The sequence below is a fragment of the Dromiciops gliroides genome, chromosome 6 (assembly GCF_019393635.1).
Source record: "Dromiciops gliroides isolate mDroGli1 chromosome 6, mDroGli1.pri, whole genome shotgun sequence".
Lineage (NCBI taxonomy): Eukaryota > Metazoa > Chordata > Mammalia > Microbiotheria > Microbiotheriidae > Dromiciops > Dromiciops gliroides.
In genome coordinates this window covers 178,172,961-178,245,049 of record NC_057866.1, presented here as the reverse complement: position 1 = coordinate 178,245,049, position 72,089 = coordinate 178,172,961, and the positions used below count along the sequence as shown (strand labels likewise).

The 72,089-nt window shown below is 35.6% G+C and overlaps 1 protein-coding gene across 1 annotated transcript; it reads left to right on the top strand.

Annotated features, from left to right (window-relative positions):
- Nucleotides 1-45,547: 45,547 nt before the first annotated feature.
- Nucleotides 45,548-46,792, top strand: LOC122731327 (glyoxalase domain-containing protein 4-like). Its single transcript, XM_043971360.1, is given in 2 exon segments — nucleotides 45,548-45,622; nucleotides 45,624-46,792. Coding segments are annotated over 2 exon segments (933 nt in total). The 3' UTR covers nucleotides 46,482-46,792.
- Nucleotides 46,793-72,089: the final 25,297 nt, after the last annotated feature.

Here is a 72,089-nt window from a genome sequence, read left to right as displayed (position 1 = left end):
CTGTACACAACATGGATAGTAATTTTTATGCCTTTTGGTGACCAAAAAACTGCATCAAGGAAGGCAGAAGCAAATAATTTTCCAGGTTCATCTTTGTCACATTTTACAGAAAACTAACTCCAGTTCAGGGAGAGGGGAAGACAACCTGATAGACATGAGCCCCACTGCAACTCTGCTTTTTCAATTTCACAATTTCATATTTAGCTTTTAGATATTGAAATCTTTGTCCTTTGTTAAAAGGACCTTAGGGATCAACTAAAAACGGCACCAGCTAAAATGCTAACTGTGTCATTCTTCACCAGCAGGAATGAATAAAATTGCCCAGAATTTTGAAAAGAACAAAAACTAGATGGCATTCTCAAAGGATATAAATATACACTTTCAATTCCTGGAGGCCAGCTAAAATGCTTATTTATTGCCTTATGGGTCTATTAATTTCTTCTCTTCTATGCAATCCAAACTTTTCATTATTCCTTGTACATAGGTATTACTTTCTCAAAAACAAAAATAGAGATTGGTAAGAGGAAAAAATTTGAATAGAAAAGAATGAGTCTAATTTTAGACATATTGAATTTGAGATAACAACAGGATAAGATATCCTATAGGCAGTCAGGAATTTGGTATTTTAGCATAGGTAAGAGGTGTGAGCTAGAGTTGAACATTGTTGGCATTAAAGTAATCATTGAGGCCATGACGGTGAATGAACAGAGAAAATTAGTGAAGAAAGGAAAAAAAAGGTGTAACAAGTGTCTATCTGTTCATCTGACAAAATTATTTCCATATTCAAGGAAAGGAATTATTTAGTATATTCACCACAAAAATACATTATTTAATGAAGAACATAGGAAGATGAGAGGACGAAGAGGAAACAACAAATAAAAAAAATGAATTAAAGCATTTAGTCAATGTTTACACTGTCCAAAGAACCATGTCAAATACTCAGGATAAAAATACAAAAGTAAAACAGTCACTGTCTTCAAGAAACTTACATTCTCCAAGGGGGAACCCGAGGATATATGGGCATAATGGCCAAGGAAGTGTATTTTGGCTGTGAAAAATGCTCTAAATCACTATTGATTAGAGAGATGCAAATTAAAACAACTCTGAGGTACTACCTTACATCTATCAGATTGTCTAACATGACAAAAAAGGAAAATAATAAATGTTGGAGAAGCTGTGAGAAAATTGGAACACTACTGCATTGTTGGTGGAGTTGTGAACTGTTCCAAACATTCTGAAGAGCAATTTGGAACTATGCCCAAAGTGCTATAGAATTGTACACACACTTTGACCTAGTAATAACACTGCTAGGTCTGTATCCCAAAGAGATCATGGAAGAGGGAAAGGGTCCTACATGTATAAAAATATTTATAGCAGCTCTCTGTCGGGGCAAAGAATTGGAATGCTAGGGAATGCCCATCAATTGGGGAATGGCTAAACCAGATGTGGTGTATGAATGTAATGGAATACTATTGTTCTGTAAGAAACAATGAGCAGGAGGGTTTCAGAGAAACCTGGAAGGACTTACATGAACTGATGCTGAGTGAGATGAGCAGAAACAGGAGAACATTGTACACAGTAACAACAGCATTTTGTGATGATCAACCATGATAGACTTGGTTCTTCTCAGCAGTGCAATGATCCAACAAAATTTCAAAGAACTCCTGATGGGAAATGTTCTCCACATCCAGAAAATGGAACTGTGAATTCTCAATCCAGATTGAACCATACTGTTTCTACTTCTTAGCTGCTTTTTTTCCCTTGTGTTCTGCTTCTTCTTTCACAATATGACTAATGTAGAAATATGTTTAATGTGGTTGTACATATATAACCTATATCAGATTGCTTTCCACCTTGGGTGGGGGGGAGGAAGGGAGGGTAGGAGAAAAATCTGGAACCAAAAATCCTATGAAAAAAATGTTGAAAACTATCTTTACAAGTAACTAGAAAATAATAAAGTACTTTTATGGTTAAAAAATTCCTGCTATTCTATAAAGCAGAGTCACTTCTGTAATGTTTTAAAGAGGGACATTTAAAATATACATTGTATAGTGTGTATAATGTAGTATACAGAATGCCAGGCATGACCATAGGAAGACTGGATTCAAATCCTACCTCTGACATTTATTACATGATTCTGGACGAGTCAAGTGTTTTAACCTCTATGTCCTTAAAGAACTTTGATGAATACTAGGAATTCCCTTCTAGAGGGCTCCCTTTAAACTCAAGAAATCATAGATTCTCCATGTAACAGGAAGACTTATTTACAGTGGATTCCAGACATGGAGAATGTATGCATCTAAGGGTAAGTAGAGTAATAAAATATTGACTTCATGAATACTAGAATCTTAATATGCTATAAAGGAAATCTATTTTGAATTAAAGCTTTTTAAAATTTTTATATCATATTACTTACAGAAATTAAACTTCTTCCCAACACTTCATGGGAGTAAGGAAAGGAAGAGGATCAGTAAAAAGTTGAGAATGTTCTTTTCTGACAGTATCAACAATATTCCCCATATATTGTTCCCACCTCTGCAGTGAAGGGAAAGAGGGTATGTTTTCTTAACTTCTCTAGTATCACTTGCTGGGTATGCTATAAAAAAATCCTCAGTTTTATTTTTTTAATTCACATGGTTGTAGTCAGATTTCTTGCTTCTATTTTTTCATTTTGCATCAGTTCATATAAGTTTTCCTATACTTTTCTGAATTCTTCATATTTGTTTTTATTGGGACATATTACTTTACATTTATGTATCACAATTTCTTTGTCCATTTCTCAAACTATGAGGACTGATTTTCTTTCCAGTTCTTTTTCTGCCATAAAAGCAAATACTATAAATATTTTAATGCATATGAAATCTTATTATATTTAGTTTACTTTTGGTTTTATATTCAGTTTCCAATGGGGTACCTGACTAACCGGATAAATTAATTGAGCATGTCCATTTCATTCAATTCTAAAAAAAAAAAGTAATTTCAAATATGTTTTCTATTATATTTAGATTGATTCAGAGCCCATTTCCCCATAGTTCCCCCAATATAGACTATTGATAGGTTTCTTTTTGTTATTTGAGCTACTGAGAATTAAGTAAAATGTGACACGTGTTTTGATTTGCATTTGTTGTTTGATTTGTCTTATTTTAATGATTTGTCACAAGTTTGTATTTAAGTTTGTCATTTTCCTTTTAAAAATCTGTTTGGTTTATTCATATGTTTTGCTCTTGATCTATATATGTTTTTGCAAAAAATAGTTGAAGGTGTTGAAACTATGCCTCAAAGGATTTGTGGATGTCAAGAAAGTTGACTATGACTGTCTCAACAAATCCTTTGGCATTAGCGTAGAACAGTAACTAGAGAGCTTCATTTGGAATCATGAGATATTGATTACTACCCCAACTCTGACACTTGATTTCTGGGGATCCCTGTCAAAATGCTCATTTTTTCCAAGTTTGTATATCTTTACAATGTGGATAATACTCATACTATATACATGAAAGAGCTGTTGTAACAGGGTTCTATATAATCATGATTTGTTATTGTCAAAATCAGTATTAGGTTAAATGAACCCTAAGTATGACCTTGCCTGGTAAGTCTTATGATTGCATGATTTACATAACAGCTCTGTGATGGATAGGTTTTAGCATTTTACTTCTCCATGTATTAAAGAGAATGCATTTATATTCACTCAGTGTTTTACACAGCTAATCAAAAAATGTAGAAAATGTACTTTCAGAAATTTGGTCTTTCTAGGGCTACAATAAATGACCTCTCTCTTTTGCCCAAATGAAAACTAGCCTTAGGCAATGGAAAGAATGAACATTTCTCTAAAATGTTGGCTCTGGAGAGGTAACAATGTTAAAATTCCTTAACTTTGATTTATGTGTAGTCACACAACTATGGTACCAAATGTTACAGCTTTTAATGGTACAATTTAATTTTGCTTTTTTTTTTTTCCTACCAATATTCCCCATACCTGATCTTTTCAAAATCCAAATAGCTACCTGGAGATTTAACCTTCACTGTGATTGTTGTCAGAATAGCCTTATAAGACTGCTTGAATATTCCACTACTATCAGCATTGGCACTTCAGAGTCAGTATTATGGGATCAGAGATTTAGAACTGAAAGATGCATTAGAGATCAACTAGTTTAGTAACCCTTCATTTTACAGCTGAGTTAACTGAAGCCCAGAAAAGTAGTCGACCTCAGGTGTACATGTAGCGGAGTTGGGATTTTGAAACCCAGGTCATTCCGAGTTTGAGACAAGCCACACCAAATAACTTGTTCCTCTTAGGGCAGCTGGTTAGCACTCTACCACTCAAAGTTCTCAGCTCTGTGGACTCAATCCCTTCATATTTTATTTCAAAGAATCACCTTACTAACATTATTTTAAAGGGTATTTGATCAAAGAAGTTAAAAAATATGCATTGATATGCCAAAGTATCACAGACCATGACCCTCATTCATTCCTCCTGATTTTGATCCCAGAGAAATAAGACTTATAAACCCATGGAAATTAAGTTCTTGGTTTTTCCCCACTTTGAGCTGAACAAAATGCAAATTACTCATATAGAGAGTGATTACTCAGATTAGTTGATGAGCAGAGTACCTAAGGGCAGAGCAGAAGCTGTTATGGCCTCAAATCTCTTGATTAAGATCATACAGTGTGTCAGTATATGCCTCTGTATCTCTGGCATTAGAAAAAATAGTTTGTAGAGGTTGTCCAAAGGGATTTTTTTTTTGCCTATCATTTTACCTCTAAAGGCAATATAAAGAGGAATAGGAAAGACTTTCTGTAGAAAATAAGATTTGTATTGTGACATGAAGGAATCCAGAAAGCCAGGTAGTAGAAAAGAGGAAAGTGAACATGCCAGGCTTGGGGGACAGACAACAAAATAATGTGTATTCAGAAAATGAGAGGATGTTGTTCAAGGAACAGCAAGGAAGCAAGTGTCATTGGGTTGGAGTTCTTGCAGTGTGTAAGGTATACAAATACTAGAAGGGCACAAGGAACAAAGTTATGAAAGGCTTTGAATACCAAGCAAGACTTTACATTTAATCCTCAAGATTATAGTCATTGGAATTTATTCAGAAGCATGTGACATTGTCATATTTACATATTACAAATATTACTTTGAGAGCTGAGTGGAGAATAGACTTAGGTGATGCCTGTTTAGATATGGTTCAATTTAATAATAATAATTAATTTAACAGTAGGCATATATTAAGTATATGTAGTGAAAGTATGGTATAATAAGAGAGAGTTCTGGGTATGGAGGTAGGAAAGTCTGGCTTCCAGTTCTGTCTTTCAAAATTATTGAGACTTCCACTGCCAGAGTGAGGGAGGAACCCTCTGAAGCTCTCCCAAATTTCCCCTCTAAATCAATATAAAACTGCCTCTGAATGATTCCAGGAGCAGGGAAGCAGTTTACCAGTGTGATAAAATAATGGGATTTAGCAGATACTCAAAGGCCCACTTTTCTGTAAACCTTTTAGACTAGTGGGCAGTCTGGAGAGCATAGCAGGGACCATCACCAGCCATCCCCCTGCCCCAGCACAACCCCCACCCCAGCACAAACTGCCAGAGAGCCCTTGATCCCACTGCTAACCAGAGGCTGGCCAATAGGTAGATCCCACCCCTGGGGCAACCCATCAGCAGGGCACCACCTCTGGAGAAAGCCAGCCCACACCCAGGGAATGCCAAAGGGGAGGACCAACACCTATTAACCATCAGAAGGGAAGCTTATCCTGCAGAAAAAAGCAAGTGGCTAAGTCCTGCAGCCCAGATAAATCCACCATTAAGACCCAGAGCCTAAACACAAAAACTTGGTACAGTGCAGGAATGGCTCCCAACTCTCTCATAAAAAACAAAAAACAAAAACAAGTCACAAAAAAGGCATAAAAATGATTAAAGAACCAAAAAGAAAAAGAAAAAAGAAAAGATTGACTATAGAAAGTTACTATGGCAATAAGGAAGATCAAGGTATAAACTTAGAGGAAGACAATAGCAACAAAAATGCTACAGATGCAGCTTCAAATAAAATGTAAATTGGTCTCAGGCCCAAAACAAATTCCTGGGAGAGCTTTAAAAGGACTTGAAAAATACAAATTAGAGAAGTAGAAGAAAAATTGGGAAAAGAAATGAGAGTAATACAAGAAATTCATGAAAAAAAATCAATACCATGGGAAAAGATATTTTAAAAATTTAATGAGGAAAATTACTCCCTAAAAAAACAGAAATACCCAAATGGAAAAAAAAAAGTACAAAAGGTCACTGAAGAAACTAATTCTTTAAAAATTAGAATTGAACAAATGGAAACTAATTACTCTACGAGACATCAAGATACAATAACAAAAATCAAAAAAGTAAAAAAAAAATAGAAGGAAATGTGAAATTCCTCATTGGACAAGCAATTGAGCTAAAAATAGAGCCAGGAGACATAATATAAGAATTATTGGACTACCTGAAAGTCATGATTAAAAAACCAAACCAAAATAAAACAAACAAACAAACAAAAACATGGACAGTATCTTTGGAGAAAATATCCCCAAACCTGCCCTGATATATTAGAACCAGAAGACAAAATACAAATCGAAACAATCCACCAATCACTACCTGAAAGAGATTCCAAAATGAAAACTCTCAGGAACATCATAGACAAATTTCAAAGCTCACAGATCAAGGAGAATGTTTTGCAAACAGCCAAAAAAAAAATCAAATATCATGGAGCTACAGTCAGAATTACACAGGATTTGGCAGCTTCCACGTAAATGAACCACAGTACCTGGAATATGATACAACAGAAGGCAAAGGAGTTAGGTTTATAACCAAGAGTCACCTACCCAGAAAAATTGAATATAATCTTTCACGTGGAAAATGGCTATTTAATGAAATAAGAGGACTTTCAGGATTTTATGATTAAAAGGCCAGAGTTGAATACAAAAAACTGACTTCCAATGACAAGACTTAAAGGAAAATAAAAAGTTAAAAAAGAAACAAGAAAAAACCTAAGAAACTAAATAAGTTTAAAATGTTTATATTTTTATATGACAAGATAATATTTGTATATCTTAACAATTTTATTGTAACAGCAATTAGAAGTATATGTAGACAGAGGATGTGGTTATAAGGTGACAATGATGGGACAACATCCCAAAAAACAAAATAAAGGGATAAGAAAGAAATTGCTTGGAAGAAGGAGGGGAGAAATTGAATAGGGTAAATTGTCCCACAGAAAAAGTGGTATGAAAAAGCTATTATAATGGAGGGGACGACTGGTGTGTGGGGGGGGGGGTGGCCAAATCTTAAACCTTACTCTCATCAAAGTTGGTTCAGAGGGAATAAAATACATACTCAGTTGGATATAGAAATCTACTGTACCCTATAAGGAAGTAAAAAGGAATGGGCGTAATAGAAAGGGGACAGGGATTGATACAGGCAGGGGAAGGGATATTGGGGAAGGAGGTGATCAGAAGCAAAATGCTTATGAGGAAGGAAAGGGTTGGGGGAGGGGCATCGAGGTGGCATGGTGGATAAAGCACTGGCCCTAGATTCAGGAGGACCTGAGTTCAAATCTGACCTCAGGCACTTGACACTTACCAGCTGTGTGACCCTGAGCAAGTCACTTAACCCTCATTGCCCCACAAAAAAAAAAGAAAGAAAAAAGAAAAGTGGGGGAGGGGGGAAAACAGTCAAAAAGAAATAGTATGAAGTGACATAAATGGTTCTCATGACCATAAATACAAATGGGATGTACTTACCCATTAAATGGAAACATATGGCAGAATAGCTTAAAAACCAAAATCTAAGAATACATTGTTTATAAGAAGCACATTTGAAGGTGAAAAATCCCACAAGGTAAATGAAGGGGCTGGAACAGAATCTATTATGCTCCAGCTGAGGCAAAGAAAGCAGATGTAGCAATCAAGATTTCAGACAAAACAAAAGCAAAAAAATAGATCTAATTAAAAGAGCTAAAAAAGGAAAATATATCTTGCTTAAGGGTACCACAGACAATGAAGTCATATCAATACTTAAAATAGATGCACCAAATGGTATAGCATCTAAATTTTTGGAAGTAAAGTTGAATGAGTTACAGGAGACAATAGATGATGAAACTATGATAGTGGGAGACCTTAACCTTCCCCTCACAGAACTGGATAAACCTAAGCCAAAAATAAACAAGAAAGAAGTTAAGGAAATGAATAAAATTCTGGAAAAGTTAGATATGGTAAATCTCTAGAGAACACTGAATGGAAATGGAAAGGAATATACCTTCTTTTTACCAGTACATGAAACATACCCAAAAATTGATCATGTATTAGGGCATAAAACCTCAAACCAGATGGAGAAAAGCAGAAATAATAAACACATCCTTTTCAGATCATAATTCAATAAAAATTACATTCAATAATGGACAATTGAAAGAGATTAAAAATCAATTGGAAATTAAATAATCTAATCCTAAAAACAAGTAGGTCAAAGATCAAATCACAGAAACTATCAATGATCTCACAATTATTACATGTGTTACCATGCAGAAATATTTCAACGGTGTTTCTCCAGAATATTCATAGGATTTACCTATTAAGCTATAGAATGGTTCTTAATTTGCTTTGGTAGAGTGAGGACACAGCAGGAGTTTCCCATGGTGGTGAATTCACAGGACCTAAGTATCTTTGGGTGTGTATTCCCTGTCCCTGCTTTGTCTTTGTGCTATTATTTGAAATGATTGTTTTTTTATAAGACCCCAGTTTTAGGAATCTTGTTTTGTTTTTGTTTTGTTGGGGCAGTGAAGATTAAGTGTTTTGCCCAGGGTCATACAGCTAGTCAGTGTCAAGTGTCTGAGGCCAAATTTGAACTCAGGTCCTCCTGAATCCAGGGCAGTGCTTTATCCACTGCACCAGCTAGCTGCTCCCAATTTTAGGAATCTTGGAGAAGAGGTAAGCCTTTCTGCCTAAGTCAATCCTCAAGCAATAAGACGAATCTCAGGGGATAATGATTAAAATAGAAGGAATAAGAATTTTTTATATAAACAAAAAGAAAACTGCATGTGACTCAATAATTTTGGACATGGTTTAGTTACAAATCAATTATATACAGGTAACCTTTATTTTTAATATATATACATTATATATATACACATATATGCATATACATACATATAGGTATATGTTTGTGTGTATATATACATATATATATATACACATACATATATATAAACTTCTTGATTTTTCCATATATACACGAAATGAAAAGCATAGTAATTCCAGAAAAATAAACCAACATAAAATCAATGCAACATACAATAAATATATTGAAAAAGTCTATTGCTATATGTGGTATTCGACACCCAATGATCCTCTTCCCCCACCTCAGGACTGAGTGCAATGTTTCTTTCCATTTCTTTTCCAAAGCCAAGTTCTTAAATTTTGAAACTTTCGTTTGTGAATGGTTTGTTTTTGTTCCTTCCAATTACATTACTGTAATCATTATTATAATAATATATACATATACACACCAATATACATACATGCACATATATGTATGTATGTAGTTTCCTAACCCTACTTATTTCACTTTGCATTGATTGGATCCTATAATTCCTTAGTGCTTCTCTGAATTTGACTTGTTTGTCATTCCTTAAAGCACAGCAATACTGGCGAAATACTCTTACATTTTTGTACCACAGTTTCTTTTGTCATTCACCAAGCAATGTGCATTTGCTTTATTTCCAATTCTTTTTCACATAAATTGATGTTTCAAATATTTTGGTGGCATTATGTCATTGATGCCATTTGGGGGTATACACCTAGCCATAGTATCTATAGATTGAAGGAACGGACATTTAATTTTTTTCCTTTATTTGCATAATTCCAAATTGATTTTCACAATGATTATGACAATTTAAAACTCTTCCATCAATGTATTGTCATGTCTGTCTAATACTAACTATATTATCTTTGTCATCTTTGACAATTTTCTGTGAGGTAAAACATGGGCGCTGTTTTGATTTGTGTTTTTCAACTTATTATGCACTTGCATAAGTAGTCTTTGATAACATTTTTAGACTTTGTAAATTTTAATTAATTAATTAATTAGTTAATTAATTAATTTTTTGCAGGGCAATGGGGTGACTTGCCCAGGGTCACACAGCTAGTAAGTGTCAAGTGTGTGAGGCAGAATTTGAACTGAGGTACTCCTGAATCCAGGGCTGGTGCTTTATCCACTTCACCACCTAGCTGCCCCTTGTAATTCTTCTTTTGAGAAAAAAATCAATCTCATCCTTTTACCACTTCTCAACTGAGCAATAGCTTTTGTTCTTATATATTAGAGACTTAATTTTTAGATTCGAGGAAGGTGAAACTTTTTCCACAAAATGAAGAGATTAGGCTAGATAACACTGATATTCACTTCTGTTTACTTAACACAGTGTCACTGAAAAAAATAATTGCATGATAAGAGAGAAGCATTTTTTCTAACTTCCCAGATGAAGAATCTGAGGGTTTAAGAAAGTGACATTTGCATAATTGCACAGTAAATTGAGAAAGTTTAAGACATATTTTCCAACAATGGATTCACTATTCTTTCTACTAAATGTGGCTGCCTAAGATTCCTTCCAACTTTTAAATTCTGTACCTAGGAACACAATGAAAGGTAAACTTTCTTGCAGATTTGTGTCAGGGTTATGACTTGAAGGCGGGTCTTCCTTATTTTAAGTAAAGTTTCCTATCCACATGCCAAGATACTTCCTTAAAAACAAAAGTGACAAAAACATAAAATTAGCCAGCCTGGTTCACTAGGACTTCTAGGGTGTCCTTATATGTGTTGAAGAGACATAGTAGAGGGAACAATTGTGATTGGGTCAGGAGGGTTATTTTACATTCCTGAAATATCATATGTGTTCCCAATAAAAAAACAATAGATCCTGAGACTGAGTGAAGAAGAGCTGGCTAGCATATGGCATTAGTGATTCTATAAACTGAATAGCAGATTGATTCTCAAGTCAGAGCTGAGAAGCTTACTTGAATTAAAAGCAAGCTTATCTGATGACTTCTCTCACACCTCGTGCTTACCTGATTTTTTGCTGTACTGCATTTGAAGGGAAGTTCTATGCACCTCTGAACATAGTTTTTGTGGGCATCTAGGTGGCACAGTAAGTAGAGTGCCAGGACTGGAGTCAGGAAGACCTGAGTTTAAATCTGACTTTAGACACTGACCCTGGGCAAGTCAGTTAACACTGCTTGCCTGTTTTCTTATCTGTAAAATGAGCTGGAGAAAGAAATGGCAAATCACTCCAGCATCTTTGCCAAGAAACACTCCCTCCCCCAAAGTCAGAAACATCTGAAAATAACTAAATAAAAATAACAACATGCAGGGTGATAAGCTGCTAAATATACTCTCAGATGTCAAGAACAATAGCACATATAATATTAGCTATATCCTAGAATAACAGAATTAAAGAACAAGTGATTTGGAAAGGACTTCAGCAATCATCTATCTCATTCTTCAAACACCTAATTGGACACTTTACTAGAACACATGTAAGAAAATGGCCCTGCTACTTCATTTAAAGATTTCCAGTGAGAGAACTCCTGTTAACTCCCAATGTAGACTAATCCATTCTTGAAGCCTAAATTTTTTCTCTTTTCAACTTCCAGTCATTGTTCCTAGTTCTTCCTTCTGTGAGCAATCATAATGATACTGACAAAAGTTTGTTTCAAGTCATAATCAATGGTATGGGTCACACCTACAAAGATTAGCTGATTAGCTTGGTTTAGTTAAACTTTGAGGTATAATCCAGCTCTAAATGTGTGAATCTCTGATTCTGTACATGTTCATGCTGGTAAACTGAGAGGCATAGTATGATGTGAATAACTTAAGCAACACCTGAGTTTCAGTTTGTAATGATAATATAAAAACTGAGCAATCAAATGGATAAATCCCTATCTTGTCATTAGTACATAAATTTTGAGATGGAGTAATTTCTTTGTAATACTCCCTGGAAAACATAACTAATGAACTAGACTTTAGAAGAGAGCAGGTATACTAGAAATTGCTTTCACTGTATAACCCCTAAGGGATTATGCCTGTCTTTCCAATCTTTTTTTTTAAAGGAAAAATACACTCGTACAATCACAATAAGAACCCATCAGGAATCACTAAAAATCAGCATGTTACCATAAATTGTAGGGACATTACTCCTTTAAAAAGAAATACATCAATCATTGCCTAAGCAAAGGATGTTTTAAAAAAGAATCAATATCTTCACCATCCTTTCACATACTTGGTCATTGAGCTATCTCAGGGATATATACCAACTACCTGACTTTTAAAAGTTTTCCTTTTTCTTCTTGTGGTAAAACATCCTCTTAATGGCTGTCTACATTCTCAAAAGCAAAATAAAACAAAACAAAACAAAACAAACTGTGCTGATCATTTTGACTGATGTTTGCCATTGAAATATTTCTTTCATTCTTTTTTTATCAGTTCTGACACTGAGAGTATAAATATAATCCTTATTCCTCTAGTTTGTTTAGCTCTCTGCTATCAGTTAACAATGAATGAATCATAAACATGAAAGAAACCTTCAGCATAATGCAATTATAAAAAAAATATCAGAATTTTAAGGTATCTCAAATATCATTTAATACATTCTTATAAAATGAATTTACAACATCCCCACCAAGTGGCCCATCCAGCTATTGTTTGGAAATTTTCAGTGATTGAGTAATTACTTCTTCCAGAAGTAACCCATTCTTCTTTCAGATAGTTCTATTTTTTATAGGGTTTTGCCTGATGCCAAGTCAAAATCTTGTCTATTCACAACTTTTACTCATTTTATTTCATTTTGTTTTTGTGTGTTTTGATTTTAATTCAACAACTCAGTTCAACAAACATTCATTGTATGTCTGCTCTGTGTAAGTTATAATATTTCTCAGTAAGCATTCAAAAACCAACCAACAAACAAAAATCTGTTCCAAAATCTGACTAATAATAAACACGTAATAAAACACGTAAACCAATATAAAGTTATTTGAGGAGGAAAGGGGTTCTGGCATCAGGAGAGAATTTATCTATTCCAAGAACCCTTTTTGATGTACTTCTACTTGTCAATGACTTTCCTAACTGGTAACACCTAGAAATGAATGCTATATCAGAGATGTCTGTCCAGAGGAGAGTAAAATGACACATTTTATATATTCTAGTCACTAAGTGGTGCTGATTGCAATCTAAAATGACATTTAACTTCTTTGACTGGTGTGTCACAGTTTTAAATGATATTGAGCATATATACAGTTCACTAAAACCATAAGTTTTCACATGCATTATTGCCTAGACACATCTTATGCATCTTAAATTTGTATAGTTGATTTAACCATTTGTGAAACTTTAACTTTATCTCTGTTTAATTTCATTTTATTGAATTAGATCCTCTTATTCAAGCCTGCCTAAGTAGGGCTTTTTAAACTTTTTCCACTTGTAACCACTTTTTGCCTGAGAAATGTTTACTTTACCCCAGATATATAGGTATATAAGATAGATATAAACAAACTTTTACATGTGCCAGTTTTTGTGATATCCACATTAAGTTATGTGACACAATTTGGGAATTACAAACCACAGATTAAGAAGCCAAGTTTTAGGAGATTCATTCTGTTTTCTAAAATATTAGCTATCCCTCCCAATCCTTTACCATTTATGAATTTTATAAGCATACCATCTATTCCTTCATTAAGTTTGCAATTAATTTTCATTTGGATTCAGAAAAATAATTTTACAAGTACAAAATGGGGGAGACATGGCTTGACAGAAGTTTTTATGGAAAAAAAACATATAGGCATTTTTATTAAACAGCAAACTCTCTATGAATCAATAGTGATACGTAACTGTGAAAAAAGCTAACACTGCCTAAGATTATTTTAAGTGACATAAAGTGTCTCAACACAGAAGGTGATGTACTCCATACTATTCAGAGTAACACTGGAGTATTGTATTTAGTTTTATGTGTGGTATTTTAGGAAGGATATCAACAAATTGGAAAGTAACCAAAAAAAGCTAGTGGATTAGAGATGATTTTCTATTTGAATTATTCTCACTGTAAGCTTTAAGCAAATTCTGGATGACTATGAGTTGTATATATTACAGATCAGATTCTAGTTTAATTATTGTTTTGACTACATGCCCTTTTAACACTAAGATTCTGTGATTTATCTAAGTCATCAATGGCTAGCTGACAAATAGGGCACTTGTGGCAGACCTTCATGCTTCGCTATTTCTTTTATTGATGCTCCCATTCACCCAATCTCTTATAATCAATATGTTGATGCCAGTCTTGATGCTGAGCCTACATTATCTATTCTTGTCCCATAAGTCATACCTGGTCAGTAACAATTCTCTATCTGCAATATCTCCCACAATTAAATGTTCCATAGTACATGAAAGGTAGCGTGACATAATAGTTCAAGAGCTGGACATGAGATTAGGAAACCTTTAGGTTCAAAACCCTCCTCTGATACAACCTAAGACACTGTGTACAAGTCATTTAAACTCTATGAGACTCAGTTTGTTCATCTGTGAAATAATAGCTATAATACCTATATTCTGTGACCATTTTGAGTTCCACATGGGATTAGATATGTTCAACATTTTGCAAACTCCTATGGGTTATATGAAAGTCAAATATTAATCACACTACCTCTGGAATTCATAGAATTTCAGAATTAGGTGGGACCTAAGAGGCCATGGATTCCAATTTATGTCGTATGCGTAATGTGAGGGGGTTGGTCTAGGTGGTCTCTAAGATCCTCTCCAGCTCTGAATCTATTATCCCAAAAACAATACAGTTAATTCACTCGCACCTTCTATCACTTTATATATGAAAAAAATTGTGACGTGTAACCATAGTTTCTTGGCCAAACAAATATAGCAGCTTAGTGGAAAAACTAGAACCTGGGCCACTGTTCTTATTCACAGTTAATCTCTCATCCTCACAGCATACAGCTCAAGTTACTTTCCTAGTAGGTGTGATAATATGATGATGATCTAGATGCATTCTGTTACTTTATACTCTCTTTAATCCCAGATTAATATTTGTGAGAAGGAGGATATTGGTAATAGTTTTGGTTTTTGTTCACAAAATAGAGGTTAGCCTGCTCTAACCAGGTGACATGCATTATCATTTCATAAATTCCTTTGCTTCTTTGAGACTTGAGACTTTCAATTCTCCCCAGGTACTTTTTTGGAAATTCTAGAATACTGCTAGTGACCAATTAGGTAGTCAGAAGGTGCCATCCTCACAAGGTCAAAAATGGGGCATTCTCTTACTTTCACATGAAACTCTGTCTAAGCTCTTCAGAGACAGATGAATTTCTTCCCATATTGTATTTATTTACTAAAACATCTAAACAGAGGAATTAGTCAACAAAAACTGAATTTAAATATGACATTTTACAACAATTTTGAAAGAAATAATGGTTTGCTCACAATCTGGCATTTCCCTCACCAATCTTTTAAATGTTATTCCATTCCAAATTACATGTACAGACTGTGCTTAAAATATGTTTCTCTTAATAGGATTTCATAGCCATCCTGGGGCATGAGCAGATTCGGAGACTTTAGGCTTTTACTGTCAAGAATTTCAGACTTGCTAATCTGAAAGGAGTGAGAAAACTAGAAGCCAAGTGAGAGAGAAAATTATAAGGGAAGGTAGTAAGTCACCTTTCTAAAACTTTTATACCTTTTCCTATGAAATAGGAAGTAATAAAGCAGAAAACAAAGCATAAGAAGGGGAAGTAAGATAGTTGTTGCCAGGGTGAAAGTATTCTCACTATATTGCCTAAGTTACCTCCAAACACATGTTTATTTTATTTTTTTTTGGCAAATGACTAACAATTCCTCCCCCATCATTTTTTTTTGTATTGTAACTGAAATGCCAGGCCCCACATCATATGGTCAAGTCAATGAGCAACAAATATTTATTAAGTAGTTTTTATGTGCCAGGCACTATGCAAAGCAGTGGGAATACAAACATAAAGATAAAGGAAATTGTGTATTCAAATTGCCTAGAAGAGCTACTTATCTTATTAGCTGTGTGACCCTGAGCAAATTACTCAACTATCATTGCCGGGCAAAAAAATTAAAAAAAAAAAGGTACTCATGTGAGGGAAAAGTAGAAAAATATCTGCACAATAAGGAGTAGAGCCCAGAGAAGAATGAAAACATGATATTACCTTAAGCATGTCCTTAAATTGGGGATCAGAGACCATATCAGTTGGGTACACTTCCAGTGTAAGAAGGTCAGAGATGAAGGGAACTTCCAGGGAGAGAAGGCTTTTGTGGCATGGTGAAAAATGTCCATAAAATCAGAAGTGTTAACTGTAGTGTTGGAGAACAATTAGGTTACAAAATCAATTTTTAATACCCATTTATCAAATGCATAGGAAACTCACCCTGAAGACTTCATGGCATAGTGGAATGTGAACTGTATTTGAGCCAGAAGACCTGGTCCTTGGTCAAGTCATAGGATCATAAATGTACAGTTGGAAGGGACCTTAAGGTTCATTGGATAATATGATCATAGTTCTGCAGCCAAAAGAGCTTTCAGAGGCCACTGAATCCAAACTCTTCTTATGTAGATGAGGGGGGACTCTATTCTGGAGAGGTGCCATGTTTTGCCTAAGGTCATGCAGGTGAAGTGATAAAGATTCTCTACTTCACCACACTACTAGAGGTAAGGTTCTTCTCTGTGTGTGAGTAGGGTTGAACCAATTGATTATCTAAGGTCCCTTCATAGTCTAGTTTCTATTAAACCTGAATTTTATCAGTGGGGTAGTAATTAATTTATTAGTGAAACTTTAGTTCATTTATTTATCTTAAACTTGCAACTCTTCCCTATGTTAAATTATTGGATTGCTATAAATTATGCAACTGTGTTAATATAGCTATAGCTATCAATATTGATAAAACCGCAGATAGAGATATATTTCATATCACTCTTTTACTTATCCATGATAGAACTGAAAGAGGTTAACACCATAAGGAGTGTCTTTTTATGGACAACAGTGTTTTTTCTTCATGTATGACTAAAGCCAAACTATGCAACTTCAACCCCTGTTTAAAACAAAGAAATAAAACAAAACAAGTGATCCTATTCCATCCTGTGTTCTTCAGCAGATTGCACCCACCCTACATCATCCCAACTCTTTCACTTATCTTCAATCATTCTGTATACGCTCTCTACTGCCTATACGCACACCCATGTCTCCCCCATGCTCAAAATATCCTCGCTCAATCAATCAATCAATCAACCCTACTATGTGCTATGAGTTGTGCTAACCTCAGGGGACAAAAAATGAGACAAAACAGTAACAACAACAACGTTAGTGGTGGTGGTGGTAGTAGTAGTAATACCAACTAACATTCACATAGTGCTTAATAAGTGTCAGGCACTGTGCTAAGCCCTGGGGATGCAAAAAGCAGCAAAACCATCACCTCCATGAACATAACAACAACAACAATAATAATAATAATTAAAGTTTATATAGTGTTTATTATGTGCTAGTTACTGTGCTGGGTGCTTTAGAATAATTATCTTATTTCATCTTCACAATAGTCTGGGGGGTAGGTACTATTATCATCAGCATTTTACGTATGAGAAAACTAAGGCAAAGATTAATTGTTTAATTGTTTATTGTTAATTAATTAATTGCTTAATGAATTGTGTAGGGTCAAACAGCTAGGTACGTGCCTGAGGTCAGATTTGAACTCAAGTCTTCATAACTCCAGGCCCACACAGTATTCTCCCCTTCCCCTCCCCCTACCCCATGCCACCTAGATACTTCTGTACAGAAGAACACATATTACAAATAATTATTTTAAATACCTTCACTGCAATGACTAGTCAAAGGATATGAAAAAAGTAGTTCCCAATAGGGAACAGGCAACTCTGTAAATTGGTCAAAACATATTAAAAATGAAAACAATCAATTTGAAGGTTCATAAAAGATAGGAAAAAAAGATAAGAAAAAAGATAAGGAAAAAAACCCTATTGATGGAGGTGTGAATTGGCTCAAGAAAGTAATTGGGGATCATGCTAAATTACCAAAATATCTAAAACCTATGATTCAGAAATTCCAGTCCTAGGCATATTCCCCAAGAATGATGTAGAAAAGTCTAACACACATCAAAATATTCATAAAAGCACTTTTCGCAGCATCAAAGAATTGAAAACAAAAGTAGATGAAAAAGCAGTTGTTAGGTCTAAAGCTGACATTGGTTATAAGAATGTAATGGATTATTACTGTATCATTAGAAATGAACATAAAGAACATTGGGAAGCAAGGAAGGTTTTATAGAAACAAATGAAAAATAAAAGTAAGTAAAACCAGGAAAATAAAGTACCCAACAAAATGATGTGTACCTGTAATGACCAATCCTGGACCCAAAGAAGCAATGTGGATGAGGAACAAACAATACACATAATTTTTGGATTTCATCAGTGAAATGGTTAGTTTTCTTTAACTGATTTTCCCCCACTTGCTTGTTTGTTTTCTTTTTAAATTTCTATTTTAAAGGATTGTGTTAGGAGTGGCTAAGAAGGAATGTATGTGTTTGCAAATGAAGTGTTTTAAAAATAAGTCAAGTCAAAAAAAATGTCAAGTCAACAAGCATTTTTTTTTTTTTGGTGAGGTAATTGGGCTTAAGTGACTTGCCCAGGGTCACACAGCTAGTAAGTGTCAAGTGTCTGAGGCCAGATTTGAATTCAGGTCCTCCTGAATCCAGGGCCAGTGCTCTATCCACTGTGACACCTAGCATTTATAAAGAGCTTAGTGAAGTTTAGTGTGCTAAATGGGGTGGATACAAATACAAGGGGGAAAAATAGTACCTGCTCTCAAAGAACTTAAAATATAATAGGGGAGATCACATGTGTGAGAAAATAATTATGAATAATGAATTTTAAGGGGACCCAGACACCCAGTTTTAGTCCCTTTCTCCCCCTCCTCCACCTTCAGAAAGTTCAATCCTTGAGGAAGTTTTAATCCTGTTTGGAGTGAGCCCAAGGGCACAAAAGAAATGGAGATAGACACTTTTGTCTAGTTCAGTGAACTGATGAGATTATATCATACCTATATGAACTTTGCCTTTGCCCCTCAAGGGGTCTCTCCCATTAGTCCATTATGTCATTGGGTAGAGCTCATTTTAATTTGGACCACCCTGAAGTCATGTCAACCAATGGAATAGAATGATGCTAAACTATTAGCTTTTATCAGTGTATAATGACCCTCCTCTTTTAAAAGAGGATAAAAGCCCCAAGATGGTTGACACCATCTTGGCTTGTGGTTTTGGCTCAGAATGCTGTCTCTTGGTGCTTGCTCTTAGGACATAGTAGGTAAAGTAGGGCTTCTGAACTGTACTTGAGGTGGGGGCTTAAAGGAATCCAGGGAGGTCAGTAGTTAGATTTTGGAAGGGAGAAGATTTCAGGAACGGGGGAAATGCCAGACAAAATTCCTGGAATATACATTGGAGTGGGACAATTAAGGAAGAAAGATAATGCCTTCTATTTTTGGACCTACAGAGGTTCATTTGTTTTTTGTTTTGTTTTGTTTTAGTAGGCAAAGAGGGTTAAGTGACTTGCCCAGGGTCATACACCTAGTAAGTGTCAAGTGTTTGAAGCCAGATTTGAACTCAGGTCCTCCTGAATCCAGGGTCAGTGCTTTATCCACTGTGCCACCTAGCTGCCCCCTTGGACATAATGAGTTTAAGTTCTTTACCAGACATTTGGTTTGACATGTGTGTAGCAGATGTGATTTTGGAGATCAACAGAGAGATTCAGGTAGATTTGAGAATGGTCCACATAAAAATAGATGGTATTAAATCAATGAAAGTTGATTTAGATCACCAAGTAAAGTAATATAGATGGAGAAGAGAAGAGGACCCATGACAGAACCCTTGGGCAACATTTGTAGTTAGAGGGCATGGTCTAGGGGAGAGTCAAGCAAAAGATAGAGTCAATGAATGGTTAAACAGATAGAAGAACCAGGAGGGAATGGTTTACTAAAATCCTAGAGAGTATCAAGGAGAAGAGAGTGATGCCCATGGTAATCAACTCTATGCATCCATCACCACTAGCAATCATCCCATGTCACTCTTTCCTTTTGTGGCCAGTTGGTGAAAAGGATGCCTATAATACGTATTTCCATTTCCTTTCTTTTCACTTTCTTCTTAATTCTCCACAATCTGGCTTCTTACCTACATCATTAAATTGAAACTGCTCTCTCCAAAGTTACTAACAATCTCTTATTTGACAAAACTTATAGCTTATTCTCAATCCTCATCCTTCTTGACTTCTCCTCAACACTTGACACATCACCTTCTCCTTGATAGTCCCTTCTCTCAGGGTTTTCGTGACACCATTCTTTCCTGGTTCTCCTCCTACCTATTTGACCTCTCCTCAATCTTGCTGGATCTTCAGTCAGGTCATCGACTGAAGAGTGGGAGTCCCACATATCTCTGTCTTTTTTCCCATCTCTACAATTTCACTTAATGGTCTCATAGACCTCCATGGATTCAATTTTCATTTCTATGTTGATGATTTCCAAATGTATTTATCGAGCCCTTGTTGTTCTTCCTTGATTCTCAAAGATCACCAATGGCATCAGTATGGTGATATATTGACTTGCTAGAGAATTGGATTTAAGTGAGGCAAAGTTGTGTAAAGTCATCAGCTTCACTGTTTCCTCCAGAGTTGTCAGAGTCCAGAGGCAAAAAGACATAGGTCAGGATGATTGGCAATGACTTCAGATTCAGTGGGAGACATTAGCCTTTTGGGGCTGAGGTCTTTCCCAAGTCTCAGTCTGTCTGAAGGAAAACTCATTCATTAATTAAGGCGAGGTAAGAATCCAGTCCTGAGCACTCTGACAACTCCCAGTCTCATGACCAACAGCCTAATAGGCATCTCAAATGAATGTCTTGTACAAATATTAAACTTATCATGTCCAAAACTAAACTCATCATTTTCTCCCCAAACCCATGCTTCTTATTACTGTTTTGGACATCTGTAATCTTCCCAGTCACCTTTCTTGCAAGCTAAGTGTCATCCTTGACTCCTCACTCTTTCTTGCTCCCATAGCTAATTTGTTACCAAATTCTGTTGATTTTTATCTTCATATCTCTCAATTTATGTTGCCTTCTCTCCACTTATATGGCCACCACCCTGGTACAGCTCCTTATTAACTTATATCTGGATTGCTGGTTGTTTTGCCTGCCATAAATATCTCCCCACCCCAGGCCATTCTCCACACAGTTTTCATATATTCCTAAAGTGAACATCTGTCTCTCTGTCTCTGTCTCTGTCTCTGTCTCTGTCTCTCTCTCTCTCTCTCTTTCTCTCTCTCTCTCTCTCTCTCTCTCTCTCTCACACACACACACACACACACACACACACACACATACACACACACACATACAGTTAGTAAACTTCATTGGCGCTCTATCACCTCGAGGATCAAATTCTCTGAATGATATTTAAAACCCTTCAAAACCTGCTCCTCCCCACCATTTTTGTTTCATTAAACTTATCCCCCCCCAAATTTTATGAAACTGTGTGTTTTTATTTTCTCAATACACTTCTAGAATCCAGTGGAAAAGAATTATTTAGGATCCCTCCAGAATACATGATATTCCACTTTGAGTAATAATGGATAAGAAACCTGTTCCCACATACATAATGGCATATTACCTAGCAATTAGACAGATGGCATTGAAAATACATGGTTACATAAGGGTCAGCTTGAGCCTTTCATTTAAATTTTATCACTCTTCAGTAGTTGACCAGAGCCATTTATTTGGTGGGATGTGACATTGGAAGGGAAAAAAAAAAACCCAAAAAACAGTTGTTGATTTTTGGTGGTGTTTTTGTTTTGTTTTAATACAAGAAGTGACTCCCATAGGTGAAGAGCATAAGAGGACAAAAGAAGTATAAAATGGTAAAGGGCTCTGATTTTTGTTAAGCTGTAATAAAAAATCATCAGGAAAACCAAGTGTTCAAAATTCTTATTAAAACATAACATAGGGGGCAGCTAGGTGGCACAGTGGATAAAAGCATTGCCCTTGGATTCAGGAGGACCTGAGGTCAAGTCAGACCTCAGACACTTGACACTTAGTAGCTATGTGACCCTAGGCAAGTCACTTAACCCTCATTGCCCTGCAAACGAAACAAAACAAAAACAAACAAACAAACCATAACATAGGGGCAGCCAGGTGGCACAGTGGAGTCAGGAGGACCTGAGTTTAAATTTGACCTCAGGCACTTAACACTTACTAGCTATGTGACGCTAGGCAAGTCACTTAACCCCAATTGCCTCACCAAAAAAACAAACAACAAAAACCCTAAACCAAAAATCAAATACAACCCCCCCCCAAATAAAAAAATACATAAAACAAAATATCATGGAACCCAATTATTTATAGGTCAAGCAATACAGGGATCACAGAGAATGGATTTTCTTGAGGTACCTGAGAACAAGAATTGCCATATAGTTAGATAGATAGAAAGATAGATAGATAGAAATAGACAGATAGTTGAGAGATAGATGGATGGTGGATGGATAGAGATAGAGAGATAGATAGGTGGAGATATATAGATGTATAGATACCCAGATTTAAATATATAACTATATCCCTTTGTGAAATATAAAGAGTTCTCTGATTTTTCAGCATTTTACAACTTTGAAAACAACTCATATGTAATTCACTTCTGTTCAAATCCTAAAGTACCTCATATGTACCATACATACATTTGCACTGGGTGATACAAAATAATAAACAGAAGAAAACAAAATACCCCCTGCCCCCAAGGAACTTACATTCTAATAGGATGGAGAGAGAGACTTGCACAGAGATTAATAAATACAAAATATATACAATATACACAAGGTCACTTTTTAGGGGGAGGGACAATTGAAACTAGAAGAATGAAGAAATACCTTTAAGTGATGCACCTTTTACTGAACAATCAGAACATTTTATATAAAATATTAACTTCTCATAGTAAACCATATAATTATTATCAGTGGAATCAAACTCAAATAGAAATTCATCCCTCTGGCTATTGACTTAGAAAACCACACATTAATAGTGTCTGTGTTGTATTTTATTTTGATTTATTTCATTAAAAATTTCTCAGTTACAGTTTAACCTGGCTCAGCTGCACTCAGTAGTGTTGGGGCTCCTTGAGGCATGGAGGCTTATGCTTAATACCTCAGTTCGGTATGATAGGGTGAATACATCACTGAACTTGTAGTCCACCAGATCTTGAATCCAGTCTGTGTGACCAGGGGCAAGTAACTTAACCTCTCTCTGACTCAATGTCTTCATCTATAAAATGTAGATAAGAACACCTCATTCTCTGGGTGGTTATGAAGACAAACGAATTGCTATTTTTAAAGCACTTTGCAAAGCTAAAACACTGTTTCAGTGTTTGTTATTTTGGTGCCTTTGTTTAATTCTCTTATCCGCTCATATCCCAAAGAATGTTTTTATATAAACTACTGCTATTGGAACTAGGGCAACACTCCAGGTCTGTTGATACATAGTATAAGCTGTTGACTTAACAGTGTCTTCAAAGAAAGACAAAGCTGACTTCACTTCTAGTAGAATTTCTATTTTTATTATTTGTGTGAACACACTGGGGAACAGGCTTTGAAGAGATTACAATGAATTTGAATGTACTCTCCCTCCCCAAATCTAAGTATTGGGCCTTCTCAGATGATTCCTTGAGTGGAGAGCCATCTCCACATATAAAGGATTTCCACCAGTTTGGCAATCATACTGTTGAAATTCCCATGAGCAATGAGGGTTTCCTTGAAAACTAACCCCAAATAAATTCCCTGAAATAGTGCAGAGCATGCTCAATAGATACATAATGTAAGTTTATATCCAAGATGTTCTATTCCATCAGAAAAAATATTAATTATTTTAAATAATAACTGAGTTGAGATTAATGCCAACAAATAAAGTATAATCCCAATTAACAACATTATTAGGACCAGAAGGCTTTAATGTCTTTTGAGAAAAGGAAAAAGATATTCAAGGCATTACCACAAGTAAGGAGGTAGACAAGCTGAGCTGTGAGACCAGGAAGACAGCAGCTGTTACTAATAGCTATTATTAGGTCGTTTGCCTCTCATACTCTGTAGTTGTCTATTGGCAACATAGAAAAAAATAAAATCAGAGAAAGCATAGAACTGTGGGCTGTTGTTGCCCAAAGTGATATGTTATCGATACAGTCACAGCATTTGGGCAGACTCAGGTGGATTGTGATTATATTGTGAAAGGGAGGGAATACCCACATCTGCAAAATCAAAGATCCATTTGGGCATTTGAGTAAAAGGCTGAATGTGTTGGAAGGAGTGAGAAGCAAAGCAGCCACAATTCAATAGTAGTTTTAGCTGGGTGTCCTTTGGTTATCCATTTCTGTATTCACCTGTATTGTGTGTGATTCTGAAACAGACCTTGTGCATTGCAATGTGCTATAAATTGCTTAAAGTGTTAGTCAGAGTCCACGAAAGGTATTATGTCTCTGAGTCCTTGATTAAGACATTTTGATTATTTCCCTATATTCTTAGTTAAATCTATGTTGGGTGCCACAGTATTCTTCCTGGATAATTTAGGCACTGTAAAAACAAAATATAGCAATCATATTAAAAGTCAAGAGAGAAATTGAGGAGAGAAAAAATAATAAAGGAGAGAGAGAGTGAGAGAGAGATGGATGAGAATGTTACCTGCGAAATAGGAAATAGGATGGGACTTGGAGAAGCTGCACCAAACCATCAGAGGACAGATCAATCAAATGGGAAATAATATTAAGTGGAAAAGATGTTGAGGGCAAGATTCATAAGATATAATCATATATCTAGATAATGTACTAACATAATGGATCCAGGAATGGAAATTTAGGCAGAAATAGAAGCTTTAGATTCCTAAGATAAAAGCCATTTGTATATCCTACTTCTATTTACCATATATACATCCTATGTAGTCATCAAAATTCACCCCAAGTTGGAAGACTTTATTTTGTAAAACTTATCTATATCAATGCTTTATCTAAATTTTTAGAACAAAGACCAGAAATAGTTTCAGGTCCTGCCTTTAAACTTATGAACAAATGTGGATAACTTTCCACATTTCATTGTGAAACAATTGCAACTGATCTTTTCCTTCTTTTAATTTTCATTTTGTTTAGTTTTGCTTCTGTGTGAACATGCGATTTTATCAGTTTAATTTTCTACGTTCTGAATGTGCAAACTCCCACTAGTGATATAGAATAAGTTGTCTATAATAGGAGATAATTGCTTGGGACAACTGATTTATCCTTGACTAGGGCTGGCTATACATACTGGCTCCATTATATCCCAAAAGTAAGACTTCAATCCAGACAGATCTCCTTTACTCCCAGACTGACCCTATATTCACTAAATCATAATGAACATGTCATAGTGGAGAGTTCTGATAAAAGGTGATCCACTAGAGGAGGAAATGATGAAACACTCCTGTGTCTTTACCAAGAAAACCACATGGACAGTTTTTGTTTTGTTGTTGTTGTTGTTGTTGTTGTTTGTCCTTTGTTGGCAGAGGACTGAATTGGATTTAAGTGAGGGAGGGCTGTGCAAGTTCACCAAGCTCATTCTCTCCTCTAGAGCCAGCTGGGTCCAGTGGCATATATCAGGATGACTAGAAATGGTCCCAGATGTTTAAGGTAATTGGATATAAGTGACTTGACCAGAATCACACAGCTAATAAGTGTCTTAGTTGAGATTTGAACTTACCTCCTCTTGACTCCATGGCCAGTGCTCTATCCACTGTACCACTTAGGTGCTCCTATGGACCATAAGATATGATGTTGGAAATTGAGCTACTCAGGGCAGCTGTCCAACACATTACTGCTAAAGGACAGAGGACAACTATAAGTAACTACAATCCTTAGGAGATAGTAGAGCATGGAAGGTTCTGGCAAGCTATAGTCAATGGGTTCATGAAGTGTTGGACACAATTGAATGATTGAACAACACAAACAACCAAAGTGTCCCTACATTTATTTTCTGTCATTTAAAAAGTGGATTGATAAAAACAGTAACTAATATACATATTTAATGCAAATAATCTTTTTTTCAGGGCAATGAGGGTTGTGACTAGCCCAGGGTCACACAGCTAGTAAGTGTCAAGTGTCTGAGTCCAGATTTGAACTCAGGTCCTCCTGAATTTAGGGCCAGTACTTTATCCACTGCACTACCTAGCTACCCTGCCAAATAATCTTACAAAATCAAGTCAACCATACAAATGTTATGGCTACATGAATACCAGAATCATTTTAAGGAACTATCCCAATTATTGACTGAAATTTTAATGTAATAATGTTGGTACTGTATAAATATTACCCAAACCTCCCTCTCTCTGATTGATACCAAAACTAAAACTCCATTAGCATTTATAAAAATTTGGGATTGGAATGTTGTAGAAAATATTAACTTTCAATAATTAGCATCTAATCAAGTAGGTAAGAGATAATATTCTCCAATTCTCCCCACTCTAGCATTAGCATCAGAGATTTTGAACTGGAAGGGTTATTTAAAATTGATTTAATAAAAATCTTTCCTTTTTACATATAAAATACCAGAGGTTAGGCAGGTGGAGACATGGTAACAAGCATATATTAAGTGCCACCATGTGCCAGTCTTTGTGCTACAAGGTAAAGTGACTTTGTCAGGGTCACACATTACTAAGGGCTAGAAAACAAATCTCAGATGTCTTAATCCAAAACAAGATTTCTTCCCACTTTATCAAGAATTCTCATGTGTATGCTATATCTTTACATACTGGACAAAGTAGGAAGAAACAAATAAAGAAATGGATTCAGAGAAACCTGATAAGAATTATATGAACATATGCATAATGAGATGAATTGAACCAGGAGAACAATTCATGTAGTAAGTGCAGCATGTTAACAACAACAACAAATGCGAAAGACTTAAGAACTCTTTTTAATTCAATGACCAACTCCAGAAGACTTACAAAGCCATGTTACTTACCAAAACATATTGTTGTACATTTTTTATAATAGCCATGTGTGGATATATATCATTTGACTATTCTTTTATTGTAAAGGAGGTATTTTATTATATTTACTGTTATTTTTGAAAAGGATTTGGAAGAGGAAAGGGAATTAGTTGAGAAACTTTGAAAAAGAACAGAATATCATCATGGCCTTATTTTTAAACACACAAAAGAAACCAGAGTTTCTGAAGGAAGACACAGAGAAGCATAAAACTGTTAAACTAACATGTTTCTTTTTAAATATGCTTTTAAATGCAATTTATATTTAATAGATTATATCATGCAATTCTTTTTTAATTTGCTTTAATTGGAAATATTTATATTTTATGTTTGTAAATACACAACAGCAACCATGTTTAAACCCCAAATAAAGTAGGAAACCAAAGCAGCTATCTAAATATTTCAAACATACATAACCCTCACATTTGCATCACTTATATGGATATTTCAGACATTTAAAAAAACTGAATTGCTCCATAATTTCATAATTTTTATTTCACTATTCCCATGTAGATATCACCTCAGTTATTGTAATTTCTTCCACATAAAAAACTAACAATTTTGTTTTTGTCAAAAAGAAATTTGTACCTCCTACATTGTGGTTTATATTTACTTTGTTAGATTCATTATTTTAATTACTTATGCCTGAAACATTGAGGTTTATATTTCCTCAAAACTGTAGTGTGCTCTCAAAATAGCATAATATTATGACAAAGAAGTAAACAACAGACAGATTTATAGCAATAATTTGACACCTTAAGGATCAAGGAAAAGCAAATATTTTAGAGTTGATTCCTTACTTAATTCTTACAATGAACCTACACAATGAGGACACTGGCATAGTGATCACATAAAATATGGCTTGGGAATTAATGGCTGGAAACTCTCCATGAGTTTCTAAAGTGAAGAGAATGCTTTATTGAAATTTAAAGCCTCCAATTAAGAAGTCAGAGAAAAATTATTGACACTCTTTGGGACTTTGCAGGATGAACTAGAAAATGGTCTGTTTTTCTTTACCAGTGTATAAAGAAGCATCCGTTGCATAATGGAAAAATAATGAAGCAGATGTTTATGGGGTGAAATAATGGATGTGCAAAGCTGGTTCTTGAAGTGAAATCTAATTAGTCCTATCAATGATTCCTGAAAGCCCCAAGGCAGTTCATATTCTTGGTCATTGGTAATGAAAGGTAGACTCATTTTGACTCCTCCTTTGGCAGGAGTAGTACAAAATTATGTGCTCTATTATTAAACAGGTCTATGAACCCAAGAATATTCTGGGATTTCCTGCTTCTATTCCAGAGATTGAAATGATTCTTCAGATTAACTAAAGTGTATCAGTTTATATTGTACATTTGAAAAGAAGTAACTAGTTTTGATTTAATAAGGCAAGTGAAATTAAGGATATTTCTTTCTACTTTTAATAAGATACTTAAATTAATCATGGGACATTTACATCAATATTCATATCCATTTTCATCATTTATTTTGTATAATTGAGCAAAAATAATTTGATACTTATGATAAAGTTTTTTGACACTTTACATCATTAATATAAAAAAAAATCCTTAAACAAAGAGGTACATGCTCCTGAAAATGGTTCACCATTTAATGAAGGACATTCAGAATTGAACATGTTAGACAAGACTTTCCTATAAATAGTGAGGCCCCAAGTTGGTTTTTCTTTTCAGAAGACATTGTATTGATTGCATCAAAATCCTTAACATTCCTGATATTGAAAGTCATGAGGTACATGTGAGGATAATTAATGGCCTCCTTGTGTACTACATGGATCCCTTCAAGATATGAGGAAAACTAGTGATAAGGAAACCTTTCACGGGGTGCATATATGATTATAACACTGATTATCATGTCTCTCACTGCCTGAAAGCCCAGGTAGACTAGATTTAATTTCAACCTCAGGGGCTTCTTGTATACTTAAGGGAGTTTTGTCTTTTTCTTGTTTGATCTAGTCTCTCTGCCAATAACTCCATCTCCCCAATGATAGTTTTCCCCAGAGTATAGAAGGGTCTCCTGGACACACCACCCCCAGTTCCATTTAGCCAATATAAGGCCAATTAGCTTTCAAAAAGAGATATTTATTTTCAAAGATATCACAAATATACAAACTTATATACAAACATGTGGGAGACATAATTCCCCAAACAGCTATATCACCTCAGTCCCTGGGGGAGATGGATTATTAGATTCATAATATAGTTCAGCTCTTATAGAGTCCAGTTCCACCTGCAAGTCCAAAAGCTCTTTCAAGGTGAGTCAAGATGAGTCATAATTTTTTCTTAGAGCTTGCTGACTAGAGCATCCTGCCTATAATACTGGATCGAAGCTTGCTAAGGCCCCTGAAAATGAGGACATACAACACAAAAGAGAAACAAATACTTCTAGGCTCGTTTCTTAAAACCCAGGTAAGAGAGAGGTATGCAAGGGAAGGAAGACCTTTTCCTCTCTCCCTTTCAGTTTGTGTTACCTATACTGTAAATGACAGTGAGAAGGAACAGAAAGAAAAGTATATAAGTCAGAAAGAGACAGACAAGATTTAAAGATGCAGCCTCCACCAATCAAAAGAGGCTGTCCTTCCATGATAGTAGGTCTGGCCATGCACAAGCAAACCCTCTGATGGATACGTCCACATTAGGTGATCTGGACATGCTCTAAAGGCAAGCCCTGTTGTGTAAGAATTCCACAGGATGGGCAGCCATAATTGGCTTTTTAACATGCCCTAATACAGAGAATACCCAGATCAATGAGCTTACATATTCCTTGTGTGAGAAAATAATGGGATTTAGCAGATACTCAAAGGCCCACCTGTAGATTAATCTAAACTGATCGAATTAAGTGAGAGTGATTGACTTTGCTGATTAGCCTGATTCAAGTTAATTAGATTGTAACCACACCTGGCTGGCCCTTAAGGAGGTAATGTTCTCAGAAGCTAAAGACTTTGAACTCAACTCGAGACCACCTTCAAGTCCAGTGAACCAATGGATTTAGATGATGTCTACCAATCAGCTTGAAGCAGGGTGTAAGGACCACCTCTGCACCAGACCTATCAAAAGCTTCCACACTCAGTTTGAGAGAGTTCATGGTTGAAGCAGGCTCATGGCTGAGGACTTGAGGAAGAACCAGACCAGGCCGGAACTCTAGGCTAGATAGGCCTTTTCTTAACTCCACGTGTTTTGTTTTTTTTTTCCTGATACCTAGTATGCTTTAATAAATGCTTAATGCCCAAAGACTGGTGCTAAAGCTTCTAATTTAAGGTCACCACACATTTAGATTTTAAACATCACACTTGGCATTTTGTAGACTATAACAAAGACACAGCTAGATTTGGGGGCATGGAATATGAGGATTAGGGAAATGTTATGGGAAAAGCTCAGGACTTGGAGACAGAAACTTAAATTTCAATTCAGACACAATCAGTTTCCACCTCTGACTCTGTTATGTACTAACAGTGTTATCTTGGTTTAATCATTTATTTGAAACATTTATTAAACTCTTGCTATGTACAGATCACCAGGTTATGTCCTGTGGTAATAGAAAGTTTAGGTAAGGTACTGCTGTTGCCCTCATGATGAAGTGATAAGAAACACAAATGTGAAAAGGGAAGAAAGGGGAAGGCAATAAGGACAAAGCATCTACTAGGTATCAGGTGCTGCCCTAAAAACTTTACTAATATTGAGGTAAAGGGAGGTTAAGTCAATTAACACAGGCAGCAAATTTCTGAGGCCTAATTTAAAAATAAATTCTTAGTCTCAGGCTTGGTGCTTTATCCACTGCCTCCCTTAGCTACTTCTGTTCAAATATAGACAATTCTCGGCAACTGAGTTTCTTAAGCAACAATGAGAGGCTTCATCTAGAGATCATTTATAAAGTCCCTTCTAGACCTAATACTTTGTCATTCAGGATGAACAAGTTCCCACTTCTAGCTATTATACAAACTTGATTTTGAGCTGCCCTCCTAAATATTCCATTGTTTAACTTCTGATGTCCCATTACCCCTTCAGCTGAGCAAACACATCTCTTTATAATTCTTTTCAATCCTTGATTCCTGTTGTATCCCTTTTTAGATAGCAAGTATCATTAGAGCAAGGAAAAACTTTTTTCCCCCTTTTCTTGTATCCCCAGCACTTAAAACAGTGCCTAGCACACAGTAGGGAGTTAATAAATGTTCATTGAATTGAATATGTTAATAAGCTATTCAATGGATAACTTGAAACTGAGATGGGATGAAACCTTTGCATTTTACATTGCTGAATAACAGGATATAAATGAATACATTTGAGAGGCATTAACAAAGTATAGTGCATAGAGAGCTGGACTATCAGAAAAAAAACAACAACATTGGGTTCAAGTCTTGACTCTGACAATTGCTGTCTACAAACCCCAGATATTCCACTTAATATCTCAATGCTTCAGGCAACTCCCAACAATCAATAATTGCAGAATGGTTTTTGATCATTATTATTAGAGTGAATTTCCTTAGGAAGAGCTTCCTAATAATACCCAGTTCTTGAATCACTGGACTAAATGCAAAGAACAATGCTGTTATTTTTCTTCCTTAATTCCAAAATGTTCTTTTAGAAATTTCAGAAATACTGATGGTATGTTAATATTTCTCTCTTTCTATAACCTTTCTGACATAAACTCTTTCCATTTAACATCATCTTTGACAATTGGGGATTTGAGGTGACATCTCAGGGTTGTTTTAATTTGCATTTTTCTTAATAGTGGTCACAGATTAGTCCTTTATAAGCCCATTAGTAGTTCTCAGTAGTTTTACTTCAAAAAAAGTTCAAATCTTTCCCCACATATAATTTCTTTTTATATTTTCAGCAATTCTGAGATGATCTTGGAAATCTCACCAGAGTTATTTGTTAGAAATAGTTTTATTTCTCACTTGAAAGTTTTAAATTGTATTTATTTTATCTTAAATATACTTAATATATTTTATCGAATATTTCCCAATTACATATGAAACAATTTGTCTATTTCTATCTATATAAATGTATATTTGTGTATATATATATATATGTAGGTATGTATATGTATATGTGTGTTTATATGTGTATATATGTACTTTTACATGTATATGTATGTGTATATATTTATGTGTGTGTGTATATATATATATATTAATTTGGAACTCAAAAATAAATATTTGAGTTCCAAATTGTTTTCCTCCTTCCTATCCTTCACTACTTTTTGAGGAGGAAAGCAATTTTATATTGATTACACATATAAAGTTATATAAAACATTTCATATAAAACATGTTTTAAAAGAAAATAGTCTAAAAGAAAATGAGAAAAAGAAAAGAAAAGTTATGCTCCAATCTGCATTCAGATTTCATCAGTTCTCTGTTGGGGAGAATAGTATTTTTCATCATGGATCTTTTGGAGTTATCTTAGTCCGTTATCTTGATCAAAGTAGGTAATTCATAGTTGATAATTCTTATAATATTGCTGTTATTGTGTACAATGGTCCTCTGTTTCTGCTAACTTCATATTGCATGAGTTCATATAAATCTTCCAAGGTTCGGTTTTGTTTTTTTTTGGTTTGTTTGTTTTTCTGTATCTTCATCATCATCTCTCGTAACACAATAGTATTCCATCAAAATTATATACCACAACTGGTTCAGCCATTGATCAATTGATGGACATCCCCTCAATTTCCACTTACATATAGGTCCTTTTTATTTTCTTAAAAAAAATCTTTTGGAGTTGCACACCTTGTAGTGATATTACTGGGTCAAAGAATATGCACAGTTTTATGGCACTTTGGGCTTAGTTTGTTAAAACTGCTCTCCAGAATGGTTGGATTAGTTCACAACTCCACCAACACTACATTTGTGTCCCAATTTTTACCCATTCACTCCAACATTTGTCATTTTCTTTTATGTCATGTTACCAATTTGATAAATGTGAGGTGGAATCTTAGAGTTGTTTTAATTTGCATTTTTCTAATCCACACTTAATTAGAGCATTTTAAAATTTCATTATTGGTAGCTTTTATATCTTCTAAAATTGTCTATCCATATCCTTTGCCTATCCACTAGGTAATGGCTCTTATTATTTTAGATAAATTGTGTTCAGTTCCCTATATATTTGAGAACTAAGGAATCTATCAGAGAAAAATCTTATAATTTTTCCCAGTTTCCTATTTTCCTTTTAATTTTGGTGGCATTGTTTGTGTATGTGTGTGTGTGTACAATTTTTTATTATTATTATTATTCCATGTAATCAAAATCACTTTACTTCCTCTGATTCTATTTCTTGTTTGGTTATAAACTCTTCTCTTGTCCATAGATCTGAAAGTGACATTTGTATATGACATTGGAATTAATTAAAAAATATTTAATAGAATTCATTTGTAAAACCATCAGGTCTTAGGAATTTTTTGTCTTTTAAAAATCATTGATAGACTTTTTTTTTTTTTTTGTGGGGCAATGAGGGTTAAGTGCCCAAGGTCACACAGTTAGTAAGTGTCAAGTGTCTGAGGCCGGATTTGAACTCTGGTCCTCCTGATTCCAGGGCCAGTACTTTCACTGTACCACCTAGCTACCCCCATTGATAACCTTTTAATTTCCTTTTTTCTAAGATAGGGTTAAATATCTTATTTCCTCTTCTGTTAATTTATGCAAGTTAATTTTTAAAATAATAATCCATTTTGCATCAGATTAACTGAAATATAATTCGGCTAAATAACTCCTAATGATTGCTTGAATTTTATATTTAACCATTATGCATTAACCATTTTAATTTTTGATACTAGTGATTTGGTTTTCTTCTTTTTTGGTAAAAAATTTTAACAATGATTTATTTATCGTTTGCATAAAAATCTTGTAAACTTATTTCTTTGTTCAATGGTTTTCTTATATTCAATTATCTTAATATATATTTTATTTTTGAGATTTCCATTGTGGTGTGTAATTTGGGATTTTTAATTTCTTCTTTTTCTATTTATTTATTTTTTTAATTTCAGAAACATGCCTTATTCATTGATTTGCTCTTTCTTTTACTGATTTATACCTTAAGACATATACATTTTCACCTAAGTACTGTTTTGGCTTTATCCCTCAAAATTTGGTATGTTGTCTAATTGTTGTCATTCTCTATTGAAAATATTGAATGTTTCTATGATTTGCTCTTTGACACATTCATTCTTCAGTGTTAGATTATATAGTATTTGATTAATTTTTAGCCCATGCTTCTAAGGTCCTTTATTAAATGTATTTTTTACACATTATGGCCTAAAATGGGTGCTTTTATTTACACTAACTCTTTTTTTTTGGTCCTGGCAAATTATTGAAAATTGAGGTGATTCCCATCAAATGGTGAATGTGTGAACAAGTTGAGACATATGAATGTAATAGAATACTATTGTTCTATGAGAAATGATGAGCAGGATGGTCTCTGAAAAAACTTGGGAAGGTTTTATGAACTGATACACAGTAAAGCGAGCAGAACTAAGAGAATATTTTATACAGTAATAGCAATATTGTACTATGATCAAATGTGAATTAATTAGCTATTAGCAGTACAACGATGTGAGACAATTCCAAAGCATTTATGATGAAAAGGATTATCCACCCACAGAGAAGGAAATAACAGAGTCCCAATGTAAATCAAGGCATATTTTAAAACTTCATTTCTTCTTGAAATTCTTTTTCTGTACTTTCTTTTGCAACATGGCTTGTACAGAAATATTTTTTGTATGACTGCACCTTTATCAAATTGTTTGCATTTTCAGGAACAAGGTAAATGAGGAATAAAAAGAGAATTTGGAACTCAAAATTTAAAGAAAAAGATGTTTAAAATAGTTTTTACTTATAATTAAAAAAATTAAACCTAAAAATGTAAAACAAAAGTAAATAAAGATGAGCTCTGTTACTGATGTGTATGTGTAAGGGGGAGAGGAGGGTACAGTCTCAAGCCTTAGGCTTGTTTGCACTGATATGTATATATGTATGCATACACACACACACACACACACACACACACACACACACACATATGAGCTGATTCTGGGAATTTAGCAGTTTTGGTTGCTTCCAAAGAGGTATGATCTGGGGAGAGGTTTGGTCACTGTTCCCCTGATTTGCACTCGGATCCTTGGGCCCCTGATTCCTTGGCATTGCAATTAATATTGCTCTTCAGGGTCTATGATCCCTTATAACTAAAAATGATATTGCCCTTAGGGCTTCCACTCCCTCTAACGTTAAAGTGATCCTCTTTGCTCTTGAACTATGACCCAAAAGAGGCTATAGAGAAAGGAGTTGAAAAGCAGCTCTATGCTTTTTTCCCCTTGTCCAGTGGCAACACAGGGGTCTCCATAATCTCTTTCTTACCAGTTAAAAGTCTCTTTATTGTCTCTGGCTTGGAGCCCCAAAGCTGCTGCTACTTCCATCACTAGCACCTAGTTCCACTAATGGTGTTTTATCTACAGGAGTTCATTTGGAATGTATTTTGCCATATAGTATAAAAATAACAGCTTAACCTGACTTTTCTATATTTTTGTACCAATAATACAATTCTTAATTTGAGTTGCTTTTAAAATGTTTCCGTAGATAAGGCAGATTTTTGGTAGAGTGGTTGGATACTGAGGTATTTAATTGTTCCTTCTAATTTAATGAGCTATCCTTTCAGGATTCTATGTAAATAAAAGATCCTGATATCTATGATATATAACTCATTTATCATTTTGAGGTCTTTCTTTGACCCCTTTGGTTAGGGATAGCAAACACAGAATCTGCCACTAACCCTTTCACCTTAAGTATTCCTCTTACTATATGATTTAATTTATTTACTATTGCATTATTTATAAATGTTTTAGGCACTCGGAGTTAGGCAACTAGGTTCCAGGTCTTGTCCCCAGGCTCATATCCCATCCAGTTTATAAGATAATAGAGTACTTCCCATTTGTAATTGCATTTGAAAATAAACTAGATCAAATCCTAAAATGAATTGCACTTTTCTCCTGGACTAACATAGGAAGATTTCTTTTTTCTTGGTCATTATTGGTGAGAGGAAAAAAATATATATATAGTGAAATAGAGACTAGATTTTGTGAGAATTATAGTTGTTCAGTTATCATGTTAATTACTTTGATTGTGGGAAAGAGGAAAGCCTAGAGGAATAAATGAATCAGATATAGTAAATAGGTAGTCAGAACTATTCCCCATCCAATTAAGAAGTTTTTTTTTTTTTTTTTTTTGCCCTGGAAACTAGTAATTTTGAGTTGTGCCTTATAGACTATTTACTATTTTTAAATATGGTTGTCAGAAACTTACATCCAAGGTAGAAGGATAGCTTAGTACTGTGCATCATGCGTACTGAATATTCTCATGTTACTGGGAATGAAAATCATAGTTGACAGAAAAAGAGAGGTTTTATGTGAAATAATGAATTTCATATTGTGCATAAATTTTCTTGAAGGAAAGAACGTCTCAGGTATCCTGAGTAGGCAAGCATTTTTATAGTATTTTTTTCCTGTTACATGTAAAAATATTTTTCAACTTTTGTTTTGTTTTGTTTTGGGTTTTTTGTTTGTTTTGTGGTGGGGCAATGAGGGTTAAGTGACTTGCCCAAGGTTACACAGCTAGTAAGTATCAAGTGTCTGAGGCTGGTTTTGAACTCAAGTCCTCCTGAATCAAGGGCCACTGCTTTATTCACTGCGCCACCTAGCTGCCCCCATCAATCTTTGTTTTTATAAGATTTTGAGTTCCAAAATTTTCTCCCTCTGTCTCTTTCCTCCCACCTCCCCAAGATAGCAAGCAATCTGAATTAGGTTTAATATATATATAAAATCACATTAAACATTTCCACATTAGTCATGTTGTGAAAGAAGAATCAGAATGAAAGGGAAAAAGCTCAAGAAAGAAAAAAAAAAAGGAAAAATGGTATGGTTCAATCTACATTTAGATTCCAAATTTCTTTTTTCTGGGTATGGAGAACATTTTTCATGAATCCTTTGGAATTGTCTTGGATTATTGTGTTGCTAAGAAGAGCTGTCTATAAAAGTTGATTATCATACAATATTGCTGTTAATTTGTACAGTGTTCTCCTGGTTCTTTTCACTTCATTCAGCAGCAGTTCTTTTAATTCATTCAAGGTTTTTCAGAAATCTATCTAGGTAAGTATTTTTAATAGTACAAGTATTATTAGATGTTTAGGATAGGTCTTATTTAGAAGCTAATTTAGAGAGGAGTAGTCAGTCTTGATTGGAAGCCAGGTAGAAGTTTCTTGACTGCAGTAGGGAAGGGGGTGAAGGGTGGGGATGGATGAGGAGACAGAGAATGTGTGGAAGTTATAAACAAGTACATTTAAGCTTAAGGAAAAGAAAAACTTGATAAAATTTGGAGATGTCAAAGTATAATGTGCTTCTTTAAGAGGATTGGGGTAAGGGGCAGATAGGTGGCACAGTGGATAGAGCATTAGCCCTGGATTCAGGAGTACCTGAGTTCAAATCTGGCCTCAAACACTTAACACTTACTAGCTGTGTGACCCTGGGGAAGTCACTTAACCCCAACTGCCTCACCAAAAAAAAAAAAAAAAAGAGAGAGAGAGTATTGGGGTAAATTTTAGAGAAGACTTTTATTTGAGTAGATGTTGAACTAGATAACATTGGGAACTTTCCAGGCCTACAATTCTGTGACTATGACTACATTTATCCTTATTCAATTTCATGTTATTCAATTCGATCCAGTGTTTCAATCTGCCATGAACTTTTAAAATGTAGCCTCAGACATCCATTGTGGAGTTATTCCTCTTAGGTTGCTTTCATCTTCAAATCTGATAAGTATTCCAGCTGTTTGGCATCATGCACACATTATATAAACTTGGACGAACAAAAACTATATGTGTATATATATATATATTTATACATGTTTTATTGTTTCTGCTTTTTCAAACTCTAAACTACTTCAAATTATTATACATATAAATATTATATAAGTATTTATTTATATACATACATACACATGCATATATACATAGTCCTATAGAAATTCTTCCAAGTTGAAATTACATATAAATATTTTGCTAAAATCTAAACTGGGTGAATATAATGCAAAATAATTGCAATAATTAAAAACACCATTGATTAGCATCTGACTTCAATGTAAATACAATGATCAATTTTGTCTCCAGTAGACAGAGATAAAATAGTCTCCTCAACTACTTAGAAAAATGGAGAACTCTGGTTAGGGAATGTTGCATATCATATCAGGCATAGTCATGTGTTTTTTTCTTTTCTTTGTTAAAGGGAAAGTTTCATGGGAATAGGGAGGGGATTATTTTGGGAAGTAAGCATCATATAAAGAACAAAAAAATTCCCCTTAAAAACACTTTAAATTTACATGTAAGACTAGAAATATATATACATACACACATCATATATGTATGTATTTACATATATTATGTATGGCTATATATTCATATGTATATGTATAACTGTATGTATGTGTACACACACATATACTTAGACATGCTATAAATGTGTATGCATGTATACATACATGTATTATGTGTGGATATATTCATGTATAAATGTGTGTAAATGTGCATGTGTATGTATGTACACATGTATATGTATGCATATGTATGAATATATATGTGTATATGTGTGAAGATACATACACACATACATACATATATACATACATACACACATTGTCCTAATTAACTAGCCTAGCATTCCTATGAAAATGGGGGGCGTAGTTTGGTTTGGCATGATCTATTCTAGAAGAAATCATTTATGTGATCACCATTTTGTTTTCTAGGTATCTATTCACCTACCTTCGATAATGTATAATTTTTGGAAGAATCTAATTGTTCAACATTTTCTAAATTCCACTCTCATTTTTTAATCTGGTCAACATTTACTTTTCTCTAGGCATTAGGTATCTCTTTTTTTTCTCTTTGGTTTTTTAATAATAATTTATAGTAATTCACTAATCACATTGGTTACTTGTTTCATTTCCCTGAGAAATAATTGATTTGGGTCTGACTTGATGACTTGAATTCAAGGAGAACAGTTTTTTTTTTTTTTTTTCCTGCTTACCTTATGTAGTTTAGATTTGTTTTTTATTTGTTGGGGCAATGAGGGTTAAGTGACTTGCCCAGGGTCACACAGCTAGTAAGTGTCAAGTGTCTGAGGCCAGATTTGAACTCAGGTCCTCCTGAATCCAGGGCTAGTGCTTTATCCACTGCACCACCTAGCTGCCCTTGTAGCTTAGATTTCAACTTACCATAAGCTTTTTGTTGTTATTGCTTTGTGTTTCCAGAGAAGTAGAGTTGAATGATTCTGACTTTGGTTCCATTCTCTTTTATCTTCTTCCACTCCATATAGTTGTCTTATCCTCCCTTGGATCCCTTTCTGCTCCAATAATATGATTTTTAAAATCAAATTTGTTTTGCTTTTTCTGCCCTGTTTCATTTAGTACTATAAATAAGCTGCTATAGGATAGAGCCATCATTTCTGTATCCATTTCTATCATTACTTCTATCTTCTATGCATGTTTTATTAAAACAATAAATAGCAAAGCATTTAAAGTGTTTGATGAATTTCTTCTGTATCTTCATTATTTACTTTGGAAAGCTTCTCACTTTCATCTTCATATCGTTTCAGTTTGTGACTCCAGAACTTCATTTTGGAGAGCTTCCCAATATTCTAGCCATTGTTACTCTGGATCCTTTTGTAGCTGCCCTCCACAAATACAATGAGTATGCCAGACCATGTTTGGCTTTCCTTTTCTTTTGTATCACACATTGCTAACTGGAATGTTCACTTTTCCCATCTTCCCCACCTGCCAACACAGTCCATAAAGTTCCTATCATTTCTGTTTCAATAGCAACCTATTCTGTGTGAACAAGAATATAGTGTAGAATTATAGTTGGTTGCATCATATTGTTGGTTGCTATATCATAATTACTATCAACACAATGTAAACAGGAACTGTTGGGATTTTGATCTATATTAACCTACCTCAGAAAACAGTAGTGGACAATGGTGAATATGGAAAGTTATGGATGATGTTGACATCCAAAACAGATTAACACAGGAATGCAAGGAGTAATAGTATAGTGCCATGTTTAGAAATCAAAGAGCTTTGAAAGTGAATACATTATTCTGATAATTTCTGCTTGGGCGGAATAAAATATTTCAATAAATATTTGGCAGGGTGGGTGCAGCTAGGCAGAACAAAGGATAAAGCATTGGCCCTGGATTCAGGAGTACCTGAGTTTGTCCTCAGACGCTTTACACTTACTAGCTGTGTGACCTTGGGCAAGTCACTTAACTCTCATTGCACTTGCACTGCAAAAACAAAGAAACAAAAATATATATTTGTTCCTGCTGTTTGGCCTGGCCATTGGTGATATGTTTTTGTCCTAAAGAGACTCAGTTTTCTATAGAACTTGAAAATCTTCTGGAACACCCAAAAAACCCCTCTTATTCTTGGGAACTCTTCTGGGACAAGAGAGATGGATATATCTTTGAAGAGGTCCTGAGCTTACTGGTAAGCAAATCGCCTTGATGTTGTTGCGATACTTTTTGTTACCTTTTTTATTGAGTTCCTAGAAAAAAAATCCATAACCTTGGGCACAACAGCTAATAGTGAACAAAGAAACCTTTTGGCTTCTACTAAGCTCATCCAATGACCAAAGCTAAGCCCTTCTCCATGTAATTTTCTATCTTTCAGGAAAACACAGTGGGGAAGGTTAGGTAGTCTCTAGAGAGATGATTCATTTGTGTTCTCATGTACATAAAATGTATAAAATTACTAAAAGAGGCCATGAAATCTGCACATTGAGGAAGATTTTAGAATATATAAGTATTTGAATAAGAATGCCTCTAAGTGATGAATGTTATTGCTGTGTGTATCTAAAAGAAAGCTGCAGTGGCACATTTGCCATTCATTTCCATACAATTTGTTAAGTTATTACCTATTTGGAATATTACCCACTTTTCTTCATGTACATCATAAAAATTTATGATGTATACCCTTCAAGTGCTTATGTATAAAAGCACGAATAACAATAGAAGTATGATTTGCGATGGGGCTAAGCGTTACATCTTCATTTTTAATTACTTTTTTTTCTTGTCAATGAACTCAGTAAAACATAAAGAGTCTTTAACTGCTGAAGAACAGAGATTGATGAGCTGCATATTAATATATAACTATCCCATATACTATTAATCAGAATCCTTATAGTCACCTTGTTTTTACTCAGAGTCCCCCTCAGGACTTGGGCTCAGATTTATTGGGGGTTCTTAGTGATGGCTTACATCACACCATCAACTGTCTTGCTTAGGTGGTTTACATTCTCTCAGAGAGAATGAAAGAGCTAGGAATGTTCTGTGTCCTCTGTGACATTATTTATCAGAGGCATCTAGGTGGCACGATGGATAGAACACTGACTGTGATGTTGGGAAGACCTGAGTTCAAATATTACCGGAGACTCTTACTAGCTGGGCAAGTCACTTAACCACAATTGCCTTAAACATTCAGGACAATTACAAGTCATCCTGATGTATACCTCGCCAGTGGACACAGATGGCTGTGGAGGAGACAGTGAGGTTGGTGACCTTTCACAGCCCTCCCTCACTTAAATTCAATTCAGTGCAAGTCATAACCCTCAATGTCATGGTCCTCTTCGAGATGGAAGGAAAAACAACAATATTAGTTATCATAGTTGGCTAGCATACTAGTATGCTCAAGAATCATATGTAATTCATTAATGTACCATCACATGATGTTTCATTTTGTGATACAAAATATAATGTGATGTACTCTTCTCCTGATAACGAATCTAGTTTAATGAAGCAAATGCTTGACAGACTGGAGTAGGAGGGGTGAGGAGAGGAAGAAGGTTGCTATTAGGAGGTTTGCATTTTTTAAAAAACAAGGAAGTCAAAAAATAATATTAAAAAGAAGTATCTTAAATACATAAAATATCTCCTCCAAATAAGTAGAATATTGAGTTTATTTGTTTATTCAAACTGTAATTTGTGCATGGCATATGCATATGGTAGAAGTCAAAGCTGGATAATGTGAAAATAATCTTGTACTAGAATACTAAGGAAGTTCACAAACCATGACACCATGAAGCTTGACTTTAAGGACCACCTTCCAGCTGTTCAAAGAAGTCGTCCTCACAGAGTGTGCTTAGAAAAGTCAGCAAATGATGCATACTTCTTGTGTCCCTGGAGAGCTCTGAAATGACACGCTCTCATTCCTTCAATAGAGCATTTAACCTCTTACAGCATTCCCATTCTGCCTTCCTCTGAAATCAGCCCACACAAATAGTGTTTCAATCCTGAGCCCAGAAAAAAATGGAAGGTATAGAACCTTTTAATGTGTGCATGTCAACTACTTCATCTATATGCCCAAGTAGGCATATGCCAATATGAAATAATAGACTCTTAAACAGAGAGGAAAAATGAGACAGCACCATGAATCTTCCCAATGATTCAAGTCTCTTGAGTCAACCTTCATATATACCTTTGCTTAGAACTCCAGTTAATTATAATGCTATTTCCTTAAAACCTGTGTAAGAGTGAGATTGGTGTCAAGACAGGGTAAAAATTGAATATACACCAGTCTTTTCATCCAAGTTCTATCCCATCTATCCTCCAAGCCTTATGAGGATCCAAGAAAAAAACATTATACAAGCACATTATTACATGTGACTACTTATTAATCTTAGCACAAATGTCAAAATGAATGAGTTTGAAATCCAATTCCTTCACATCCTATATTCAACCAAAAAGATTTCAATTAGCTTTCAATTAGTCTTTTCACTACCAAAGTACTTTCAGTGGGGCTTATTTTGAGGGACATTATTGTTCTTTAACACAGGTCACATTTTCTCAACTTGGATTGAAAGTATTTTTTAAAGAAGTTTTGCAGATATATTAAATTGAATATTTAAACACATAAGGCCCAGATGTCATTACTGAATCAATTAATCAAAAGTTTAAACTAGGTGTGAACAAATCCTTCATTAATTTAGAAGAACTGACATGCTTTTATCATGGAAAAAGACAGATGATGATACGTAATAAATATCTTGTGATTGTTTTAAGAATCAGATATACCTCTGGGCATATGTATACCAAAGCAAGACAACTTTAAATTGTTCATTCAAGTAGTAGGACAGTGCATGGGTGGAATCTAATATTGAAGGACTCCTGAGTAGAATATGGGATTTTTGGGGTTGAGGTAATTCCAGTATCCATAGCCCTCCTCCTACCCATTGACCAGATGGTGACCTTGAGCATATGATGGTTGTAAGATTTGGAGTTCAAAATTCCTTCAATAGCCATAGTCCTTGAAAAATAGTGAATAATGGCAGTAGTTTCACAAAGAGCTGAGATACAAATTGAGGATTAGCTAAATCTAGTAGGAAAGCATTTTTAGGACCCTACCATGTCATAGATTTTAAAACCTATAATTTATAGATAAGCTTATTGTAGTATTTAATAAAATCATAGATTTAAGGCAGAAGGGAACCTCAGAAACCATCAAATCCAAATCACTATAGTTTACACATAAGGAAAATGAGATGGGCATAGGTTAAATAACTTGCCCAGGGTCACATTGTAACCATCTGAATTAGGATTTTATCCCAGGTCTTCCTGACTTCAAGTATTTTATCCACTGGGCCACCCAGTTGTGTCATCAGGTACTCCTTCCAGTGGTAAAGAGTGCAGACACCATCTAATTCTACCTCTTGTTGAACAAGAATTCTATCTACAGAGATTTTCAGGGGCAGAGCCAAAATGGCAGGGTAGAGAAAGCATTCAACTGAACTTTCCCAACATTCCCCTCCAAATATCTTATAATGACTCAGGTAGAATTCTGGAATGACAGAGCTAACAAAAGGTCAAAGTAAGATATGTGTCCAGCACAAGGCATATTGGGAAGTTGGAAGTAGAGATCTGCGATTGGAGGTGGAGGCTAGTCCAGACTCCATGTGGATGAAACACCAGTGGTGGAACTAGGTGGTGGCAACAGAAGTCGCAACAGCTTTGTGAGTTCTGAAGCTGGAGATAGTAAGGGGATCTGTCAACTGATCAGAAAGAGATTTCTGAAAACTCCTTCTAGCACCAGACCCAGGACCAGATTCCATTTTAAAATTCTATTAACTATACCTATTTCTGGATCATAGCTCAAGTGCAGGAAGGAATGTTTTCACTTAATCTGGAGTGGAAACACTGAGAGTAAATATCACTCCCAGCTCCAAGGGAACAGGGGCCCAGAGGAGCAGTACTTATTATTGTCTTAAGGGATCAGGGGTCATTCTTGAGTAAGGACCAGAATGAAGACCAGGAGAGTAGTGATCATACATCTCCCCAGATCACAGAACTTTAGAAGTACTGAAAATTTTCCAAATCCTAGAACTCATTCTGGAAACAATAGTATGAGAAAGTCTGAAGTTTGACATGGTGACTGTCTACTCACCATGCCAGGAAATGGCATTAGGAGCTGGTTTTATGGAAAAAATAGATAAACCATTGATTAATTTGATTTTTAAAAAGGAAGAAAACCAAATTAAAAGGTTTGGGTTTTTTTGTTTTGTTTTGTTTTTAGTGAGGCAATTAGGGGTTAAGTGACTTGCCCAGGGTCACACAGCTAGTAAGTGTTAAGTGTCTGAGGCCGGATTTGAACTCAGGTACTCCTGACTCCAGACCTGGTGCTCTATCCACTGCACCACCTAGCTGCCCCCCAAATTAAAAGTATTCAAAAAGAAAAGAGTCAATGAACTACCAAAAAAGAGGAAATTAAAGCAATTATTAGGAGGTATTTTGCCAAATTATATGCGAGTAAAACTGACAACCTAAGTGAAATGAATGAATATTTACAAAAGTATAAACTGCTTAGATTAGCAGAAGAGGTAATAAAATACTTAAACCTATTTTTAAAAAACAAACAAACAAGCTATCACTGAACTCCCTAAGAAAATACCTCCAGGACCAGATCGATTCAAACATTTAAGGAATAATTCCAATATTGTATAAACTATTTGAAACAAAATAGGTAAAGGAGTCTTATGAAATTCCTTTTATGATGCAAATACTGTTTCGATACCTAAATCTGGGGGAGCAAAACCAGAGAAAAAACTACAGGCTAATTTCCTCAATGAATATTGAAAAAATTTATGTAAAAGGCTAGCAAGATGATTAAAGTGTCATTTTACAAAAATAATACACTATGATTTCTACCAGGAATTCAAAGCTTATTCAGTATTATGAAAATTATCAGCATAATTGACATCAATAACAAAAACAACAAAAGCCATATGATTATATCAATAGATACAGAAAAAGCCTTTGACAAAATACAATACCATTCCTATTAAAACACTATAGAGCAGGGGCCCGAGAAGGCGCGGCGCCCGCCCTCAGGAACACACGGAGATGGCGGAGGCGGAGGCGGCGGAGGCGGCGGCGGCGACGGCCTCACGGCGCGCGCTGCACTTCGTGTTCAAAGTTGGGCAACCGCTTCCAGACAGCGCGCTTCTACCGGGACCTGCTGGGGATGAAGATCCTTCAGCGTGAGGAATTTGAGGAAGGCTGCAAGGCTTCCTGTAATGGGCCTTATGATGGGAAGTGGAGTAAAACCATGGTGGGCTACGGGCCCGAGGACAATCACTTCGTGGCAGAGCTGACCTACAACTATGGCATTGGTGACTATCACCTCGGAAACGACTTCCTGGGCCTCACACTTTTCTCCAGCCAGGCCGTCACAAACGCCAAGAAGTCTGAGTGGCCGCTCCGTGAGGTTGCTGAGGGAGTGTTTGAAACTGAAGCCCCAGGAGGCTACAAGTTCTTTTTAAAGAACCACAGTCAGCCCCCCTCAGACCCAGTGCTGAAAGTGACCTTGGCGGTCTCTGACCTGAGCACTTCCCTCCACTACTGGTCGGACCTGCTGGGGATGAGGGTTTATGAAAAGGATGAGGAGCAGCAAAGGGCCCTGCTGGGCTATGCAGACAACCAGTGCAAGCTGGAGTTGCAGGGCATCAAGGGAGCAGTGGATCATGGGTCAGCCTTTGGGAGGATTGCTTTCTCCTGTCCAAAGAAAGAGTTACCAGACATAGAAGCATTGATGAAAAAGGAGAACCAGAAGATTCTGACCCCCCTGGTCAGTCTGGACACACCTGGGAAAGCCACAGTCCAAGTGGTTATTCTGGCGGACCCTGATGGACACGAAATTTGTTTTGTGGGCGATGAAGCATTTCGAGAACTTTCTAAGATAGATTCAAATGGGGACAAATTGTTGGATGCCGCGATGGCAGCAGACAGAAGTGATGAGTGGTTTGCTAAACACAAAATACAGAAGCCTTCTGGATAATGGAAGACATCATTGAACAAAGACTTGTGCTGTTCATCCCGATTCCCATCCTGCACTAGAGCTGTGGTGATTTCAAGGGCTCCTCTTCTTTGGGGAGCCCAGGAGCATAGCCTAGGATTGCCTTTTGGGGGAGGGGAAACAGCCTTAATACAGTTTAAATTCCAGATCTTTAAAGTCATCTCCTCCTTTCCTATGCTGACCATCTCAATCACAGATTCAAGCAGCCCTCCTTGTTGGTCTGAATGTGTTACTGGTGGCACGGGCTCTGCTCACGATTTGCTGGTACTTTAGAAATAGTGGCTTTCCCCAAGAACTGGAACAGACACCTACCCACCTGGGCAGAAGGCAGATGCCAGGGCCTGCTGGTAGAGCTCTGCATCGTGACTGATATAATGGTCAAATCAGATCCATAAGCAAGGAAGAACATAGGTTAACCACCCCCCAAAAGAACACCAAAGTCATAAGCTGCTGTTGAGTAGATAGTTCATGAATGGGAGGTGGAGAAGGGATGGAGAATTTGGGGCCTTGAACCCAAGGGTCAGGTTATTTAGTCTGTCTACCTCTTTACTTTTCAAACTTGTGGGGGCCAGGGAGGAAAATGCAGTGCTGTTCTTACTAGATTGCTTGAAATAATTTAAATGGTCCCGACTTTAAATTATTTTCCCCTATGATTTCTGTTCTGTTTATTGAGTTTGGAGATTTTATTTAACTAATTGATCGGTTGACTGGGGTTGGCTTTGTCCATTTCAAAAAGAAGAAAATTCCTTCAAATATATATTATAGTGTGCTTATAATAATAAATAGATCTGACTCTTAGGTTCCAGAATTAAAGCAGTGATGGGTTAATTACTTTAGTGAAGCTCTAGAATGGGGTTGGGGAGGGCTGACTCCAAAGAGACCAATCCTAGAAACACACGTTGATATTTATATTGTGAGCCCTTACTCCCCATCCAGAGCTGGGCTTTGTTTTGTTTTGCTAGGCAATGAGAGCTGGGTAACTTGCCCAGGGTCACACAGCTAGTGTCAGGTATTTGAGGCCAGATTTGAACTCGGGTTCTCTTGAATCCAGGGCCTGTGTTTTATCCACTGCGCCAATTAGCTGTCCCTCCAGAGCTGGGATTTTAAGAGAGAACCCTGGCCAGATAGCACCTTAACTCTGTTTTTGAATGTCATTAGCCCTGGGAAGATTTTTTACTCATCCCTGCAAGTCCTAATGTGTATACATGTCAACTGAATTACAGAATTGTGATCTTGAAGTTCTCCAAGCATTCAGAAAACAGTTGAGAAATCAGACTTTTTTCCAGAAGAGATTGTACATTTTCTTCCTTTCCCAGTGTATAATGCTGAATCTAAGGTGATTTGTTACTTCTTCTGCTTAATGATTAGATTGTTTTCTGTGGAAAAAAATTGTTTACATAGACCTTGAATGATCAAATAAACTTCTTTCTCAGTGAAAACAAAACAAAACAAAACAAAACAAAACAAAACACTATAAAGCATAGTAATCAGTTTCTTAAAATGATAAATATATCTATCTAAAACCAAGTGCAAACAATATCTGTAATATAGATAAACTTGATACCTGTCCAGCAAGATTAAGAGTGAAGCAAGGTGGGGCGGCTAGGTGGCACAGTGGATAAAGTACTGGCCCTGGATTCAGGAGTACCTGAGTTCAAATCCGGCCTCAGACACTTGACACTTACTAGCTGTGTGACCCTGGGCAAGTCACTTAACCTCCATTGCCCTGCAAAAAAAAAAAAAAAAGAGTGAAGCAAGGGTGTCCATTATCACCACTCATTCAATATTGTACTAAAACTGCCAGCTATAGAAATAAGATAAGAGAAAGGAATTAAAGGAATAAAAATATGCAATGAGGAAACAAAATTACCATTCTTTGCAGATAATATGATAGTATACTTAGAGAATCCAAAAGAATCAAATAAAAATCAATCGAAATAATTGACAACTTCAGGAAAGTTTAAGGATGTAAAATAAACCCATATAAATCATCAACATTTCTATGTACTAAAAAAAGAAAAAAAAAAGGAGAGTAAAATTTCACTTAAAATAATGGCAGATAATATAAAATATTTGGGAATCTACCTGCCTAGACAAACCCAATGATTATATGAATGCTATTACAAAACACTCTTCACTCAAATAAAGTTAGATCCAAAGAATCAGAGAAATATAAATTGCTTATGGGTAGGCTGAGCCAATATAATTCAATTTTAATTTTACTAAATTTAATTTACTTATAGATTGCCAAACCAAATAAACAACAAAATAATTATTTTCTTAAATCTAGGAGAAATAATAACAAAATTCACCTGGAAAAGCAAAAGTTCGACACTATCAAGGGAATTAAAAAAAAAATTGTGAAGGAAGTCAGCCCAGAAATTCCAGACTTCAAACTACATTAAAAAGAAGTAATCATCAAAATCATCTGGTACTAGCTAAGATACAGAGTCATGGATCAGTGCAATAGATTAGATAGATGATAGAAGCTTGTAAATGACATTAGTAATCTAGTGTTTGATAAACCCAAAGATCCAAGTTCATGATTTCTTTCTTTCTTCTTTTTATTTATACAATAAAAATTTATTTTATTTTTTTTCCAGTTACATGTTAGGGTAGTTTTCAACATTCATTTTCATAAGATTTAGAGTTCCAAATTTTTCTCCCTCCCTCCATTTCCTCTCCCCTCCACAAGACAGCAACCAACCTGATATAGGTTATATATGTACAATCCACAAGTGTTCTTTTTATCTGTTCTATCTATGGGGTGGATAGTATGTCTCATCATCAGTCCCTTGGGATTGTCTTAGATCATTGTATTGCTGAGAGTAGTTAAGTCATTCAAAACTGCTTATCAAACAGTACTGTTGTCACTATGCACAATGTCCTCCCAATTCTGCTTACTTCATCAGTTCATATGAGTCTTTCCAGGTTTTTCTGGGGCTATCCTCTTTGTTATTTCCTACAACACAATACCATTCCAAAACAATCATATACCACCACAGCTTCTTCAGTCATTCTTCAATTGATGGACATTCCCCTGATTCCCAATTCTTAGCCACCACAAAAAGTTGCTATAAATATTTTTGTATAATTTTCCCCCCTTTTCTCTTTTTCATGATTACTATTGTTAACTGTTTCCCTCCATTCTATTCCCTCCCCCTTGATATTTAATCCATTATCTATCTTCTTTCACTCTATCCCTCTTCAAAAGGGATTTGCTTCTGACTTTCTCTTCCCCCAATCTGTCTTCCCTTCTTTTGCACCTCTCTCTTTCTTTGTCCCCTTCCCTTATTTTCCTGCAGGGTAAAATAGATTACTCCACCAAATTGAGTGTGAATGTTATTCCCTCCTTCAGCCAATTCTGATGAGGGTTAGGCTTATTTACTTCCCAGATTAAATAGATTACTCTACCCAATAGGGTGTATGTGTTAATCCCTCCTTGAGGCAACTCTGATGAGATTAAGGTTTTTGAGATTATTCTGATGAGTGTAAAGTTCATTTACTGCCCTGCTCCTCCCCCATCTCTTCCCCCACTCCATAAGCCCATTCCTGTTTCTTTCATGTGGGATTTCACTCCATGCTACCTCTGCCCTTCTCCCTCCCCCAGTGCATTCCTATCACCCCTCAGTTTTACCCTAAAGATGTTATCATGGGGCAGTTAGATGACACAGTGGACAAAGCATTCACCCTGGACCCAGGGGGACCCCAGCCAAAATCCGGCCTCAGAGACAAGACAGGCACCCACTACACAACCCCAGGTATGTCCCCCAACTCCAATTTTTTATGGTTCTCTAGGTTCTTGTGTTTGAAAGTGAAATTTTCCATAAAGTTCATGTCTTTGCATCACAAACACCTGAAAGTCCTTTGGCCCTGACATTGATATCTTCCTCTGAGGGTACACCATGATCTTCCTTGTCACAAAAGAAGCTTTCTGTGGTCCTCACCTTTGTCTGCTCATCTTGCCTTTCTTTTACTTGACTTTTAGCTCCTTAAAGTGGGACACTGCTTCCAGGCCACACTATCCCAAGCTTCAGGAGGTGCCAGGTGGTATGATTTAAGGAGGATCAAGTTCTTCACTCACCTGGTCAGTTCCCTGGTCCGTAGATCACCCCAGATCAACTTGCTAATCAACCAGCTTTGTATGCTATGGTTGTCAGCTCCAACAAGTCTGTGCTCTTCCCCAACCTGGGCCGCTGCTACTCAAGCCTACCTCCTGATTTCCAGCAGGGGTGCAAAACCAATTTCCACCTCAGCATCAACAGAGACCCCTGTAATCTCCTCCCTAATAAGGGCTCAGCCCTCTCACTAGATTGTGAGCTTGGTTCCAGACAACAATGGCACTGCAGTTGATTCAGAGGCTCTGGGGGTCTCTTTCTTTGGCAAGGGCTTCCTGCTACTGGATCTGTATCAGCATGACTGTGGGGTTGGGCTCTATTCCTGTATCAGCACAGCAGCTCCCTTAGACCCTCTAAGGCTTCCTTGTTTGGAAGATGATCTTAGCACATATCTTTGGTTTTGCTGCTCCAGGAATTGTCCTATGGCATTATTTGGATGTTTTTTGGAGTGATCGTGTAGTGAGTTCTTGAACTCACTACCTTTCCTCCACCATTTAACCTCATCATTTCTTGTAACAAAATAAAAATCTATAACAATCAAATATGACATCTTGTTCAACCATTACCCATTTGATGGGCATCCCTGCAATTTCCTATTCTTTGGCAACACAGAGAGATGCTATAAACTTTCTAGAATATATAGGTTATATTCCTTTTTCTCTAATTATCTTTAAAAATAGATAATGTAATCACATTATGGAGTCAAAAGTTGGGTGTAGTTTAATACCTCTTTGGGCATAATTCCATATTGTCCTCCAAAATGGTTGCATCATTTCACAACAATCAATTAGTATCCCAATTTTTCCACATCCCCTGAAACATTTGTTACTTTCCCCTTCTATAATTTTAGACAATCTAATAGGTGTAAAATGATATCCCAAGGTTGTTTTACTCTGCATTTTTCTAATAAAAATATTTAGAGCATTTATATATTTATATATTTTCTATGACTATAATTTTTTTTTTTCTAATTGGAAAACTTTATATCCTTTGACCATTTATCAATTGGGGAATGACCTTTATCTGATAAACCCTCTATAATTCTTCTCAATTTTCTTCTTTCCTTCTAATCTTAACTGTATTCATTTTATTTGTACAAATCATTTTAAATTTAATGTAATTAAAATCCATTTTATATCTAACTTTGATCTCCATTTTTATTAATTCATATTTTTTTATCCTATACATAAGTCTAATAAGTCATATGTTCCATTTCTTATTTTTCTACAAAATTTCTCTTGATATGTAGGTTATATACTGATTTTTTTTTTTTTTTTGGTGAGGCAATTGGGGTTAAGTGACTTGCCCAGGGTCACACAGCTAGTAAGTGGTAAGTGTCTGAGGCTGGTTTTGAACTCAGGTCCTCCTGAATCCAGAGTCAGTGCTCTATCCACTGTGCCACCTAGGTGCCCCAATATACTGATTTTGTCTTTATCTTGGTATATCGAAGGAGATATTGGTCCATGCTCAGTTTCTATCATACTGTTTCTTGGTTTTTCCAACAATTTTGAAAAAATAATGAATTCTTATCCCCAAATCTTAAGTCTTTAATTTTTTCAAATATAAGGTTAACATGATTATTTGCTGCTGTAAATTGTGTTTACTCTATTCTATTAATCTACCTTTCTATTTATTAGTCAGTGCCAGATATAATTTAAGCTCTGTTACTGCTATACCGCTTTCTTTTATACACACACACACACACACACACACACACACACACACACACACTATTTCATTTGATATTTTTGTATTTCCAAATATTTTTTTCTGATTCATCATAATATTTTTGGTAATTTAATTGGGATGGCATTGAACATATGAATGTTTGGGTAAAATTGTCATTTTAATATTATTTGCCCTGCCTACCCATGAATATTTAATATCTCTCTCATTATTTAAATTTGATTTTATTTTTATATTTTTCTATTTTTTTTGTTCTTTTGATTCTATTTGACTGATTCCTCGTGTCTCATGGAGTCATTAGCTTCCATCTGTCCAATTCGAATTTTTAAGGCATTGTTATCTTCAGTAAGCTTTTGCACCTCCCTTCCCATTTGGCCAAATGAATGTTTTTTAAGGAATTGCTTTCTTCAGTCAATCTTTGTGCTTCCTTTCCCAAGCTATTGATTCTTTTTTCATAATTTTCTTGTGTTGTTTTCATTTATCTCCCCATTTTTTCTTCTGCCTTTCTCAATTGATTTTTTTTTTCTTTTTGGAGGCAATTGGGGTTAAGTGACTTGCCCAGGGTCACACAGCTGGTTAAGTGTTAAGTCTCTGAGGCCGGATTTGAACTCAGGTCTTCCTGACTCCAGGGCCGGTGCTCTATCCACTGCGCCACCTAGCTGCCCTCTCAGTTGATTTTTAAAATCCTTTTTGAGCTCTTCCAAGAAGGTTTTTTGGTCTTGAGACCAATTCATCTTCCCTCTTGAGGCTTCACACATAGGGAATTTGAGAGTATCGTTCTCATCTGAGTTTGTGTTTTGCTCCTCCTTGTCCACACAGAAGCTTTCAATGGTAAGAGCTCTTTTCTATTTCTTACTCATATTATAACTTATTTTTTAAAGTTGAGGTCTGCTCTTGGGGCACAAGGGTGACTATTTGAAGCTTCTTGTGCTAGGGCACTGGATTTCTACTCTGAGGCCTCTGTGGCTTCTGGATTTCTCACTGCCCTGGGTTTGCTCTCTGGGCTGGCTCCAGGCACTGGGATGGCCCCTGCCTAGTCAAGCCTGTCCTGTGGGTGGCCCTCCAGCTGGTGCTGGTGGATCTCACAACTGGCCTGCTGCACCACCAGCTTGCTGAGCCAGGATCAAGGGGCCTTGGTTGCTGTGCTGTGGCCAACAGCTTCCTGCTGACTTGCCCAGACCCACTCCATGCTGTGCTATGCTGAGCTGTGCTTCACTCCTCTTTTGCCTGAGACCTACGTTTCCTGAAATTTTCTAAATTATCTCACATTGGAAGATTGTGTCTCTCTGTGTTTTTGTAGGTTTTGTTGTTTCAGAATCCATTTAGAGGCTTGATTTAATGTTGTTTTTGAGGGAAACTTGGGAGAGCTCAGACAACTTCCTGGCTTCTCTCTGCCATCTTTGCTCCACCTTATTTTCATCTTTTAAAAAAATAACTTTGTTTATATAGTTCTTGGCTTGATTTTGGCAGTTGTGTTCCAAGGTATTTTATACTATCAAGAGTTATTTTAAATGGGGTATTGTTCACTATTTCTTCTTGCAGAGTTTTGTTTATTACATATAGTAATATGAATGATTTATGTGGATTTACTTTACATGCCGTTACTTTTCTAAAATTATTAATTATTTCAACTAACATTTTTATTTGTCTTTGAGATTTTCCAAGAATATCATGATATTGTCTGCAAAAAGAAATAATTTTATCACCTCATTTCCTATTCTTATTCCTTTTCTTTCTTTTTCTTCACTTCTTGCTATTAGTAGGATATCTGATTTCAATTGGTATCCTTGTTTCACATCTCATCTTACTGGGAAGGCCTAGTTGATCCCCATTACAAATAATGTTTACTGATGGTTTTAGATATATTTTTTATCAGTTTAAGGAAAAATCCATTTATACCAAACCTTTCAAGTGTTTTTAATATAAATGAGTGTTGAACTTTGTCAAACTTTTTTGTGCTTCTATTGTTATGTTATGATTTTTAAACTTTTATTATTGATATACTCATTCATATTAATAGTTTTCCTTATGTTAAACCATCCCTGAAATCTTGGTATAAATCTCACTTGATCATAATGTAGACTCTTTGTAATAGCTCATTGTAGTATTTTCGCTAGAATTTCACTTAAGATTTTTGCATCACTATTCATTAATGAAATTGATCTATAATTTTCTGTTTTTCTCTTTTATACTATTCCTGGGTTAATTGTCATTATTATATTTGTTTCTTAAAAGGAATTTGGTAGAATGCCTTCTTTAGCTACTATTCCATATATTTTATTTAATATTGGAATTAGTTGATCTTTAAATGTTTGATAGAATTCACTGGTAAATGTATCTTTTCCTGGTGCTTTTCCCTTAGGTAGCTAATTTATAACTTGTTCAATTTCTTGTTCTAAAATAGGTCTATTTTGATATTTTATTTTCTCTTCTGCTAATCTAGACAATTCATACAGTTGTTAAATTTATTGGCATATTATTGGGCAAAGTAGCTTCTTATAATTGCTTTTATTTCTTCTTCATTAGTGATGTATTCAACCTTTTCATAGTTAATACTAATGATTTGGTTTTCTTCTCTCTCTTTTTAAAAATCAAATTAACCAATTATTTATTTGTTTTCTTTGCTTTTTCATAAGACCAACTCCTAGTTTTATTTATTAATTCAATGTGGTTTTTTACTCTCAATTTTATTTATGTCATCTTTATTTATTTAGGATTTCCAACTTAGTGTTTAATTGGGGATTTAAAATTTGTTCTTTTTCTAGTGTTTTTTAATTTCATACTGAATTCATTAGCCTGCTCTTTATCTATTTTATTAATATAAGCATTTAGATATGTAAATTTTCCTCTAATCACTGCTTTTGCTGTATCCTATAGATTTTGTTATTTTGACACTATCTCATGAACTTATGTGGACTTCTCCCTTCTTTGAAGATCTTTTCTCCAACATAGCTAAAAAACATCACAAAACAATATATTTTACTGTCTTTAGTTTTCTTTATCCACTTCAGATTCTTTTGAACTTTTACTACCCTGACACTGCTATTAGAAGAACATGCCATACTTTGTGTTCATGTCTCTAATACATGGTTTTATTCCAATAAAATATGATATTTAAAATCCTAAGTTGGTCCTGGAGTCCAATATGCATTCTGATCATTCTCTTCAAATAACACTCAAAAGTGTTCCCTTATGGGGGCAGTTAGATGGCGCAGTGGATAGAGCACCGGCCCTGGAGTCAGGAGTACCTGAGTTCAAATCCGGCCTCAGACACTTAACACTTACTAGCTGTGTGACCCTAGGCAAGTCACTTAACCCCAATTGCCTCACTAAAAAAACAAAACAAAACAAAACAAAAAGTGTTCCCTTATGTCTTCAAAATTTCATTCTTGGGAACCTTCCTCACTTTGACTTATCCTATAGATAAGTAGGATTGTATTTACCATTTTGCTGAATAATTTAAAATCTGATCTCTCAAAATTGAAAGTCTGAAAGAAACTATGCCCGGTTTTGTCTTCTCTCTCTGTATTGATGGAAAGATTTATATGGATGGATGATAGATTTAGAGATAGATATATACATATGTATATATGCCTGTATATGTGTATGTATATACATATATGTGTGTATATGTACATACATACATATATAGACATCTATCTATCTACCAAAATATCAATCTATTTTTCTAAACATAAACCCATTAACCACCCCCCCACATATAATAAAACAAAACAAAAAAAGCAAACACAATCCTTCCCAAACTATTTATTTATTTCTCTAAAGAACTGTAACTTCTTCACACCTTGTTTTGATAGTTAGACAGACAGATAGATGGATGGATGGATGTGTGGGTGGGTGGGTGGATGAATGGATCCATATCTACGACATTATATATAGTCATAAAGATATGGACTACAAGCTGGAAATCCACTCTCTGATCTCTGACAAATATTACATATTATGAAGATTTTTGTTTGTTTTTATCATTTGTCAGAGGCAGCGTAAATGACCAGGTCCTTATATTTCAGGTTCAATGTTGGAAAGAAAAGAGTTACTCACACATCATTGAATAGTTAACAGAACAAGGCTTATATTCTTTTAACACAAGGATATGCAGCAACATTACAGTAGCAAATCAGCTTCTCTGCATACATATATACTCATTTTCATTTGGAAAAACATTTGTTCATGAGAGCAGAATAGAGTGAAGGATAAGATTATTTGGATGGTCTTCAGAAATAACCCAAATATAGGAAGCTATGTCATGGCCAGGAATTGTTACACCTTTAGGTGAAAAGGAAGCTACATTGGGGGAGCTTGGGCCAATCAGATACGGAAGAATGCTTGATTTCCCTTTAGGGAGAGCTTTTTTCTTTACATTAGGGAAGGAGGAGGGGCCTGAGCCTCCCCAAGTTGTGAGGGGAAAGAAAAAAAAACCTAGGTCAGGGAAACACTTGTAAATAATTGTCTTGTCATATATTCTCTACTATCCACCTATTCCTCACCACCACCACCACCACCACCACCACGCCCCTCCCCCAACCAAGGTCCTTAGGATTTTCAGTATGACCTTCTACCATTTAAATGCTTATAGGGCTTTTTATGGGAGAGTCTGATTGTCATAAGTATTCCTTATGGACAAAAAGGGGGTGGGGGGAAAGATTACATCTTCCAAGGTGTAATTAAAGAGAGGAAAAGAAAAAAGAATCTGAAGTACCACTATGCATTCATGATTTCCTATTTGGGAGGTCATCACCTGCCAAAATATATTCCTTTCTGACAGCCACATTAGGAGAAAGATTAAACAAAATCTTTCTCACGTAAGGAATTAATTGTGATTTGGGGTTTCTATGACCCCATCTTTGCTTCATTATGGTCAGACTGAAAACATGTAATCTTGAAAAGCCTAAGAGAAGATGGGTCTGTACTTGAAGAGATTATAGATCAAACAAAAGGAACTCTGATTAGATTTGTCATGTATATTAGGTGGGACTGAATAACACAAAGAACATTTATTGAGTCAAAGTATCCAAGCAAGTACCTAAGCCCCACCTAGGTCTTCCCCTACTCTGGCATGGGCCTGGCCAAATTATAATGGGGACAGCCCAAAGGGTCTGTTGAACCAGTTGGAGACTCAGAATGGCTAAGAACCTTCCTTCCTGTGGGAAAGGAAGGAAGGGGAAGAGAGAACTCCAAGATGGATGGGGAGGAGAGGGAAAGGTTGAGAGAGGAGCTGGTGGTGCTTGACCTGCAAACAGAACTGGGAGACACTGCACAGTTAATCAACTCCTTGGAAATATAGATTCCAGGTGGTGGTGAGTTTGGGTCATATTTTTCCCTTTGTCTATCCCCTTTCTCATTATCCCTGGCTCTATTAATTTCACTTGTGTTATAAATTTTATTCCCATTAATAAAACCTGATTTGTTTGTGGAAAAGAGGCTGTTAATTTCCTTTCTTATCAGTCTGAGAGAAATAACTAAAGAAAAGGAAATTTGGAAGAGAGTGAACACTGGACCTAGAGGTCTCACATTATTTCCTGAACCCCAACATTATGGCGAGCCACCCAATTAACTCTCCCCCATACTGAATTTAGTCCTTACACTCATTTAGATTTTTCTGTGTAGGGAGTGCCTCCTTCTTCAACAGCTGCAAAATACGGATTCCCCTTTACCTCTATCCGATGAATCAAAATTATCATTACCTCAGTTACAGGGTTGCCTTTCATCCAAAGTATTATATAACCACCATTGTTATATGATGACGATTTCAACTCTCTTATTTAATTAAAAATATTCCCCCAAAATATTACCTCCTGGTCTCACAAGTCCATTTTGGGAGAGAGTTGCATAAACCATCCAAGAGAAAAGAAAAACTATCAAATCTACAGGGTTTGTGAAGCTATCTGAGGGGACAAGAACCTTAAGATCGAAGACATTGTGCATTATGGAAGGAATAAGGAATTATCAGAGAGGGCCAGAAGCAGTCCATTCTTATAAGTTAAGTCTTCTTGGAGACTGGATATCAGAAATCACTGAAGTAGAAAACTTCAGTGTAGCATTGAGTCACAGACATGACTTATGGGAGGTTAGGCACCTATCCTGGGCAGTATAATGCATAATAATGTAATTATTAAAAAAGCAGAAATAACCCTCTTAATCCAAGATGAAAAAGTGTTATTTTTTTCCAGATGGATATAAAATAAGGACCCATCCCATGGTTTCTTACTGTGATGGGTAAAATCTTAAATAACTGAAGAGACAAAGATTCAGGTTTTCAAACAAATCTCGTTCTTTGAAAAAGCATGCCAATTGCATAACAAATCGGGGCCTGGACTCCTCAGCTTGGCACTGAACTCTGAATATGTCAGAAGACAGATTTTTATGCATTAACATAAAATAATTAACAAAATATATACCAGGATACAGGATTAGATAATCTGATTTATATTAGGAAGAAAATTTTAAAATGTCTGAGTTGGGAGGTATAATGATTGGAATGATGCCACCTACCAGAGACTTGCTGTGGGAAAGCTCTGCCATGAGGAAAATGCCTCAGAGGGCAAGGCCATGTGACTTTTCCTTGGTGTCAGGAAATGACGTTTACTCATGGGTGCTGTCTATCAAGGCTACCAGCCAATCAACTTGAGGAGCCTCCTTTTTTCTGGGAGGAGACAGAAAGGAGGAAATGGAGCCTGCGTGGAGAGCTCTCACGCTTTTGGGTTCCTGACTTGATGGTGGTGGTGGTGGCAGAGGACTTCACAGGAAATTTGAGGAAAGATAGGAATTCCAGGCTGTTGGAATTCTGTTCTCAATCTTTTTCTTTCTATTTTCCAATAAACCCTTAAAAACCTAAACTCGTTTTATCAGTGATTTTAGTCAGTTTCCCCCAAAACTGGGGGAACAGATTAGAATCCACATTTAGAATCATAAATTACACAGAGGGGAAGAGAAAACATTTGCAATTCCCTGAAATCAGAAAAAAGGAGGTATTCCACTCCCACCAAGTATCTGTACTCAATCAAAAGAACATGGGAAGAGGAACTGATTAACCATTACAGGGCCAGTTTTCAGATAAGTCATATGAATTAGTTGAGATTTATAACTGTGAAACAATTCCTTTCATCAATCTTCAGATCTAACTGGGTTTCTGCTTAGAAAAACAAAAACAAAACAAAAACATGTTCTTTGTTAAGGGTCTCCAAGATAGAGGTGGTCCAGCTTCCCAAACATACAGAAGTAGGTTGAAACAGTTCAACAAAGTTTTCAGACAATTACCATAATTAAATAAGATTTTCTCACAAGAAAGCAACTAGACTGCACCCATGATTGAATATAAAGGGAACTGAGCTAGATTTAGAATTGAATTATAAAATGGAGTCACTGAGGTTTATTCAATTCAAATACCAAACAAACTTCCATTTTGTAATCAACTTTCAGTATATCTTTTCAATTCCTCTTTTGATTTTAGGGTTGGGGCAATCACACTCTCCTGTGAATTACTTCTTTATAGGCCAAATTTGTAATTGTTTTCATATATTCATAATGAGAATTATGTATCAAGAAAAGACCACTGGTAAGTAGCCTCTCACATAACTTAGTATAATAGCTAACAGAACAATAGAGGGAAATAGCAGTTTGACCTTCTCCATTAAGAAATTAGGATGGTTTCAGATAACTCAGCCTTTAATTGGACATGACCCCAACATCTCATTCCTCACTCTTATAGGTACTTTCAACACTTCATGCTGATCAAAACAATATAACACACTCACTGTGACCTCTTTGTAGGTTATTAGTGAGATCTCAATAGTTTTGTAGGTTTCAACTTTCATGAACCTTAGACAATTGATTTATTTAATGGAAGTTCAGTGAAGATGGTATGTCAGCTTTAAGATCATCTGATATCATCTCTCTAACTAAGTTCAAACAGAAAGCTCCTGGCAGCAGTGGATCCTGATGGCATGGTCAAATAGAGCCAATGTTGAGTCATTCTCCTCATCTGCTTTGCATGAAGTGAACTCAAGGAGAACATTTTTTATAACCAACTAAATTTAGTAGAGCTTCCATCCGAGGAAAGATTTTGTTTCTTTTTTAAAGCCATTTTAGGTTACTTAAGGCATGATGACTTTTGTGGTCTTCAGAAATCTACTAAATCCAAAGAACCCTGACTGACTTCGGCCAGGACATTTTTATAAGTATAAGTGAAAAGTAAGCTGTGTCTTCTATTATTTTAATAGACATTTGATTTCATCCAGTTAGAATCTCCGAAAGAGGAGATTCCTTCTACCAATGCAGATTGGTACATTCACTGCAAGTGATAGTCTTAGAAAATTTCCCTTGAATATTGACAGGTTAGGTAATAATAATTAACATCTACATCATATACAGAGCTTCATAAAACATAGTGTGTATGTTTGATTCTTGCATGATGTTTTCAGGATCACACAGCCATATATGGCAAAGGTAGAACCAGAGCCCAAATTGTGCTGACTCTCAGATCAACTATCTTTCCACTACACCACAACATTCTCACTTTGAATATGAATAATCATAATGCTTTGTAGGGACAGCATAAGCCCTATATCATACGTTTTTTTTTCTTGTGAGATAATTGTGGTTAAGTGACTTGCCCAGGGTCACACAGCTAGTAAGTGTCAAGGGTCTGAGGCCAGATTTGAACTCAGGTCCTCTTGAATCCAGGGCCAGTGCTCTACCATTGCACCACCTAGCTGCCCCAGCCCTATATCATTCTTTTTTTTTTTTGGCAGGGCAATGGGGGTTAAGTGACTTGCCCAGGGTCACACAGCTAGCAAGTGTCAAGTGTCTGAGGCCGGATTTGAACTCAGGTACTCCTGAATCCAGGGCCAGTGCTTTATCCACTGTGCCACCTAGCCGCCCCGCCTATTTCATTCTTACCATGCTTTGGCCTCTTTTTCTTTGTTAAAGAAAGAGTAAGCATAAGGTGCAGGGATGAGGTCTGTTTCCACTCTATGTGTTTCTTGCATCTCTGTGTTTTGTTTTGTTTTGTTTGTTTTGCTTCTTAAATGCCACCTAATAACCTACATTCATTTCATAATCCTCTTTCCAAACTTAGTAAGAGTGATCCTCAGGCAGTGACCCAGTCGTCATGTGTCCTTAAACTCTTTCCATCCTCAATCCTCCATTTTCAATCCTCAAACTCTTTCCATCTTGCTAAATCCTGCCAGGGCTAATGCTCCAGTGACTTCACTATCAAAGACCCATGGGATGACCTTCAAGACATGATGAGGCATTGGAGTGGAGCTTTTGGGAAGGTATGTGTTGGAACTAATGCTTTAAAGTGCCCCAAGACAAAATACTAATTCCTCTGACATTTAAGTCAGAGTCTGGCTCCAATCTATCCTTCCAGACATAAATCACATGTACTCCCCAGTATGTACTTTATGTTCCAGGCCAACTGGGCTATTTGTTTTCAGTAAACAACATTCCATCTTCAAAGACTGTATGCTGCCCCTCCCCCAACAACACTTTCCTGGAATGATTTTTCTTCCTCACCTAAGCTTCTTGGAATCCCTAAATCTGCTCATGATTTAGCTTATCTGTGTGCCTCCACACAAGCTTTTTCAAATAATCTTCCCTTATCTCTCCCCTCCATCCCACTAAAATCACTTAGTGTATATTGTTTTGAGTTGTTTCAGTCATGTCTGACTCTTTGTGACTCCATTTGGAAAAGACCCTGAAGTGGCTTGCCATTTTCTTCTCCAACTCATTTTACAGATGAAGAAACTGAGGCAAATAGGGTTAATGATTTGTTCAGGGTCACACAAGTATAAGTAGATGAGACCATTTCTAAACTCACAAATATCAGTCTTCCTGACTCCAAAGCCAACACTCTATCCATTGTGCCACAGAGCTGTTCTCTTTTAAAAAACATTGTCTACTTACTTAGTATATCTCTCTTTTTCTCCCAGTGTAATACAAGCTTCTTGTAGCCTGTTATTTCATTTTTTTTCTTTGTAGACCTAGCAACTATCCATTGCTTAGCATATGCTTAATAAATGCTTGTTGTATTGAATTAAACAAGAAGTTTTATATATGAAGTTTCATTAACATCTGGTCTTATGAGTAGATGAAGATTTTTTCATAAATAATTCCTCCATCAGTTTCTCAGTTACTTCAACCTTTCCTGGATAATTCATTTGTGGTGGCTACTGATGCTTTTGTTTAACATTCTTCATTTAATCACTTCCCCATTTTGAGTATGGAAATAGAGATATAATATGGTTATACCTTTCCCTCTTCTGATTATGCCAATATGTAATATGGATATGAAATTAATAATCCTATAGTACAGACATGGGTATAGAGAATTTGTCATACCTTGGGTCCATATATCATTCCTCAATAACAACAAAACAATTGTCACAGACTTCTAGTTGCATGTGTGAAGTCAGCATGTACCAACAAGGGCACAATTATCATATTCATTAGCCCCAAGAAATTGTTGTCCTTTGTGTACAGTTGTATTTGGATGAACCTTACAAGGAAAAGAGAGTTTCAGAATTATTCAGAAACAAAGAAGTAATTCTCAGGATCACGTGAGCACTAAGACTGGAATATCAAACCTCTCCAAAACAGAAATTATGGACTAGAGATCAGTCAACTTTAGCTGATTCCATGGTCTAGTCCTCCCAGAACTTATAATAAAAAGGTAAAAAACCAAACCAAAATACCACAACCATTCACTGACCCTAAGCTCATTCAGCATCCATTTGTACCTCCCTACTACCAGTAACAAGGCTTCACTAACAGACCCAAGGCTATGTAAGAGGCTTCTAACAGAACCCATCTCTACACCCACCCCTCCTCTTCCTCTTTCTAGTTCTATGGAGACCCCAGCTCCAGGCTGTAGAAGTTTGCTCAGGTGTCTCCAGTCAGCTTATCCTCTGCTAACCTCTTAGCTCAGCAAACCTCTTAGAACTGAGGCCAAAGAACTGAGGAATAGAGGGACTGGGACAAGGTTCCCTATTTGGAGGGGGGGGAGGGGCTACATAGCACTGCACCAAGTCTGAGGAAAAGAATACAGCACCTAGAGGGGACCAGTTCTGACTACCCAAAAGTCAATTGGGTCAGAAATCTAGGCTGCTCAAATGGTAGTAAACCAGTGTGGGAAGAGTGTGAGACTCTGAGATCCAGTCCTCGAGGAGATTACAATCAGAGAAGACAGAGTTGGGAAATGAGTGATAAAGAAAATAAGAGGGGAAAAAGGGCAGAAATTACCAAATATTTCAGGAAGAAGAAAATTCAAAGTCCCAGAACAGAAACAGATAATTCAATAGGATTAAGAGTAACAGTAGGATGAAATATGACCTCCAGGTCTAGTAAAGGAGTTCATCAGAATGAATATTGAAAAACAAAGGAAAATGACCAACACTTGATGAGATAGAGAATTTGTCGAATTTGAGAACATGGATACAGAAAAACACTTAAGGTTTTCTTTTTAATTACTATAGCAAAGGAAATCATTGTCTCATTCAGATCATGTTTCTTGTGAGTGTACTGGTAAGTATTTCACCTTTATGCATTGCATCATCAATAGACTTCATTTTTTATGATATGTGATATAGTCTTGAAATTATATTTAATTAGGGGCGGCTAGGTGGTGCAGTAGATAAAGCACCGGCCCTGGATTCAGGAGTACCTGAGTTCAAATCCAGCCTCAGACACTTGACACTTACTAGCTGTGTGACCCTGGGCAAGTCACTTAACCCCTCATTGCCCCCCCCAAAAAAAAACAACTTTATTTAATTGTATTTACTTAAAGCTGCAAAAGATGTAATCAACACGTCCTAGGGAAGTGAAATGTATGTCAGCTCCATCCCTTTAAGTCTTGTATAATCAAATTTCATAAATTAATTTTCTCTGTGAACAGAGTTGCCTGAAGGCAAACTGGGCAAGGTGAGGGACTGAAAAAAAGAGATGAATTGAAAATCAATTCATAGAATAGATAATGTCAACTTAGGTACTTATCCCAGAGGCAGATATAAAAGCTTTGCAAGGGAAAAAAAAGTGATCAATGTATCTGAATTCATGTCCATTGTTCATCATCTTTTCCTTTGCTCTAAATTTTCACAATTAGTTCTAGCTATTCTTTGGATCTATATTTTCAGCCTTGTTAGAGGATATTAACATTCATGGTAAATCCTAGAATTCAAATTCACTTGATAGGGTTTTTTGTTTGTTTTTGTTGTTTTATTTAGAAAATCCAATCAACAGCTACATTAGTTTGCTTTCATTCAGTGTGTTACTTCCAAACACTAAATCTTCTGAGTCTTTGATCAAATATTTCCTGAGATAAGCATTTTAGAGTAAAAGGAATATTAGCCTGAAACATTTCATTGAAATAGTGGCTATCTACTCAAAGGCATAAGCAACCCTACTTAATTGATGCTATGATGGCATGTTCATAATTAATAGGAGATACCTTAAAGGAGGATTATTGGGTAGAGTAATTAGGCAAACATGTGAGTGACCATAATGCTTATCAAGTAATTTTCTGCTACTGACCTGATCATACCCAATAAGTCTTATGTTGTCATCTTTATTCATCCTGAAATAAAGGATGCAAGTTGCCAAATAAAATGCAAAATTACCTTCCAGTAGAAATGAACTTTAGAAAGTTTAATTTAATTCAATTTAATAAACATTTGTTCAGTTGCTTCCATGTCTGGGATATTGTGCTGAGTACTAGGTAGGGCGTAATGAAACAACTGCCTTTAAAGAACAAAGGTGGAAATAAAACTATTCCTGCCTTCTAGAAATATATATATATATATATATATATATATATATATATATATATATATATATATATATATATATATATATATATATATATATATATATTCTTTTGTTCTTTTGTGGGCAGGGAGGGGAAAGGAAGAGAATGCAATATGGATATGGATAAGTAAATACAAATATATATCAAGTAATTTTTGTGCACCTAGAGAACTAACACCTGGGGGAATCCTATAGAATTCTTATCAGGCAGGAATCCTAGAGATGTTGGCAATGAAGGGAAATCTTGAATTGAGATGAGAATTACAAGAGCCTGGAAAAAGAATGAGGAACACTCCCAGTATGAGGGATGAAAGCACAGGGCCAAGAAAGGGATTCCTTTTTATAGGGAACAGCTAAGAGATTAGTTTAAATAGAATGTTGTCATGTAATTGATCTGTTAAATTCCATATTTAACCATTTCATTAAAGGGAGACAATTACTCTCAAAAGCCAGGAAAACAAAAGAAGCTATACACACTTTTGTTACTTCTTTTTATTTTTTATCCTGAATTTACCAAATATGCAACAAAACGAGCACTTCCACATACAAAGTAAAACAGAAAAAGAAAATTATTCATTAAACATCAAATCTATTATATACATCTTTATTCTTTTCCTTATAAGCACATAATAAATTGAGCACAAAACTTTTAAAACTGTTTGGTTTTCTTTTGACTTTCCTCCTGTTTACTTTTTGTTCAGGGCAATGAGGGTTAAATGACTTGCCCAGGGTCACACAGCTAAGTGTCTAATGTCCAAGTCTGTATTTGAACTCAGGTCCTCCTGAATCCAGGGCTGATGCTTTATCCACTGTGCTACCTATCTGCCCTCTCCTGTTTACTTTTGTGCATTTAAAATGTTTCCTTCCTTTCTCCCTTCCTCCCTTCATTCCTTCCTTCTATCCTTTCCTTTCCTTCTTTCCCTTTCCCCTTTCTCTCTTTTTTCTTCTATTTGTTTCTGTCTTTTTCTGTCTTTTTTATAACCCTACACTTATCTTACCCAGTTACACAACTCCCCGTTAGGAAAAAGCAAAACAAAACTCTTGTAATACAATTGTATATTTAAACAAAACCAATTCCCACATTGACCTGACCATGTCCCAACATGTGCATCTCAATCTGCATCTTGAGATCATCAGTTGCCTATTAAGAGGTGGTTAGCATGCTTTATCATTAGGCCTCTGAAACTGGATTAAGTCATTGTATTGATCAAGAATCTTAACACTTTCAGAGTTGATTTTCTTTAACATGTAGTTGTTATTGTTAAAATATTAATATCCTGGTTCTGCTCACTTCACTGTATTATTTCATATATGATATGCAGCAGAACATAGAAGATTCAATATAAATATATAAATTTCAGATCTTTACTTAAAAAAACATACAATGAATACTATACATTGTTTTCAAAGATATCCAGCTTTTCTGTGCTTCCTTCTAAGTTTTCTTTTGTTTTCTTGTGTGCACTTTTATTTTTTTTTCTCTCTCCCTCCCTACCCCACTGTACAAAAGGCTATAATTATATACAACTATATATACATGAATATGTATACCTACATTCATACTTTCATGCATACATATATGTAAAACCATGATATATATTTATAATTATGAGGGTTTTTCTGATGTTGAATAGTATCTTCCTTCATATATCTAAATCTTTATATGTTTTTTCTAGAATCAATTAGCTCAAAAATTCATATAGTTCAATAGTCTTCCATCACAAGCATTTATCACAACTTGTTTAATCAGCAACTAAAGAGATAACTCTTGGGATGAATATTTTGTATACTCCTATGAGGCATCCTTAAAGGTCAGTCAAGGAACCCTAATTGTGTCTCATTCTCATCTCTTATGAGAACTACTGATTTGTAGTCAGTATCATCATCATCATCATCATCATCTTTGCTTTAACCCTTATATCCCTAGTTCTGCTCTTTCTTATGGTTACCATTTTACATTTGGAGACCCAGTGTGAATTGGAAAGATTTGGCATCACCTACCACATGGACCTGATCATTTCGAACTGGGACTTTCCTCTTGTACTACTCTCTTAGATTTGTCATTGTTTCAGGAATTTTTTATATTGTTTATTTCTTTGTTTTGCTATTTCTGTTTTAAATTTTAACCTCTACTTTTAGTGCTTTTTGAATACTAACTGAAAGTTTAACAATATCCCTAAAGAAATTTAAGTACTAGAAAATCCTCTAAAACAGTGGTGTAAAATTAAAATAGAGGGGCAGCTAGGTGGTGCAGTGGATAGAGCACTGGCCCTGGATTCAAGAGTACCTGAGTTCAAATCCGGCATCAGACACTTAGCACTTACTAGCTGTTTGACCCTGGGCAAGTCACTTAACCCCAATTGCCTCACTAAAAAAAAATTAAAAAATAGAAATGTAGTGTTTCCTATCATCTCATATTGTTATAGAAATCCACAAATTTATATTTTCATCTTTCATTTTTATTCATTATATTCACTATTTATCAGTTATATTTTAATCAGGTTTGGGCCCATTCAGGACTGTTGGAGACCATATGTAGCTAGATAATGGAAAATTTGATTTTACACTGAGACCTTAAGTAACTTGTCATCAATGCATGAAATATAGTAGGATATGTCATTCAATACATGTAAACTAAGATTTTGTTTTTCTTTTAGTTATTAAGAATATTCTCAGGACTTGTTTGGCTCGGTGAATTGAGGCTGTTGACATCACTTCCTTGTCATCTGAGTACAAAATAGCCACAAGGAGTTCTTATTGGAATCTGTCAATCAGGTAAGAGGGCTTCACTTTGCTGAATAAGCCTAAGGTGTGCTCAGTGCCGATCTTTGTTGAACATCCTGCTATAACTAAATAAATCTCTCTTTTAACTGTTGAATGATCCAGGAGTGTCTCATGTTGTTCTAGTATTGCACTTAAACTATCAAGAGATTGTCCTGAAGCAGAGGCAGCCAGGATTAATTGCCTCAAAGATCCCTTTCAGTTCTATATGATCCTGTGAGAAATGAATGTGCTGGTCTCTCCCAATTTTAGAATTTGATGGTTTTATTTTCTGATCCAAATGGGGATTCTCTAATTGTATTGTTATTCCTAGTAAAATTTGGGCGAAAACAGACAGATGAAATTTCCACACTAGGAATCCCCATCTTGGATAAATTCACAAATTCAAATCTTCCTCACCAATAAGACACTGTTCAATTCATGTTTAAACAATTGCAAAATTCCATAATTTGACTTTTTTTTTAGAATAGAAAAAAATATATAAAATAACTTAATCCTCCTCTTTACCCTGGGGAATGCATGCACTCTGGGTATGAAAGAATGAAGCTTCTCCCTTGTACTCACAATATTGCTGAATAAAATTTACTCTCTTCCTCCAATATAATTTATGGAGGCTGGCTCTCCTATCCCTTGGAGAGTAAGAGGGGAGAGAACTGGCTACATTATTTCTTTAGCCTTTTATCACTTAATCCCATCTTTCCCTTGGAACAACTTTTACAAGTCTCTTATTTAATATTTTATTCATAGTACTGCCATACAAGTGTTGAAACAAGATGCATTCTGATGCTGATATAAATGTATAAAGCAGGCCAGAAATAAGTCACTTGAAGTTGAGGGGTTTGAGAAAAGGTAGCAAAGTCTAACATCCATTTACAGTAAGCCTCTTCTTTCAATATGTTTTTTTACCTGATGATAAACAGTTTTATTAGAATGGTGATTAAATGTTGATATATGTTTCCTTACAAATTTTCCTTATTAGTTTTATGCTTGATTCACAAAATAAAAAAAGAAATGTTTTCAGTTTCTAGAAATAAATATATCCCTGTATTTCTTTTTTTTAATAATAATAAATATTTTTATTTATAGTTTTGGGCTCCAATTTTTATCCCTCTTTCCCTTTCTTCCCTTCCTCCTCCCTGAGGCAGTAAACAATCGGATATGGGTTATACATGTATGATTTTGTAAAACATTACCATATTTGTCATTTTGTATAAGAAAACTTGATTAAAAGAAAAAAATGAAAATGAAAAATAGCATGCTTCAGTCTGTTCTATCAGTATAAGTTCATTCTTTGGAGGTAGATAGTATGTTTCATCAGTAGTCCCTTGGAATTATCTTGGATCATTGTATTTTTGAGAATAGTCAAGTCATTCACAGATCTTCATCAAACAATATTGCTGTCTCTGTGTATAATGTTCTTTTGGTTCTGCTCACTTCACAATACATCATTTCATACATGTCTTTGCAGACTTTTCTGAAGTGATCCTGCTTGTCATTTCTTATAGCACAGTAATATTCCAAATCTTTCAATTTTTAACCCTGTTCCTTGACATTTATGTCTTGGCAGTGATATTATACTACCTCAAGGACAAATATTGCTCTGTATCTACATTATTTTTTCCTACCTGAAGACCTCCTCTTTGCTTTACAATTCCTTTTTTACATGAAAGAAGCCCAATTTTCTCAATTTTCCTTCCCCACTAAGCCATTATAGATAGCAAACTATAATGAGAGACTGGATGTATAATACTAGGCAAGTAATTTAACCTTACTTTAAGGACCTCTGCTGATAAACATTTGTGTGACTTCAGGCAAGACACTTCATTTCCCTGCATCTATGTTTCCTCATTTGAAAAGTCTGTGTGTGTGTGTGTGTGTGTGTGTGTGTGTGTGTGTGTGTGTGTGTGTGTGTGTGTGTTGGGAGGGAGGGTGTACTGTTGTATTAAATGGCCTCTGAAGTCCCTTTCAGATCTAAATCTATTAACTTAAATTGCCGAGAAACTGTTGTTCAGTTACATCCAACACTCTGTGACCCCATTTTAGGGGTTTCCTTGACAAAGATACTAGAGTGATTTGCCATTTCCTTCTTCAGCGCATTTTACAGTTGAAAAAACTGAAGCAGAGTTAAGTGGCTTGCCCAGAGCCAAACAACTAGGAAGTGTCTGAGGCTGCATTTGAACTCAGGCCTTCTAGGTATGTGTTCTGTCTTCTGTGCTACCTAGCTTCCCACTTACATTATTAGAAAAGTTTTTCTCCACAGGAAGTTCCCTATCCGATAATGAATTATCTTGGAAACAGGAAAGAAATCTATATAAATCCCCAGATTAGATTTGCATCTCATTAGTAATATTGCTTTTATTGGCAAGACTTTGCCTATATTGCCCAACTTTTCTTCATGTTCATTTCACCAAAGAAGACATTTGTCTTCTCCACCCTCTACCTGTAGGTAAGTTCATGTCATTATCAGTAATGCATTTTTAAAAGTAATTCCTCCAGAACCAGGAAAACATTGTACACAGTAACAGCAACATCATATGATGATCAACTTTGACAGACTTACCTCTTCTCAGTGGTGAAATGATCCATGACAATTCCAAAGAACTCATGATGGAAAATGCTTTCCACATACAAAAGAAAAAAAAAAAAGAATGGTGAAATATGGATGCAGATTGAACCATACTGTTTCTACTTTTTTTTTTGTCTTTTCTTTTCTGAGGCTTTTCCCTTTTATTCTGATTTTTATTTCTCAACATTACCAATGCAGAAATATGTTTAATGTGATAATACTTATATAACATATATCAGATTTCTTTCTGTCTTGGGAAGGGGGGAGGAAAGGGAGGCAGGGAGAAAAAATTGGAACTTGAAATCTTATAAAAACAAATGTTGAAAATGATCTTTACATGTAAATGGAAAATAATAAAATACTTTTATGGGTTTTTTTTAAAGTAACTGCTCCATATCAATCAATCTCTTGTTTTTTAATGACATAATCAGTCCTATCCAGAGAGATTCCATGATGTTACCCATTTTCTCTCATAGCATTAGATTTTTCCTGTATACCTATTTTCTAGCTTAGCAGGCTATAAACTTCATATGCCTATATAACAATTATAAACCCATCATTTAAGGCCTTCTAAGAAGTGTGATATCATGGTTGTTTGTCTATGATATTACTCTCCCCTCATGTTCTTTGAAATTCAAGGACAATATGGGGATAGGAACTGTAATTATGATGTCTTCAAGACCAGGAATTCTCTAATCATAATGAAAATGAAATTGGAATTGAAATGGGAAATTTCATTGAAAGAATAAGGAGAGAAAAGTCTCTACCAGAGAAGCCTAGATTGATTGGCTAAATGACTTAACCCAGGGTCACATGGCTAGTATCTGTCATGTTTAGTACTTGAAGGCAGATGTTCCTGGGTCCAAGGTCAGCTCTCTCTCCACTATGCAACACCAGTTCAACCTCTTTGAGATATAGTTATTTAAAATTTTAAAGTGAATTTTGTTTTAGAATTTCATAACTGATCTCAAAAATCTTTAATTCCCTAAAGATGCAATGAAGCCTGGGGTTAGGAATTGCCATTTTGAGTATATCTTGTACAATATGATTGCATGTACTGATAAGGCTGAGATTTATTACAAAGTAGGAACAGGAAATTCTAGTTATCACAGGCATTGAGTAGAATAAATTGTGTTAAAGCACCTACTTTGCCATTTTTCATATATTTCACTTTGATGCAGTAACTAAAATGCTAGGCTTGGACTCAGGAAGACTTAGATGGAATCCTTGCTTTTCATATTTGTTTCATATATGATCACTCTGAACTTCAGTTTCCTCATCTATGAAATGATTTTTTTTATTGTTCAGTCATTTTTCAGTCATGTCTGACTCTTTGTGAGCCCATTTGAATTTTTCTTGAAAAGATACAGAAGTAATTTTCCCTGTCCTTCTCCGGTTCATTTTACAGAAGAGGAACAGAGGGAAACATGGTTAAATGACTTCTCCAAGGTCACATACCTATTAAGTATCTGAGGCTAGATTTGAACTCAGGAAGATGAGTCTTTATTCCTACAGTCATGGCACTGTATCTACTGTGCCACATGGAAGCCCATGAAGTGAAGTAATGCCAGTAATATAAAATTATATGTTTGTTAGGATGAAGTAATGCAAATAAAT